At 36.2% G+C, this 72,089-nt stretch overlaps 1 protein-coding gene across 2 annotated transcripts; it reads right to left on the minus strand.

Annotated features, from left to right (window-relative positions):
- Nucleotides 1-421: 421 nt before the first annotated feature.
- LOC149781397 (uncharacterized) lies at nucleotides 422-33,660 on the minus strand. Of its 2 annotated transcripts, XM_089935491.1 has the most exons (6): nucleotides 33,501-33,660; nucleotides 21,406-21,507; nucleotides 18,627-18,773; nucleotides 10,021-10,173; nucleotides 9,492-9,612; nucleotides 422-2,836 (listed from the first exon to the last, which is right to left on the minus strand). In XM_089935491.1, exons 1-6 carry the CDS (start codon nucleotides 33,555-33,557, stop codon nucleotides 2,463-2,465), a joined length of 954 nt encoding a protein of 317 aa, XP_089791617.1. In that variant the 5' UTR covers nucleotides 33,558-33,660; the 3' UTR covers nucleotides 422-2,462. The 2 variants fall into 2 exon arrangements, with proteins under 2 accessions (XP_089791617.1, XP_089791618.1); XM_089935492.1 differs by lacking the exon at nucleotides 18,627-18,773.
- Between the last annotated feature and the right edge of the window lie 38,429 nt (nucleotides 33,661-72,089).

The raw sequence follows: 72,089 nt of genomic DNA on the forward strand, positions 1-72,089 counted from the left end.
TATCCTAGAGGTGACTGCACACAGAAGTTAGTGTAACACATGCAATGTAAAAAATGTAGTTGCAATACCCGTAGCTGTTAAAGTTAAGATGCATCCACGCTATGATGGGTGCAGACCTAGCAGGGGACCTATATAGGAATCGATTCTGTTGTGTTATCCTTGCTGATCCAAAACTGATGCCACTCCCACTTCACTTATCTGTCCACCACAGCTAACTAATCACAAGTCAGCTCTGAATGTTGACAAGATCTAATTAGCTGTAATATACAAAAAGCACCATTAAAACCAACCAAAAGAAATAATTAACATGATGTTATATATTGTGGTGCTATGATATTGTATAATTTATTTTTCAAAATTATGGAATAGCAAATAAGAATGCATATAAAACTTTATATTCTCCAACAAGAAAACAAAATGATCATCATTAAAAAGGATTTATTCTATCTTTCAAAAATAACCAATATCTTCATACAATCATACAACGTAAAAGACATGAACATGATGGAAAACATACTAAAAACTCATTTTGACAGTGATCGGCTTTTGTGCACAAAATAAAGCTATCTAAAAATTACTTTCAAAGAAATTGTCACTAGATGTATACACATTACCACTTGATGATGAATATATCATTTTCTTTCCTGCATAAAGCAATGAATACTTATCACATTTAAATAAAAATATCCAACATGTGTAAAAATAAAAACAAGACTATCTTGTTTTTAAAAGTTTCTGGCATGATCATTCTTTTGCAAGCAGTAATGTCAAGTTTACTTTTATCTGGGTATCAGCACATTGTAGATGGAAGTGCGAGCTTACAAACACCAACACCAAAATACATCAAAACCCAAATCTTCATATTTCAAAGTTTACATGAATTAGGATTTCAAATACAAATTGTTGCTGTATGATGTGAAATTTTAATTACATATCTTGCCTCTGTGCAGTCTTACAGCCTACCTAAAATAGAAACCATACTAGTTTAATTGGTACAGACCTAGACCCATTATCCAACTACTGTCGTTTCTAAACCTGACCTGCCCGGTCAGCTGCATCTGTGTTTTCTTGAGAAAGGCACATTGATCAGAATTTCCTTGGCATGATAGGGCCAAAAAATGTGCTTAAAGAGACATTAAAAACCAATCAGTCAACATGTACCTAAAACATTAAAGTTTGCAAAAGATACAAAACATTCAACCATACTAAATTAAAAATTAAGTAATTTTTCGATTGCCACTTCAAGCATGTATTATCTACAGGCTTTCACATGAAAAGTGAGATGAAAGCGAGGCACACTGCCAACACCCTCAAAAATGATGGTCATGTTGAATATTTATTCGGCATCAAAATTGTTTTTTATTTTTTTATTTTTTGTTTCTTATCTTGACATGTCTCAAGTTCACAGAATATCATTTAACAGGTCAAGTCATAAACAGCAAATATTTACAGGTACATAAAGTAAAAATGTAATTTTCATTACATTATTTGCTCCTATTTGCAACATCAATATTTCATACTGACCCCTATAACATGTAACAATACAAAATCTTGTCAATTTATAATAAAATACCATGAATGAATATGTTCATAAGTATTAGGATGGGAGTCAGGGTGGAATCAAAGGACTGGACTTGTAAGGATTCAATAAACTGCTTGGATCAGGATCTAATTTGCAACATAACTGAAGTGGACAAGTAAATTACATTAAGAAAAATTGAAACATTTGTAGAAGATCCATACTTTTCTTTCAGTACATATATGTTTTAAGGTAATGCCATATCAACAATATTATTTTTAAAAGATAGGTTCATTTTGGGGATATCTGTCTTGGAGTTATTGAAAAACTGATGTCATGTCACAAATCCAAAATTAATGTAGCATGGTGTAAACTTTAAAACATTTTTTCAGGACCTACTTCAAGTACAGCACATTTAACTGACCAAATCATGATAAACAAGTACTTATAAACATCAAGCAACTTGCTCAGAAGTGATGTCAGATATTACAAATGTGTCCAAAATGGGAACAGAATATCCTGACTGTAGCAAATCTAAAACACGGAGAGAAAAAAGGGGGAGAAAAAAAAACTTCTCTGATGCTTGCCTAACAATTTACGTATGTAGATAGTGTAGGAAATGCTGAAATGTACATGAATTTCCACACCTGTTAAAAACAAAAGTTCAACCAGACTGTACATGGACATTTGATAAAAGATAAAACATACAAGGTAAAAATAATGTGCTCAAGTGGAACACAGAGAGTATGATTGATTTTTTTTTAATAGAAGAGACACTGCCAAATAAATGAAAGCATGATGATAAATGACCAAGTTGTGACAAATATGTGGAGTAAATATTCTATGAACATCATAAAATACAATGAACAAGTATTGACTCAATTACATGATGGCTGTTTGTTTCCACTGAAGAAACAGGTTTTTATTTAATAACATTTAATCCTTAAGCTTCCTCTGTGCTTTCCCCTTCTTTCTCCTCTTCCTTTGTTGCTTCTACTGCCTTTTTCCCCCTGCCCCTTCCCTTTTTTGCATCTTTCTTGGCAACTTCTTTCTCTACTTCATCTTTCTCAGCTTCTTCCTCTGCATCTTTATTTGCTTCCTCTTCCTCTCCATCATCCTCCTTTTCTGCAACAGTATCCAGGTCTTTCTTCCCCCTACCTTTCTTGCCACGCTGTAAAAACTCTTTCCCCTCCTTAGCAGTGGTCTGCATTGTACCAGCCTTCTTCACTGCAGGCTTGGGGGCTTCACCACGTGACTGTGACCTTGTTCTTCTTCCTTCACTTACATCAACTGCTGCTGACTGCAACAGGTACTGAGCTGCAAGTGACAAATAAACGAAAGGTAAAGATGAAAACACACGTGGTCAGACATGTTATAATGTGATCTCTAATGTTAGATGCATGGGTTAAATTCGGGAAAAACCACAATACTGAAAAGTAGGCCCGGTGTCATGGCGGCTGGATGAGCCCCATTGTGGGCCCAGGGGAAAATCCTGTTAAGGGGTCTGGGGGTGAAGCTAAAAATGAAGCAATTTTGAAACTATATTTTTGCATGAACAATTTAGCTGAACAATCCAAAATTCTGATTCTTCAGTATGATGCATACATCCACTGAATCATTCATACATAAATTTCTGATCGTAAATATGAAAGAAAAAAGTGCTTTCTTTATCTCAACACATGACTTATGCTGCTAGTAATATCCTGGTACATGTACACTATTTCAAAAATGCTCTAACACCAACCGTAAGCATAAAAAAGTTAAGATGTACCCACAATGGTTAATTAGATAACTATCACCAGATATTCTGAACTTTTAGAATTGGCTGAGATGTCTCAAATAATTAGAATTGGCTGAGGTGTCTCAAATAATTCAGTGTTCTCTATCTGCTATCCTTCCTATGAGGAAAATGTAGGAATCAAATAGCAGTGGAACATAAGCCAGAGTTTCCATAAAGGGCACTGCATTATGGAATAAATCATTAACTTGTCATTCACCAGAACACATACAAGGAGCCTAGATTTAACTGAATACCACTTGAAAACTTCCATTTGCTTGCTTAGCAATTCATCACTAGCTTTGACTGTTTATTTTCCTTCTAAATACTTTAATCTCCTACTCCCTCCATAAAACCTCAATGGATTTGCACAGTTTAGAAGACTGGACTGTGGGGACATTCTGAACATGGAATTTCTGTCATAACTTTCACCCATGTAGATGGAAATTTACCAACCTGACATACTCAAACTGCAAATTCAACTTTCAAGAGTCAAATCACCATGAGCTTGATTGTCTAACCCTGTTAGGCTCTCATTTATTCAAACTCTTACTATATGGATACCAGGTATTATCCAGCTAAATTTGTTTTTTGTCTACACCTTAAGGCTTTTTAACACCCTCTTAACCCAAGTAATTTAGCAGTCCAAAATCCTCTAATCCTATTGAAATTGTGAAGCATTATCTCAAGTATGACAACTGTCATAAGCAGCATGTTTGATTTCTTGAATTGTGCCAAACGTTAGCCTAAACTGCCAGTACCAATTGATACTTGACAGATGGGTCCTGTTGTTTTTGTTTCCAATCCAGTAATCTACTTGATAACCCTCTTAATAATTCAAATGCTGTCATTAATTTTATGTAAGGTAGGTTTGATAGAAGAAAGTCAGAAGATCATAAATACCCACATAAAGCTACATTCGACATTTCATAAAAATATATACGTCACTTTGCCCTTTAATGAAGTATCATCAATTTTCATAGGGTACCAATCTTTGCGGTTCTCATTGTTTCCTCAAACCAAGAATTTAAATCCCCAATGAAAAATGAGCCAAGCAGGATGCCCCACCCCTGTTTTCTTATTGTTTCATTCCTAGAGATTAACACAGCTACTAGTATTTGATAACTCAAGGTAATTAAGTATTAGTTTTTACATGTGTTTATTTCATTTTTTTATTTTAACCTTTTGAAACGAGAATAATAAATCATTTTATATTGTTTCCATGCAGACATTCGATAAGGTATCCAATAGGCATAATTTTACATTCACTGCCTTAAGTCGATATGTGAGGGAAGTAAGGACATAGAGAAAATAGAGAAAAAGCATAAGGTATTCAAACAATAGTAATACTGAAAATGAAAAAAATATGCAAAATAACAGTATATGAAAATTAAGTTTAATACTTCTTGAAATCAATCCTTCATTCCAGTGCAACTGTTGCTGAAAAATTTAAATCCTTCTGAAAGCACATTTCATTTTATCCATGCATTTTTATTCCAAAAGAACAACAATCATGTAAAATACGATAACTATTTCTTTAAACACTATTATTAATGAAACAGTATGTATATACACTAATTACAGCAGAGTATTAAAGCTCACACTTCAGATTTTTGGACAAAGCCACTGTATCAACATTGTGTCAATCAAATCTCATGGTACTCAAATGCTTCTCAGGTAAAAAATCTCCAAATTGCTGAATTAAACAAGTCCAGCTTTCTCAAAACCAATGATAATCAGGTCCAAACTTTCACTCATTGTTGCATGAGCTGCAATTATCCATTCAGTGGGGGGGAGAAGGAGGCTAACTTTAATTTTTGTTCTCTATTGAATGTTACCACTCTTAAGCCACTGTGTTAACGTCATGATATCAGAAAGTACTGTTGGTGCAACTTGATGGACAATGGTTTAAGTAAGAGATCATTCATATGTACTTTAATAACTGACTGGCCTAGTGTTGTTGGCTGCGTTGGCTTCCTTTGATGTTGAACACTCGAACGAAAACATGGCAAAGTGATTAATCTTGACAGGTGTTTTATTTGGGCTCATAGAGATGGAAGTATTGTTTTAGTGTTGTTGACTGTGTTGGCTTTGACTGATGTTATTCACTTGGTCAAAAATACAGTGGAAGTACTAAACTTGCCAGGTCTTTAATTTGTGCTCATACAGGTGGTAGTATTGTTGTAAACATTAAAGTGACTGCCGTTTGCGTCGGTATTAGTTTTATTATTTTGTATTCTTTATTTTTGGCAATTGTAGAGGTTAGACCATGAAAAGAAATACCCAATAATATGCAAATTTTGACAGGCAAAACCACGAATTTAAGTATCCAAGAAAATGTCTTTTTTTCTTCTTTTTTTTTAGTTATACAAAACTACGAAAATTGAGCCCAATGAAAATAAATTATACTACACTATGTAAATTATAGTACACTATGTAAATCACCAAGCCATCAAAACTGAAAGTGGTACAAAGCAGAGGAGAAAGAAAAAATGTATGGAAACAGTACAACATCCTTGAAATAAACAACATTATTTATGATGAGAAATGTATTGAACTTGATGTACACTTGCGCCTTCATAACCTTCGGGTATTCAAACCACATTTATTATCTTAAGTTTTCTTCTGATCCCAGACTTCAGATAAGGCTATGTGTACAGTCTGTTATCAGATGCTAGTGCTTCATTAAAAGCAGCAGTGAAAAGCATTTCAGACTTTAATTGTTCATAAATATTACTTATTATATATGTACATATGCTATTGTGAAATTAAGTCAGTTCTGACATAAAATATGTATTTGTTAATTATTAATTTCCCATCATTTCCAAAAACATCATATTCCAGACGAATCAAAATATGATTAAAGTGGGACATTACTCCTCAACAAATATTAAAATAGCTTTTGTCATACAATTACTATGACATAAAAGTATGGATGTTTGGTGTTTGTTGATTTCTACCTTGCTGGTTGGAAAAATAATATTTAAAAAATGCACTTTTTACCATCCCACTGTCACATGTGATTTATCTGTCCATCCAGTTACATGTTTGACTTGCCCTTTCATAATACTGTCAATAAATTAAACAGCAAGCTGTCCATCATTTTATATTGTGTTTGAATAAAGAAAACTTCAATATTTTAATATATTGAACATTTACCATTCCACTGTTGCATGTGATTCATGATCTGTTCAACCAGTTCAATGATGTTTGACTTACCCTTTCATAATACTTTAGGTAAATAAAACAGTAAGATGATGTCCATCATACAGTCATTTGATATGGTGTTAGAATAAAGAAAACTTCATTACCGTATATACTCGCGTATAAGCCGAAAAATTTAGGGAAAAAAAAAAGGCCTGGAAGAAGGGGGGGGGGTCAGCTTATCTGCGGGCCAATGGTTTTTAGGTCTTTTTGTTGACTACTGTCATGACTACAAATCCTGGGACACGAAACTGTAATTATTTTTGCATGTCCTATGACATAGGCATGTAAAAAAAAAAAGTTAATTTCCCTGACACGATAATTTTTAAACTGCTATAAAGTACTATGATTGACTTTGTTGTTATTTTGCATATGCATATTTTCTGATTTCTCCAACTTGAAGTTAAATAACGGTAAATACAGACTTCATAATTCGCGGGCCAGTTGAGTTTACCAGGGAGAACATGCTGAACTATAATGTACAGTACTTAACAATACAAAGCATGCATAGCGTCACTTAAATCCTTACTTATTCCCAAACATATTAGATGCCAATTTTGCTTTATTCATTGTTTTGACCAAACTGCATTCTTCCAGATAACATTTCAGCTAGTCCTCAATAGCTGTTTCATTTACGTTGAATCACAAGTTACTCATTTTCAACGATATAAGCGATCCTACAAATTGAGGTAATATTTTTAAAAAGGTACGCACATTTAATTGTACAAAGAATAAAACCATCATAATGTACATGTTCACGAAGAGTGGTAATAATAAAGGCTAAAATTCTCATATAGTTCAACTAAGATAAACAGCATTCAATTTTAGTTTTGTGTTTTAGCTAACAAAACAGCATAACTTTCCACACAATGGAAAGCTTGATGTTTCGGCGTCTAAAATGTTAATAGTCGGCGAATTTCTTTCGTTTTGCGACACAAGTACAGGCCAGATACTCATTAAAACCATGAAACTGGCTTGTTATTAACAGGGAATTCTGACCAGTAACTATACAAGTACATTGATGTGTAATTGCCGTTTATTCCTTTAATAGTAACACGATTACCGTAGTTTTGTAAAACATAGTCTAAGGCATACCTATGAACTTTTCAAACACAACTTTGCCTAATCAAGTGCATTTAGAACTTACCCTGTGCATCTTGTGATGTAGGTCGACTTATATGCGGGTCATGCACTTTTCAGTGGTTATACCTGTTTAGTTTGGGGGTCAGCTTATACACGAGTATATACGGTATTTTAATATAATGAACATTTGAAAAATTTATCATTTTACAGACAATCTGTCATTGTCCCTTCACTTTCAGTTATGCAAGTAAAAGTTTGGTTTCTATTTTTGGGGCTGAAAACCGAAACAGTTGCACATGATATTTAGTTTGCACACTTGTTATCCTGTGGTAAAAAAACCATCATGTAACTGATCATTGGTTGATCTAGATACTTACTGAAAATGTCTGTAAAGATGTTATGTGAAGCGTTATGTGATAAACATGAGAATTCGTTAAATGGGTAGCAAACAGACCTGACTGTTTAAATTGTTTATCTTTAATTACAAATACAAGATGATTATTAAAAGGAAAGAACTCAGCCAGTATTTTCTAGGTACTAACAAGACGGTTGTTTATGACTGGCATTGAAACCATTTTTGGAGAGGTCAGGACAGAACAATTTTTTTCGCAATTTATGTAGGTTTCTTGAGGTATTTTGGAAGTTGTTTTTAAAAAAAATAAAAAAACAGGTTCTAACGAGAAAATAAAATTTTAGGATTTTCGAGATTAAAACTTTAAGGAACTATATAATATTGCCAGTATTGTACCAGCACACCATTCAACTATATACTGTGAGAGTATACATGACACAGAACAATATCAAAAACCCACTCGTTTCAATATCAAAGCTGAGGTACTTTAATGAGCAGAGATTAGTACATAATTAATGATACTGTTTCTTATGCAACTTCATAGCACGAGTCAGACTACTACAGTGTACACTAAAAGCACAATATTTAATCCAAGTCTGTGGAACATAAAATGTGGGTCAAACTGACCTACATTACAGGTAAGGGTGTAGTACCATATCTGCCATCTCCCATTAATTGTAATCCGAGTGGTATAAATAAATCTAAGCAAAAAAAAATCATATAGAAAATGTCATAATTACAATAAACTGCACGAAAAATGTACATGTATACTAACCTGCTCTAGCAGCTAGTTCCAATTCTTTCAACAAATAGACAAACTCCACATTGATTAGTACCAGAATACTAAACTTGTACTAGCCTGTAAATCACTTTAGTTTCACAAAAAAACAGTGATGGAAGACAAAGTCAACTCCACAAACTCTGCAATGAGTATAAAAAGGTCCTCAAACCCCGAGTTCTGCATTACAAATCTCTCACTTGGTCTTATGGACAGGTTAACTATCAAAAACAATAGTAAGCTGCCTCTTTTAAGGATCCCATCTTTTGCAACTGAGTGGGGGTGGGGTGGGGTGGTTCAGTTGGGAGGGGAAGATGTCACCATGTCATGTATGAGGCCAAATTGAAAATTTGTTTCCTATTGCACTGGTTTTAACATTGGGTAAGCTGGTTGTTTTTATTTTAAAACATTTAATGTGATGTTTACCTGAAGAGGGTAGGGCGTGCTAGGTCCATTAAAAACATGGGACAGTGCCAACCAGAAACACATTTTTTGTATTGGTCTAAAAGAAAAGCACGGTAACCATGTTGTCCTCTTCATTAACGGCCATTATCTGATAAATGATAAAAAATATCGCATTGAGAAAGGGGTACTCTCAATGCCTTTTTCTAAACCATATAATCAGGTAAGCTGATAAAATGAATCAGTATATATTAACAAAGATATAAGTTCATTTTGGTAAACACAGGTATTTGACCACAGGGGTTATTTCATAGGACTGCTTTTCACACATGGCTAGAAACTTTTAATTTCGCAATAGCCACACACACTTCCATACCTTCTCTAACAGTGGCCTTGATTGTACTATCTCGTTTTGGGGCTACTGGTTTTTCCTGCTTAGTTTTTGTCTCAGCTCTTGTGTCCCCAAGCTTCTCGTCTTCCAACAAGGCTTTTCCTTCCTGTGAGAAAAGTGCCGACAGTTTAAGCGCCATTGTAATTGCAACTAGACACATATGTAAGAACATGTTTGCTTATTCAACTCTGGGCATGAAAGGTTCAAAGTGTACATAACTACATGGACATGTTTCTTCTTTAGAATAAAATTGTATTCAAGCTTTGAAAGTGACTAAGCAGAAAACTCAATACTTTTCCAGACCTTCAGGACAAAAATTTTGTTGTCCATACTGTTGCCATGTCTGAAAAGAGCACTCCCCACCCCCAACTATTTTTCAACTTAAGAATAATTCTGGAAAACTCTCCCAAAGTTAAGAAAAGGACTCTCTGTCCGCCTGGACGACTAGCAAATTGAAAGTAAATTTGAATAAAATGTATTAAAACTACAAGATAAAAAGGACGCTGTCAATCACCTTGGCAGTGTTGACCATAGTCACATTTTTGGACATTCTGGGTTTCTTTGCTGGAGACACTGCCTCATTCTGGATATCCTCTATCTTCTTCTGCTGACTTCTAGTTAGTGCATCCTGGTCTGGGGCATTGTCACCCATCATGGCCTTTGCCTCCTGCACAGAGGATAAAGAAAACAACTTTAAATTATGTCAGTAATTTTAAAATGAAAACTACATATGACTTCTGTCAACATCCAAGTGTTACTTTGTTATCTGTATATTATTAGGCTTTACTGGATGAAATTGCGGTGCCAAACAAGCACAGGACAAGATTCTACAGAAATAGAACCATATGCAATGAAAACAAAGTACAATATCAAACTCTACAGCATGGATATTAGTCACTGAAGTGAACACAAACTTAGTTTAAATAACAATCCCTTTTTGTAAAGTTTTATGACGTCAGAAAGGAACAATATATGTTAGTATTGTGATAATAATCAACATTCCCGTACCTCTTTGCTGGTGCCATACTTGATAGAATGTAAAACTTGTACACAGAAGAATCAGTGTTTTGAGTCTTTAAATTCATAATGTGTAGCGATCAAAACCTTTCAGCCTGCCTCCAAATATATTATCTGGACCCATTTAAATTTAAACTTCAGTGGAAAAAGGTGGGTATGTTCATATATTTTACTGATCAATGGGAACATGAAAATTTTGTAAAATTTGGTTGGGAGGACTACATGTCATTCTGCTTCAAATGTTGGCAGTTGTGGTTGTGCAAAGGCATGTTAGACTTGCAAACTGATACTTCACTAGTGGCATCGTAGCCATGTCACAAGAAGAATTGCTGAACCAGTATGTTTAGCCCATAAAGCATTACTGTAAACTCTTGACAACAACTTCAAGGTCGAATGTCTCCAAAATAAACTTAGCAACACCCCCAAACAAGTTTCATTTCCTTTTCCTGATCATTTTTATTGCACTGTGTATCTCATTCTCTATCAGCTCATTGTTATGCAAAGAAGTGATGCTGCAGACATCATGACATTCAATATTAATGCAAGCATCCACTAAACTTCTCATTTCTCTTCAAGAACTGGTCAAGTGACAATACACTTAAACTGGAAACTGTCTGACCATGGCAAAGTGCAAGATGATGTCTACATAAAGTCACTTGAACGACTGACTCAATAAAGGTAAAAAAGAATAGAAAAATCTGAGTTTATACTTTTTGTTTAACTTCAATATTTAATTATTTCCAATATTCTTAAGTAAAATGATAAAATAAAATAGAGATAAACAGTCATACATATAATTATATTTTTAACAAAGATATACAATATATCAATTAAAAAAAATAATTATACCATTTTATATAGTGCATCCCCTCTGCACAGGAAGCAATCAAATCTTTTGATATTGCCATAGTGACTGTAGACCCAAAATGTTGACTACATAAAGATCCCACATTGAGAAATCTGAGTGATTTTGCTCGACAACAGAGAAATCAAGGAGTAACACAAAAAAATTAACTAATTTTTTCAAAAAGTGAATTGATATTTGTCAAGCGTTTCACAAACAGCAGGCATTATCGTGTTCTAATTTACGTTGTTTTAAATCTGTAGACCCATTAAATTCGTGTTGGTAATGATTAACCCTTGTTTTTTTGTTTTTCGTTTTGCTTCTACTACAATCAAATTTACCTATCGTTCGATCGACATTGTTTCTCGAAAGGAGTCGATCTTTTGTAAATACATGTTATGTCTATAACCCATCTAATTTGGACCAAACAGTAAAACTAGAATGTATCTAATTCAACACAAAAATTAGAGAAGTACACAATGTCTGAAGTATTAAGTGAATGGAAACGACATGGAATGTTTTTGATGATCTTCTCAATATACTGTAATTTATCCTGAAATTAATGTTACTATATGAGGAAATAATAAAGTACACCGTTATGAAGATATTTATTGACAGTTAATCTCAGCACAATTATAAAGTGAGTATTCAACACTATAATCTGGCCACCCACCCCTTCTTTTGCCTTTATGTCGTCGATCTCTTTATTGGTTTTGGGCTTATTTTAAAGGCCCCTCGAGGGACTGGTATACTTAAAAAAAATGTCCCAGTACAAGAAAAATACACATACATATATTTAAAATTTCAGGAACCATGCCACGGTCATACTGAATTCGAATTCATATGCGATCTCTTCCCCATAATGAAAATACAATTTGTATACACTACTTCAGGTACGCTGAACAAAAATGTTTTCTAACGTGTGAATGAATATACAAATTTTCGGGAACCATGCCACAACTGCGTTATATCCAAATTCGCGATATAGCAAGGCTGCACTGTATATGGAATATTCTTATTGTCATCCCATGTCATGTAAAAATGGTGTACCATATAGTCAGGCCAAAAGATACTGACATGTTATTTCACATGATTGTCAATTACGAAAGTCACTGAATAAATTACAAACATATTTCCAAAATGGAAAACAAAGCCTGAATCTTACTCAACATGAGGCTTTAAACATAGCAGAATGTAAAACAGAGAAAAATATAATTCCGATCACATTACAATATTATCCTTCATTACCAAATATAGGTCGTATAATTAATAATTAGTCTCCTAAATTTATAAAATAAAACCAGCATAAAATCACTTGACAAAAACTATGAAATTCGCGGTTATGAAGACCCAAGAATTTGCAAGACTTTCAAATTAGAACTAAAACAGACAGAAAATAAAAAAAGATAATTTTCATCATCTAAATGTATCAAATGTGCAAACAAAAGAGCAAGTACTTTTTTCAGTAGCACTAACATAAAAGAGGTATTTTCTCTATGTGATAACACTAAATGCATATCAACTGATGTGATTTATTTGCTAACCTGTAGAAAATATAGCATGCAATATGTTGGACAAACACTTCAACAATTTTCATAGAGAATGAATAATTATCGCTTTACTGTATAAAAAAATTATACAGACTGTTGGTTTTCCTCTATATCAACACACTTTATTACCAATAATCACTCTCTACTCGATATTTCTTTCATGCCAATAGATATTGTGCATGGTGACATGAACAGACTCGTAAAAGAAACTTATTGGATTCGTCAGTTTGATATTTTGTATCCTAATGCCAATGCACTATATAAAATTGCATTTTTTTTACAAATTGATATACTGTACATCTTTTATAACAATATAATTATATGCATCACTGTTTGTCTCTATTTTATTTTACTGATTCAGGTTTCATCAGAGACTGGTGTATCTTTAAGATCATGTCATACATATATATATATATATATATATATATATATATATATGTATATGTATATATATATATATATAAATATAAAAATTGTATGGCGATGCATATCATTTATGTTACGTTATGACAAAATTATTATTTTAAAATAAAAGATGTCATCCATTTCTTTCAAAACATTTTGCGCTTGATGAAGGATAAATGCAAAAACTAACTGCACAGAATTTTTGTAATTTGTGGTTGTTTTTTTTAAACAATATTCTTAAGCAACAATAGACTTTTCAAGATGGCAACCATGGCAGTATTAAGAGTTAAGTATTAAGAGTTGTAGAATTGGTATTATTTAGTTAAGACCAACTAGACATTACAGAAGACTCCTGATAAAACTCCATGTCAACATGACTTTGCATTTAGGACCAAGATTTTCAATATGGCTGCCTTAACAACTGTAATAGATATCAGATGAACAACACTGCTATTCAAGAGCCATTAGACATCATATTTTTTTTGGGGGGTGGGGGTGAAGACCCATGCCAGTATCTCAATCAATTCAGAGAAAGAACAAGATTTTCAAGACTGAAGGTCAGATGAGCACCCATTTTCATTTAGGACCAACCAAACATCATAAGAAAACCATGCTCACATGGCCATCTTTTCAGAAGGAATAGTGATAACAAGAAAGCTGTTGTGGTAACCATATTGGATATACAACAAAGTTACATGTAAAGTTCCTTAGCATATATACGAACAAATTAGATGCATGATCAGGTTCTTTAAGTTTCAAAAGTGGCACAAGAAAAAACTAGGGATCGTCCAAGACTTCGCCAATGTTACAAATTTGTTTTCCTTATTGGTGACAAAATAAACCATCTAGTGAGCGACAACCTTTTTGGTTGTATCAAGGCACAAGTCATCAATTAATTTACAACTGGCTGTGATATTTTGAAGGAGTGTCATCAAAAATGAATCCAGACGGGGTAATTTTGCTCATTGACCTTTTACTTTAGCCATCAATAATTCATTTCTCAAAATACAGAAGTGAAAGAATTAAATTAACTTAAATTACTATTTCTTAAAAGTCCTTTCAAATCCAAGAAATCCAATGTACCAACAAAAATAATGCCCTTTCTGTGTTGAAGTTTCTAATGTACAGAAAGATTTCCAAAGAATTCAAAAAATAGTCGTTGAATAAATTTAGTTAATATTCCAGTGTGTCATGCAAAAAAATAAATCTTTTCAAAAACCAAGTTGGGAGATTGAATCCAAAAACACCACAGATTGGGATCTACCATTGTGAAGTTTTTTTGTGGCATATTGAAGCATCATTTTCATAAAATATTCAAATATTTTTGGGTCCAATGCCCATGAAATTCTTGCAGTTTCTCCCCATGGAGTGTGTTATCCCCCACCTTCCAACATGCCCCTATTTCATATTCTGGTCATCTGTACCCAGACTGCACAATAGCAAAAGATTAGATACAAGCTTCTTCGACATACTTCAAAGAAACCACCTGTTCTACAGTGAGTGAAAGCACCAGCAATTGACTGACAAATAAACGATGCCCTTTTTTCTTATAACTAACCATGTCTAAAATGGGTGTGAATTTATGTTAACTGTGGTCTCAAGCAACCATACATGTGATAACTATTTCCCAGTATATACATATAACACTGCTTACTAAATAACATTTATTCCGAATGGGGGGGCAGGGGGGCAAATATGCTCTGTGACATGTTTCTTCATTCCTTTCATTTAATTTAATGATGGTAATTAATGCTTATATATACAGTACATTAATGTTGTGTGTTGACTCATGTAAGTTTCATTGGTGGGAATGCAGATCCTAATTTGCTTGTCAAGAAAAAATCTACAGCATTTAGTGATCATTGTTGGAATTTCGGATGCCATTCGCTACAAGCAAAGCACGTAAAGCATGGCAAAAATTAAATTTCTGAACTCCTGGTTGACGGAAATGTACTTTGTGAAGCTAGCCGTAAGGGAGGCATTTAATTCCTGATTGCGTGAAATCGATGGTCGCATTATACATCACTTATCTTATATTGCAAAGTACGATCATAGGGTTTTAGTATTAAAATGTCATTAACCAAAGTTCCTTACCAAACTTTTGAAAATAATACACGTAATATAGATTTGCTTAATACCTGATGTTTCTATTAAGAAACATGAGAGACAGACTGTAGATGTCAGGAAAATAGATATGTTACATTTGATAATGCATTTTTTTCAGGTGACAACAGTCATACTTATGCACCAACGGTGATGCAGGATGTAAAGACCATGAAAGCAATGCAAAACAGTCTTGTTATGACTTATTCTGTAATATTATGGCTGTATTGCTTGTTGTCCCATCTTTGTCAATTTTCACTGTCTATCACATTAATAGACTTTGAAAAATACTACCTGTTCTGGCAACATTTTTTGAAAATTGACGACAAAATAATGAGGTTGTCAATTTTTTGGTGACAACTCTTTAAATGCCAGGACCATCCCTGATAAACTATTAATCATGTTCTCAGAACATGTATGGCACAATTTCTGAAAACTGGCTCAATTATAGAACTTTGTGAAGCATGATGAACAGAGAAGTGTAACACTATACAGGAACAATCCCCAAGATGTGATTGCTGAATTCACTCTATTAATATATAAAATTAAATGCTCAGTAAAATCAATCAAATTGTGCATCATATTTTCAAGTCCATCCATTACTTTATTAAATCCTTTCTATATTAAAAAATTCCCCCAAAGAAATTTCAATTCTAGAATGAACCTGGGACCATAACCAAGAACAAGGTGTGACATAGTATGCCAATTGGAAGATAAAGTGCAGAATTATAACAACGAACTGCCGATGGATTTGTGGCCACATTGTGCAATGTTTTACTACCAATGGAGTTGTGGCTACATTGTACACTGTTTTGCTGCCAATGGAGTTGTGGCCACATTGTACACTGTTTTACTGCCAATGGAGTTGTGGCTACATTGTACACTGTTTTACTGCCAATGGAGTTGTGGCCACATTGTACACTGTTTTACTGCCAATGGCGTTGTGGCCCCATTATACCTGTTTTACTGCCAATGGAGTTGTGGCCACATTGTACACTGTTTTACTGCCAATGGAGTTGTGGCCACATTGTACACTGTTTTACTGCCAATGGAGTTGTGGCCACATTGTACAACATTTTGTTTAAATAATGTAGAGCTTTTTATGCTGTATATCATGAATTGCATTGTGCTGCAGAAATACTGTACAAGAAAATGCTAAATGCAAAAGTTAATGCAGATTAATTATAGGTCACAGTGACTTAGTTTTTCTGAAAAGGTGCAGTACTTCTCAAGAAACAAATACAGATAAAGTTGTATCATACTTCCTACTGTTGAGCTCTGTAGCGTCCAGTTCATATATGATACACTAATGTGGGTGGTATTTAAAAAAAGCAGACAGATGTAGCTCTACAATGATACTAAATAATCTGGATGATGTAGTTGAACTACAAAATACAGAGGGAAACACCTATTTTTTTAAACATGTTTTTCTTCTCACCAAATCTTCACACATGGTCAGAATCCGATTTTGTGTATGGATTTTTTTTATAAAGACTTTGGCCTCAGATCTAAGGCAGACCAGTTGGAACTGCACACAAACAGGTGAACTTTTTGCAAAAAATAGGATAAGGTGGGCATTTGGAATAAAGAGTGGTCTCGATACGAAAATGATGGGTCTGTGAAGCAAAAATAATAATCCAACATTTACCCTACTGCACATGTGTGCGCAAAATAACCAATGTAAAAAAGATGTTCTAACACAACTAGGCATTAGGCTAATGGAAAATCCCATGAAAGTCGAGGTATTAGGATGTATTCAAATCAAATATAGCAACCAAAATGTGTTTCCTACTTGCATTTCAGGCAATAACGACAAAAACCTCCACGGGTTAATGAGTCAAGCATGATAATTTTGACAATGAAACGTAAAAAAAAAAAAAGATCCTTCTTGCAGTCACATTTATCAGACTTTTAAGATTCTGTTTAACAACACAGCCACTCTTTAGTAACCATGACTGATGCTTACTGTCGAGCTGATTTTTATCAAAGCATAAACCATCTAGAGGTTGGTAATCAGAAAAAGAATTGGGATCCATTGGGTTGTAATCAATGACAGTATCAGAACTAGGCCTAGCTGCCAAAGATGAGAAGCTGGTATCCAAATTACAGCTGCTGAAGATAGGTCTACTGAAAGACTCCCAGTAGTGGATGGCTGGAATAGGATCACATGCATGCACATCGGTAGATTGCAGATGAACATCGTCATAGCCTTAACATTCTCCCTATTTCTATATTCAATGGGAATTCTGTAATCAAACTATTAAACATCTCTTTCATTTGGTAGTGTCATATTCCCTTTGAAAAGTTGTTTCCCTTGGCTTTTTGCTTTTTAGCCTTTGGTTCTTTTGAAGCATCCAAATTTCACTTTGGGATTAGGAAGTCGCATGCATTACAAGACACTGCATAGACCCTAAAGTGTTTCACTGGAGTTACCAGCAGCTATTAATTACAAGGTAAGCATGGGTGATTTATCTTCTCATCTTATCTAGAACCATGAGTGTACATCAACAACAATTTCCATTATAAGTCACTTGGTACATCAACAACAATTCCCATTATTTGTCACTTGGTACATCAACAACAATTTCCATTATTTGTAATTTGGTACATCAACAACAATTTCCATTATTAGTCACTTGGTACATCAACAATTCCCATTATTTGTCATTTGGTCTGTATTATGTCATTTAACATAAAACATGATTAATTTCACCTGATCTACCTAAATATCCAACTGGTCAGATGGTCTGGTTATTTTCTGCCCCATTCTACAGTGAAATCAGGCTGCATCATACCAGAGGGCTGGCAGCAAATTTGCATACTGGCTCAATGCAAAACTTGGATAAATCTCAATACCAATGAAGCATGTCACAGCGACACTTTTCACTGAGCAGAAGACTCCTCATAAACCAATCATATAAAATGACTCTACAAGCATCGTCTTTGCAAATTACCCAAATGTAAACCCCATTGCCAGAGTTGCTAAAAGACCGTGCAAACAGACCAAGTAAAATTTCATGTGAGCAATGAGAAAAAGCCACAGCCATCTGTTAACAAGACTTGACCTAATTTTACTGAGAAAATCGTGAATCAAGACTAAATTGGAACATTGGGAAAGCCTGATTATTTTGTTTTGCTTTGGAACTTCAACTTAATTTTGCTGTATAATGACCCTGAAAATATCCCTAGGTAGACTGGCACCTTTGCTGTTGCCTGCATGGTGATTCCTTTTGCCACTTTTGGTTTCTTAGTGATAGGTTCACAGGTGTCTTTCTCAATCTTCTTCAGGTCAACCCTTGTCTTGGAATCGGGGTCTGGTTTGTTATCCCCATGGAGCTGATCAGACTCCTAAAATTACGTTCAAGATTTTTGTGAATTGATACATAAAATGTCAACAAATGGAAATATGACTCAACCTCTCTTCACCTACAAGACAAACAAACTTTAATCAGGTATGGGTAAACAAGGCAGCAGTCAATCAAGGTTAAAAGTGAAGAACAAGAATATTTACTGAAATATAGCCTATTATAGTAAGGTCACCAAAGTTCTGACTTTGTAAGACAGAGCTGTGAAGTTACTAGTTGGCACAGAATGTAACCCACTTTCATTTACTCTAATATTCAGGGCATTACAGGAAATGTGTAGAATAGGATTGAAAACATGACATGTGGAACATGTATAAATACCAAATTTACCTACCTAAATGATTCATGCAGATATCAAATCCATCCTTTGTCTACTTTGGTATTTATAGCCCCCACCCTACCCGCACATCCAGATCAAATTATTAACATTTTAGTGGTCTAAAGCAGGGTGGTTACAAATCAAACTTCATACTGCATGTGTATGTGGGACTGTAGTTGGACCATTCCAGTCAAGCAGATTAAGTTTAATACTCAAACGAATAGGTGTGCTTTTCTTTTTGTCTTCCAACTTGATACAACTATAAACATGCTTTGCTGCCAAATATGCAATAAAGGCAAAATATGGCAGAAAGTAGATTTCTTGCCATGTAAAATGTGAGGCTCAGCATTTTTTATAGATGTCTAAAATGTTAAGGACATGTGGTAAATTTAATGTAATTAAATCTGGATATTGGATATGAAGATTGTAGTTTCTGGACGTTTTTCATTTATGTCTAACATGTCCAACTGAACTGGCTTATTGACCTACTATAAAAATGCCCAAGCCAAGACACTGGAAAGTGGCTTATTGACCTACTATAAAAATGCCCAATTCAAACACTGGAAACTGGCTTACTGACCTACTACAAAATGCCCAATTCTGACAATGGAAACTGGCTTATTGACCTATATAAAATGCCCAATTCTGACACTGGAAACTGGCTTATTGACCAAAATAAAATGCCCAATTCAGACACTGGAAACTGGCTTACTGACCTACTATAAAATGCCAAATTCTGACACTGGTAACTGGATTACTGACCAACTATAAAATGCCCAATTCAGACATTGGAAACTGACTTACTGACCTACTATAAAATACCCAATTCAGACACTGGAAACTTATACTAAGCCATTAGATGTTCTTACACAAACCTGATAAATAACTTTTTCAACTGAAAACCCACACTAGTTTAATGACTTCATTTTGTATGCAATAATTGTTAAATGGCCTTGGGACTTCTGTAAACAGTATAGCCAGGGTGCCAGCAAACCACTTTCCTGTCTTGATCGAGATTGGTAGTAGACCTTTATGTTTCATGGCTAAGAGATTTCCCAACCAACGGTGGTCACTTTCAAATGAAAAAAAAATAATCAAGCTGTAATATTCTCAGCACAAATTAATATATAATGCAAATAACCATTTCTTGTACTGATGCAAAGCTAAAATGAGATCAGTAAACTACGTTTTCACAGCAAACTTCAAACCTACAACCTGAATGGTTGGAATATACAATCAAACTGTACATCTTAGTGATATCAAGCGGATATCTGCTATATTAGCTCTTGGGAAATAAAATAAAGGACATCATCAGATTTAGGAATATTGGTAATTCTATGCAAAATCTAAAATGAGGAGCAAATCTGGATATAAATTAAAGTTACCTCTCTGAAGATAATTGTGTGTCAGGATTGACTATAGCTACTCATGATGGAATGAACTTTTAGAAAATGCAGAGTGACCTGAGGTCAAGTAGAAAAACTATATAATCATGTTACTGAAGTGAAAATTAGTTCATACTTTAAGTTCTATCACAGTCAAGTTCTATTATAAGTTGTGTCCAGTATTATTTCAGGCAGGAATCTATTTCTTCAAATTATAGAATTAAAATGGTCATTTTTTTCAGGAATCAAATAGCTCTGTACACAAAATATGCACAAACTGAAAATTTTGCAGGAAATCTTAAAAAGGGAAGGGCTTATACACCGCATCCTTGAAATGACCAATATTTGCAAAAGAAAGTCAAATTAAGCAAATCAATTTCCTGAAATACTTTAGTAGAGTCATGTAAACATATCCAACTTTTTCAAAATTGATATTAATAAATGGCAAATGAAACAAACGTAATTAATACCATTTACATGCAAAAATGTTAGCAAATGTTACATACATGACAAAAATATTGTTTAAAACTTGTAATCAAAAGCTCCAGGTGCATAAGTGCATTTGTGTGTCTTGTCTGCAAACAGCACCGAGATATAATCAAGGACTTGAAAGGCTCCCTTTTGACAATGGGAATTACTGACGGGAAAAGGCAAGACAACAGGCTAATGGAGTTGAAATGGCTTGAAGAATAATTATATATTAATCATGATATATTGCAATGAAATTAGTGGTCCACTTAATGATTCTACCTCTTCTCACTGCTTGATGAAAAGTGTAACTGGACGATAGATAACCTCTCATAGATGCAAAATAGAAAAAGTGGTACAATTCTTCTCAATGTCACAGGGGTGTCTTCTCTAAAAAGATGGATTCATAAAAATATACCAATGAACTATATTTGCAAGCATACTTTGTCTGCGGTGTCCAAGGGGGAATCTTCTTCTGTAGGTTTCAGTCCTTGCATCTCCAGGAGGGTGTCTTTCCCTGCAGCTTGGAGGAACCCTATGCCTTCCTGAAGTAGGATTAAAGTAGATAATTTCTGTATGTTCTATTTGATATCAATGTATGACAATATAGGTAGATAACATATACAGTTTTTCCCTCAAAGACACAAGAACATACAAGTATATATGTAACATACAAGAACTACATCATAATGGCAGATCCAGGGGGAGAAGTCTATTTATTTGTTCCAATAACTTCCAGAAAAACTCTCCCTCCCTCTCTATATAGGATAATTTGGTCATATTCTGATCAATGAAGTGGTTGACACAAGATCAACAACTTCATTATTGAAGTCGACTACTGTGTTGGTAAGTAAGATATGAAGATCAGTCAATCAGGCTCCATGCAACAAGTTTTATTATTCAAAAAGTATACAATTTGAGTTCTTCTTAATGTTGTTGGGTTTAATGCCATTTTTCAGCACAAGATAGGCTATACATGGCGACCAGTATTAATGGTGGAGGATGTACCTTGGAAAGAACCAAAGACCTATTCTGGATGAAATGTGATTTTATTACGACTATATCCACTGGGGTAATACTGTCTGTGTTGTGGCTTATTGACTCGTGATGTATAATTCCGATCACTGTGTGTGCAACTATGGCTGCTGAAACATGCTGATAGTTTTCATCTCACAAGGATCAAAGTGTAGAATCTGGAAAGCATATTTCTACAAAGATTATTCAGGCAGAGATTGTCCTGGGCTTCGGCAATGTCGCAAATTGCGATATTTTTTCCTTATTGGCGACAAAAATATCCCATCCGGCGATTTTTTTTGGCGACAGACTTTTTATTACTATTTAATTTGTACATACAATCATAGATTTGGACTGGATAAATTAAAAGGGAGAACGAAAAGAAGCCACAAACTTGACTAAGCAATGCATTGGAATCTATCTGTTAAACAAACGATCCTTTGTTCGTATTGACAACCCCATCTTTACAGTGCATTGTTACATCATAATCTGCTTATGCTGATGTCTGGGCTGAGTACTGTATGCTGTGATACAGTCCATCATGCTACCGAACTATACCTACAACTGACTGACTTCTGAAGATGCGAATAGAACAGATACAATTAATTGAATGGCAAATCCTTCTGGTTTTTTTTGTTTTTTTTTACATATACAGTAGAACCTGTCTTGAAAGACCACCCCTTCTGCCAATAAATACTGGTCTTTCAAGACAGGTGGTCTCTCATAACAGGTCATAACACTAAATAATCAATGAATCTGTGCATGGAAAATCTGGTCTCTCAAAACAGGTGGTCTCTCATAGCAGTGGTCTCTCAAGACAGGTTTCACTGTACCAATACAATAGTTTTGCTGAACCGGCATAGAAAACTGATAACCTTTGAAGTACCGACTACTGTGTATAAATACAAAAATAATTATTTATTTCTCAAAATACAGGAGTGAAAGAATCCCTAAATTGGGTGTGAATTTATGCTTATATATACGGTCCAATATTGCCAGGTGTTGACTCGTGTAAGTTTCATTCGTGGGAATGGAGATCCTATTTTGCTTGTCGAGAAAATTTATACAGCTTTCAGTGATCATTCTTGCAATTTAAAAAGCAATTACAAGCTTTGTGAAGCTAACCATAAGGGGGGGGGGGCATTTAATTACAGATTGCATGCAATCGACAGTTGCATTATATGTCACTTATCTTACATTGCAATGTACAATCGTAGGGTTTTATTATTATTAAAATGTCAACTAAAGTTGATAATGCATTGGTTAGTCAGGAGTTGGCTGGCTTTGTGGCTTATGCTAGGGTTCAAGTTCTCAGGAATGGTAAGGTGTATAGAGGTGTTAAGGACTTGATTCAGTGAGATCCAGGGCAATGTACCCTTGCGCATCTGTGGCTGCTGAGAGACTTCTGGTGTCACCTGTCAGCACTGTAGACTGTGAACGTGGATTCAGTAAGATGAACTTCATAAAAACTGACATCAGAAATAAACTCTGCATCTCATCTCTCGAGAATTTAATGAGAATCAGCATGTACAGATGTGAAAAATTAGACTGCAATTCAACAAGTGGGCAGCCCTAAAATCGCGACGGACCTTCATGTAACACTTTGTTAATGCTTGTTGTAATTAAAGTATTAACTCATTTTTTGTAATTTTCATTGCCTGTTACATTAATAGATTAAATTAACACTTGGAAAAATGTACACTACTTGTTCTGGCGACACTTTTTTGAAAATTGGTGACAAAATATTGAGGTTGGCGATTTTTTTGGTGACAGCTTTTTAAAAGCCAGGACCATCCCTCTTCAGGTCATGTTTTCATAGTGTGATAAAGACGCTTTAAACTGATTTGTATTTGATATACTCTCAACAAGCCAAGTAAAACAACATAGTCTGTATCTCTTCCTAAATGTGTGTATATATGTAAAGCAGTATGGACATGATAGAGAGACAGAGAGAGAGAGAGAGTGACTACAGACAAAAGACAAATTTTGGCAACAATGTACCTCCAAGATAATGATCCAGAAATGTATGAAAACACATAATACCAGTACCTTATTTTAGCAGGAATAAAATTTTAAAAGTCTTACAAAATATTACTGAAAACAAACTAAGGCTGCACCAATGTCACTTTTTGCCAATTATGCAGATACAGCGATTATTAAAATTGATGATACCGATTTTTTCATTATTATTTGTTTTATAACAATGACCGATTCAGAAATATAAACCTATTAGTGTAATGAAAGCAGGCATTTTGCCATGTGAGTTAAAACACGGTTGTTTATGTGGCAAGTGAATTTGAACTTCTATTAAAAAACAAGCAGAAACTGGATAAGTACATTGCTATGTATACAAAACAATGATCACACAAACATAAAACTTGAACAACTTTAAAACTAACATTGATAAAAATTAGGATTTGCCAATTCAAAATATAAATGAATAAAAATGTATTAAGTTAGTCTTTTAACTTATGTTCAATGATGCAGATCACCATTAGTAGACTTCAATAAATGACTAAAAAATGTTAATAACGACAGCCCAATAATAATTAAAATTAATAATATGCATGCTGTAAGACTAAAGTTAAATGTCACTATACACTGGCTGCAGCTACTACTGAAAGCCTAGTTGATGTAGGTTGTAAGCAACAGTAGCATTTCTCCCTTCTCGACAAGTAACGATCCACGACGATCCGAAAAAAATCTCCCCTGCAACACCAAACAGCGGCTTGCTCGGAATGCTTGAAACTAGTGCAGACAAATAGCATCTAGCTAATTTGGCCAAGATGGGGAACTGAAACCTGTGGGTGTTCCACCAGCCGTATATGTCTTCTTGTGGCAACAGAGGGCTGCCAGATACAATTCAATCATCACCTCAACGGCATCATCTATGTGGGATGGTTTGGAAAGATTCATCACAGGCCACAGAAACACATAAAACAAATCCCAGAAACGCGACACTGAAGGTCCAGTAGCGTTTATGTTTCAGTTTTTCTTCTTTTTGGTTGGGGGTTCCAATGATGCATTATGCTCTAAGCCATTCTTTGTTAGGATAGGCAGATTATAGAGAGGAGTGTAAGACTTGTTTTTGTTCACATAATAAAAACAACATATCATATGCAGAATTCCAGTGCGTCTGGACATCCTGGATGAGTATCTTATGGGCTATGCCAGGATGGAATGCCGCAAGTAGCTGACTATTGATCGCGAGATCGCCAAAATATCTTTGACAGCTTCTTGTGCCAGAATGCCTTAACTTACAACAAGCTGCAGCATGTGTGCAAAGCAGCTGATGCTGTCAATTTCATCCAGACACATTGCTTTCAGCACGTTTGCACCTCAGTAATGCAGAAGAACATGGATGAGTTTTGGGAATGTTGTCTTCCTCGCATAATTTGTTCAGTTTGCTTGCCAAATATTCTCATGTGTGTGATTCAATGAGTCATTGCTGCTAAAATCGCCTGTTTCCACTGAAAGTCTTCCATCAGCCATTGTGCCGTACGACTCAACAAGGCTATGCCGATGGACGGGTCTGACCACGCATCAGATGTCAGACTGGGCAGAAACTAAATCACGCACCTTACTATGTATCACCTTATACCTGTCAGGTATCAAAAATGTGAAAAAGTACTTCCGACTTGGAATTTTATAGCAGTTCTGCCTTGGCAATCAGATGTCGAAAAAAGTCTTCAATAATGGAAAATGGTTGCAACGTCTACTGCCATGAACTCCACCTCTGGAAATGCAGGCTTTGTAAAGTGCAATTTGCTTTGGACTAATCGACTGCATTTACTTTGAAGTAATTCCAGACTAAACTTGAGTGTTTTGAGTTCGACATTGTGCATAGGCTTGGTAGTATATTAAATAGTGTATACTTGCTAGTCAATATTAATAATCCAAATGATTCGTGCCCTTAAAACAATGTTTTAAATTGAGTCAGTTACTATTAAGCTGTCCAAGTGGCTGGATGGATGCACGCACCATGCTGCGAGTTGTGCGATGAAGCAGCTCAGCAGCTGTGGTATCCAGGGGTAATGTCGCTGGCATGCCAATGTCAATGATGCATACTATTTGTATGTCAGCATGCAACTGCTATTCGTTAATTAGCAGCATTGCATGACTGGTTAAAGAATAGATTAACTATAGTGAGTCATAGTTTCATAGTAGTTGGAAATTTTGCTAGCTATCTAATCTGCGTAGCTATCTGCTAATGTGTATGCTGGAAGTTCAACAGCCACACGACGCCTTATTGGCAAGTTGGCTGCTGTGACTGGCATGAGTGCATGAATGGTATTTTACAGCAAGCATGTTAAAAGGTATTTACTTTTAAGAATATACTGTCTTTCAGTTAACCCCCAAATCAAATGCTTGTTCCTTAATTTCCACTATTTAATACCGATTTAAAATTCAAGAATTGTCAAGATGAATGTTATGACTGAATTTATATTTTGGAATTTTGTTTACATCAGCACCGATTATACCGATTGTTATAATAATCGGGCTGGTCATGAGAATGGCCGGTTAATTGGTACACCTTTACTTTGAGGATATCTCAGTTCAAGAATTATCAGAATCTTGCTTGCCCACTATGGTCCGTATCTGTTAAATCAAGCTTTTTAATTTTATGAAGTATTCATTTCGCTTGGCTGCCATGTTATGTTTGATCACAGTTATGAAAGAGTCGGTTAATTTAAGGTAGTTTATGTCACATATACAATAACATTTCTAACAGTGTTCGATTGATCAAATGAAGTGAGTTCACCCGACATATGATCAGGGCCGCTAGATTTTTAAGTTTGTAAGATTTTCAAGCCTTTTAACTTTTCTTTTATTCCACCTCCTTTATTTTATTCAAAAGAAATAATTAATGTGATGATGTAAAGGAAGACAGCTTTTAATTCAGTGCAACAATACAACAAATACTTCCTAAAGTCAGTTATCAAAACATGGTTGGCAACTAATTAGGTTCTCAGAGAAATGATCGCGGACATAGCTGTTATGGTAGATTGATGCATTTTATGTTTAAGTACAAAAGACTTTGTATTTATGATGACTGCACTTAAAAGGAACTAAAATATAGGCCTAGAACACAAATTTCAATTGATAAAAAATTTTTATTAATTTTTTTATTTATTAAAGTACAACCTCCACTCGAAGTGACATTATCATTGATCAAAATTTCCTTACATATCATTAATTGCGGTGTACTAGGAATGTTGTTTGAAAAGAAAATGTTAAAAATCATGTGACCTATTTTGAAATTTGACATTTCATAATGTTGATTAAAATTTCTACTGTTCAGGTGGCCTATTGGTAAGAGCATCTGCCTCACATGTGGGATGTCATGGGTTTGATCCCGGCTGAGTCATGCCAAAGACTTACAGAAATGGAACTAACAGCTGCCTCGCTTAGCGCTCAACATCAAAAGGTTAGTGTTAGGACTGGTCGACCTGGTGTCAGGATAATGTGACTGGGTTGGACATTATGCTACATGTCTGCGGCATGATGCCCCAGTGCTAGTCATCATTATAAACTGCCACACTGCAGATATAGCGAAACAACTGAAAATGTTTTAAAGCTACATTAAAAATCCTAATCACACACATACAAATATTTTACTGTTATGGAAAAGCAAGTTCACAAATGCAAGTCGTTATCTGTCTTTGCACAATGATTAGAATAGTAGTTTTCACACGTTTCTTTCAATATTCACAAAGTCTGAAGTTAAAGCTATATACATATATATATTTATATAATAAAGGGGACAACAATTTCCCATTTCTCCTGCGTTCCATTTAAGATCTGAAACCAATGCTTCAAGCAGCATGTCACTGTGTAATAATTTCGTACCAAAATTAAACTCAGAGATTCAAAATTTTTCTAATCCGGGTTTTCGCTAGATATTCCAACCACATTTTTCACACTGGGTCATTTTGGATGGAGTGTGGGTTTAGAGCAATTACATATATAAAAAAATTGGAATCTGCTGCCACCATAAGATAGCTTACCAGCGGGCGTAGCAAATTTAAACCAGGGTATATCGACTTATACCTGCATGAAATGAATAGAAAAATTATTTATTTTCTCAAAAATGGCAAGTATTATAATTGTTATGTCTTTAATCCACTGACAGACTAGATGAAACTCAGCATAATGAAACTTGACCCAGTACTCGTCATTTGCATTAATAGTCACATTACTTCACAAATCTCAAACAACGACATCAGAAGTCCAATAATCATGTGATATCAACAAACTCCTTTTTAATGTTGTTGTACAAAATTTCAATTATATTAAATGAAAGTCTGACATCTTTTGCAAAAACCAGAAAGAACATATAATTCTCAGCATATTTATTTCGAGAACAACTACAAGAAACTTGGCCAGTCTGATTCATCAAGCAGAGTAGTCTGATTCCCTGCTTTGCATGCTCCCTACATGAGAGAGCACATGTCACCATGATAGTCACGTGATACAACAAAACTCTGTGAAGTTGGTCTCTGAATAAATACGGAGAATTTTGTGCTGTTTCATTTTTGTATTTTTTTATTGCAACCAGTATATGACTTTCACTTAATATTTTTTCTACAATATTTGAAAATGATGGTTGATAGATTTTGTGTGCACATGCGACATGCTATCGAAATCCCTAGAACCAGCTCAAATTTCATTAACGCATTAGTTTCATCGCCTTTCAGCAGATTAAAGACATAATGATTTTAATACTCTTTCAATTTCTGAGAAACTAAATAATTTTCAGATTGATTTCATGCAGGTTTAACTCGATTTAACAATGTTTAACTCATTCAGCCCCAGACCCGTTATCAGTATCACTGCTGCTATGCCCCAGCAGCGCTAAGCTGTGTCTAGCTGCGTGTGCCCCAGAGTTTTTACCTGTTTGAAAAATTTTGTAAACATCGTGCACATGCATTCACTCTTACCTTAATTTCTCTGCTTATATCCAATTAAAATCCAAGAAAGTTTCACCATTTATTGCAAATGAATTTGTCTACACAGTGATGTATTTTTTTTCCCTATTTGTCCAAGTCTTTCACGACTTATTTATACAGAATTTACAAAATTATGTGCAACGTTTATCCGCACGAACTTGATCATCATCGCTGTCAGCATCCTCATCTTCGGACGATTCAATCTCAGAAACTTCTATGTCCGAATCGAAATCTCACAAATATCCAACTGCTGAACATATCTTTCCTCAGCTTGCTCAGTATTTTCAAGATCAAACCCGAGAAACTCCTCATTTTTGCTCTCATCAAAAATCACTCTTACGTCCGCCATCATTTACGATTTTTCATGACCAGAACACGTGTAGTTAAACCGCTTTCAAAACAGGAGCCCTTAGCTTCTGAACAATTCAAATTTCCGCAAATGAAAGTAAAATCATTTCTGATTGGTTTAATAGTTGTTAGTTCTTGGAATAAACCCATTTCTAACCAATCAGAGATGTTGAATCTAACACACATTCATCACGCTTGGAGACGGGATCGGCCATTGAATGCAGTAAAAAAATCACGACTACAGGCGGGATCGGCCATTGAATGCAGAAACCGGATCACGCCTACAGACGGGATCGGGGCTTAAAGGGTTAAGGTTGCTAGCCCATCCGTTAAGCATCTATGTTGGCCTTCTTATGATGCTAGACTGGTTTTCATACATTCCATTTGTTAAAAAAAAAAATATACGAATATCGAGCTGACTGAATAGCTGCCAACCTTCCAGGCTCACAATTAGTGAAAACAGGGATAAAAAGTCATGAATTTGGATACGAATTAGTGAAAAATACCATGACACTAACTCCATCCATTCTGACCGTCAATACTACACTATATCAAGTTCGCAATATAAAACTAAAACACTTCATATATGCAGAAATATTTATTTATCAAGACATGATACTGTGGCAAACTTGAACATCCTCAACTGCTTGATCGTAAATTTGTTTTCTAAGCACTTACTGCCTGCTGGTTGATATTGGTGACTAAAATGGCTGAAAAAAGTTCTGCAGCTAAGGAGGCCATAAAGTCTGTCTTATTTTTCCGCACTAGAGAAAATACTCGTTCGCTGTCACTGTTGCTGTGAGGAATGCACGGGAGCTGCAGCACTTTTGGTTCTTCCACAGGAAAATTTGGAAGCAATTTTCGAGTCCGGGAACATTTGTCAGAACAAATGTTTAGAATGGTCTCCAGTTCATAAAGGTAGATTGTGTTCGACAAGAAAACACAAATAATGCTTCAGCATTGGTAGCATGCAGGTCTTCCGCCAATTACTTAAAATATTCCAGAGCTGAAATCTGCGAATTCTTAATTTTCCCAACTTCTACATGTTGCAACCGACGTGCTTCCTAACATCGTCTCTGCGATGGCACACTGAGTGCAAAAAGCATGAATATCAATGTTTAATGGCAGAATGCACTGCCAATTTTTGATATATTCCAAATTAAACTTCACTTTCTGAGTAATACATTTCTTTTTCCTTGGTGGTGAAGACATTTTCAAGGTCTTACATGCGATGCTGAACGGTAACTCAAATCAGTGTTGGTGACACATGCGCGGAGCTAAATTCCGGTTAGGCCCCAATTACTCTCAAAAGCATTTGTAAAACTCTTATACATTAAAAGAGGCTAAAATGCTTGCTACCGGGCCAACTGTACTAATCAGCTGTAGATCTACTAATATCGCGACCACCAGTACCTGACCGTTTCGGCAACTGCAAATATCACGACTAGCGCTTAACAGGAAATCTGTTATTTCATTAAAGATTTAAAATAATTGAGGACTGGAGAATTTGTGAATTTTTGGCTTGTGGCGTGAATCCATGAATCGCTGAAAAAGTCGTGAAATTCACATCAAATTCATGAGGGTTGGCAGCTATGTGACTGATACAGAAAGTCTACTAGATGAATCAAATCCACATTTGGATTGTCTCAACAGATATATTTATGGCAAGAACCCAAATGATCCATACTGCAACCTCCTAATATTCTGGTTAATTCTCAATTATGTAATTGTTTCGGACGTCACGTTGTGGAGGAAAATTTCCGGGTTTTCCCCCCGACTTTCGTCAATATTTGCAAAATTTAAGGACTTTTCACAGTCGGGAAAAATGTTCTCATTTCTCCCAACAGCATTGCAGTAAATGCCATTGTTGTGTAGCTTCAAATTATTATTTTTTTACTTATCTGAAGTTGACAGTAATTGCATTTTCGGTGGGGATCGAAAATTTCCTCAAAAACTGTAAAAGGTCATATCTTGAAATGTATATGACAGATTTACATGATTTTTTCAACCTTTTTTTCTCCCTCATATTAAGGTCTTAAGGATTGTAACAACTGCTTAGTGCTTTTAATTGTATTTGCTATATCCTAAAAGTGCTTGGAATGCCTACATTCTGGGCATTGTTTTCGCATATTAACCCATTTTATCCTGAATATGACTGTGGTCGTAATACCTCATTCTATCCTGAATACGCCTGCAGTCTTAGTATCCCATTTTATCCTGAATACGACTACGGTCGTACTCTACTACGTATGTGTGTAGCGTCTCTAGAAACACGTGTTATACATCACATATATGTGTACCTCTTCACCTACACAGGAAATGGTTAAAGCATGCATGCGCAGTGAATTTTTTTTTTAAAAAACGTGGTTGGAAAAGAAACTGTTGACTTGAAAATCGATCGATAAAATGATGGATGACAACTCTGATGTAAATATGGATGTTGATAGCGAGGGTAGCGACACTGAAGTTGACGATTTGGATGATAATATTGATTTAAATGATGGGTTAGAGTTTAGTAAAGTTGATGAAAGAGATGATGCATGGCTTCATGCACTTTTCGACAGCGATTCGGAGAATGAAGCTGACTCTGAAGGCTTTCAAGAAAAATGGGTCTGGGATAATTTTTCATTTCGGTTGCAGCCAAGATTTAAATTGATAGAAGGAGCAACACCCAGGAGAAGCCGACGCAAAACATTATTCTGGGTTATTTTGGAATGACTTAATCTGGAAAAAATTTGTTCTTGAAACAAATCGTTACATTGAAAGATTTCTAGGATTAATTTGTGACAAGTTTTCATGAGAAAACGCTGAAGTACATGTTCCAGAATGTGAAGTAAACAAATTGTTCCTTGTGTCATGTTGTCCAATTTTAGTAAATTTATTATAACTTTTGAACTAACAGTGGTAGAAACTTCAAATTTTGACCAAAAATACTAGAAATTGAATTATCTTTATTTCATTCGCATAATATTAGCAGCATTTCATTAATTTTCATGGACAAGAGGGTTACTAGAAACACCGAAATACTGAGAAATACACGACCGAGTGACATCATTATATGAATAGTGTTATCAATAGGAAAAAAGTAAATAATTCATATCAAAATCACATAAATCATATTTTATTTTGCTTTATTTTATGATTCAAACAAAAACAAATAATAATTTGTGTGTGAAAACTGATATATACACAGAGAACATGTAAATGCATGTGTATTTCGGTGTTTCTAGTAACCGGACAAAAGATTCACTGAACATCGTGGTAAGTTTTTTTAATTTTTTTCTTCTTTCAAGTCATTTCAAACAGTTGTGAGCATGTACATTGGTAAATGATAACAAAACATATATCACTGTGTTTCAAATTTGATTACCTTTTCAGAGATACATAGTTTTATATACTTTATAAAAGAAATAACATTGTTACAACATTTTTTGTAAACATGGTGAAGGTAGTCACAATTTCAGCAGCTGCTGCTGTATGATGCTCCGTTTTACCACAATGTATTTAGAATTGCTTCTCAGTAATCAGGCAATGCAGTTGAAATTGGTAAACAGGATAAAATGGGTTAAGTCGAGCGATACCTTGGTAAAATGATTTGGCATTCCTTAAAGGTAAGGTATTAATCCAAACTTTTGATAGGGATAGATAGTCGAATGCCTGAGCTAAATATCGGTACCAGGAGACAAGTTATTATATAGTATATGAATAACCGGTCAACTTTAAGCAACCATACGAGCCTCTGTGGAATCCAATACAAAGCGTCCTAAATATCAACCCTTATAACAGATTAATGAATGACAGTGCCCACACTTATTCTGAAACGATTGGCAAATTTATTTCAACCAATCTTTGAGGAACTTCCCAACTTGATTATATTTCGTTTACTTGCTAACTGCTTTAAATTGAACGGTCCCCCATTATGCTCAACCCCTGATAAATTGCATCCGCCATCTTGGAAAGCCAAAACATCTTGTTTACTTTCCATATTTTTGAACAAATAAAGGGCATATTACTCATAAACATGCAACAGATAATACATTTGTTTCATATATATCATTTTACATAGTGTAAATGTGGTTAATTTTGCATGTAATAAATTCTCTATGCATTTTTTGTGTACCTGTGTACTCGCAAAAGATATGTTCAAGACCGCATCGCTCCAATTTAAAAATCGGTCAAGTTACTGACCAAATTACGCTAATATTACGCGATGGATTTTTACTTACTTTTGCAGTCACTTGCATTGTTCCATCCCTGGCAAGTTCAGGTTTTGCAGATGCCATCTTTAGTAGTACTTTTGGAGAAATCAGTGAAAGAATTGAGCAGCAAATATGCCGACTAAACACGAGGGTCAGTAACAAGCAGCCAGGAAGGCGTGGTCACATGACGTTCAACTAGTGTTCTTATTGGTTATTTCATTTCGAGGCAGCACTGTAGCGGGAATATCAAAAACAAACATGTACACATGTTAACTTCCAAGTCCAAATTGCACAAAGTCGTTAGAATTAAGAGAATGAGTAGTAAAATGAAGATAAATGTGATCAATATCTATTGATTAAACAATGCCAGTAGCAAAGTGACATCTTCAATAGACAGGCCAATAAACGTGTCAGCTAAGTCGAAATATTCTTTCATTTAAGTAAAGAAATATATGAAAATATACATAATACATTCATAATTTCCTATTTACTTTTTTCATCGAATAAATTAGAGAACATCAGCAAATCACAATCACACCAATTTCGGTGTTCTAAGTAAGTCTCATTTGACTATTATTATTATTATTATTATTATTATTATTATTGCCTTTTTTGTAGGTTTAGTGTGATTCTTGTCATCGTGTACATCATTTCTGAAAACATATTTATTTATGCCCTGAAACTAAAATGTGCATCTCTTGGAGCATCTGTAAGTATTTTCATAAGAGCCCTCTGAAACAAACTCGTGATCTTCTTCCAGTTCGACAAGGAGTGATTGTCTTTTGTCATACTCATTAGAATTAAGAGAATGCGTAGTAAAATGAAGATAAATGTGATCTATATCTATTGATTAAACAATGCCAGTAGGAAAGTGACATCTTCAATAGACAGGCCAATAAACATGTCAGCTAAAGGAATAATGTGCTGATCAACAACAGTTCTTCTTGCCTCACCTCTATTAACTGCACTAATAATTTATAAATAAATGATTTCAATGTCAACAGGAGCAGCTTTCTGATCCAAACAAGGCTTGTCAGTTACAAATGGATTAAACACGACATTGTCTCCAGCTAGGTCAATGCCTAGTCATAAATGAATACCCTCTATGGGTAAAAACAGCACTCTTCAGACTGGCACGGGTCCCGAGATGAAGCCTGATGACTAATTTAAACAGTGGAGAGGAACTTTAACAAATATATGCAATATACCCCCTGAATAAGAACACTTTCAATAGAAGAAGACTTTTCAAAAGAAGGCAAAGTACCTTACAATAAATGACTCCAAGAAGCTCCCGTGTCCCTTAATACTGTAATCGGAATATGCTCGGCAGAGTCAGCAGTGACTGAGTTTGAATGGCTCATAATTATCCATAACACAATCAGACTGGGACTTGCTTGACCCAACAAAGGTATTGCTTTTAATACATGATAGTAATATTGACCTCTGAGAAATAAGAGCATTTGGAATAGCTCTTTTTCCATTCTGTTGCTTATATCTCAATCTGTAGCAATCATAAATAACGTGCCTTTTCTTCTTTCAATAAGCGCATGCGGGAAGAAATAATGATTTCTGATCAGTCTGATCAGAAGTTATGATTCCTGGTCGTATGAAACTGGGATGATTTTTTCCAACAAAAAGAAAATTGCTGTGAGGAAGACTTATTGACAAAAGAAACTTTGTGAGTCTAGCAATAGTCATCAGCTGTTCGATCAGCATTTTATAATATGTACATCTTTTTTCTAATGAAGATAGGTCTTGATATTAATATGGATGGAATTCTTGAACTCTGCAATTGATAATAATTGTCTTGGTCATCATATCTTTTTCAAACTTCTTGTCTGTGCAGCACCTATCAAATATTCGTTCTTTTTACCAGGCTAATTTTTCAAAGGTCTGTCCAGTTTCTTTTCTGCAGCTGCTATACCTTTATCAATATGCCTCAGGTACCAACTCATAACCTTCAAGATATGTTCATTAACCACAGCATAATAAACACATTGTTGTACCGATAGTGACATAGACTTCACGAACTTGAACCAATGAGTACACTTTGTAATAACAAAGTCCAATGTTTTCTTGGTCATTTCAAAGTTTTACTTATTTTCTTAAAGTGAGGAAAATAGCTATAAAACGTAAAAACTTGAAAATGTGCTCTCTCTCTCTCTCTCTCTCTCTCTCTGTGTGCATTAAATTTCAGAAACTGAAGCTTCCTTAGCTCTAATTCCATCATTTTTATAAGTAAGTCGTTTTACAAAATCTCTAAATCATCTAGCATAGGATTTTAAAAAGTTCTTCACTTTACATGACATTGTGAAAAACTTGTCGGTTTCTCTAAATATTTTTCAAATATATGGACAAAAACAGTTTCAAAGGAAAGTGAATTTAAATTTAAAAAAGAAATTGAAGTTTTCTAAAATATTTCAAGAAATTCGTATCATGGACGAGCCCTCAATTTTATGATATGATTCTATGGTTTTAATCCAAGCAAGAGAAAATAGCAAAAACAAAAAAGTTTAGTCAAAATAAAAAAATATTTTTTTCTAAGGAGTACAAAGCGAAAATCTAAAAAGAACTTACAGTATTGTGGATTAAATCTCAATACTCCGAAACGTTCTATTAAAAGTCCCCCCAAAAAATAAAATAATATTCCGTATGAATTTCAGTGGTTTTCCTAATGAATTCGTATTATGAATATGCTGGTATATCAACAGCATGTTGATGTGCTAATAGTCTTGATGTATAACAATGATACAATCCAAAATGTCTCTAAATGAATTCAGAATTTCTATTTAATTATCGCTTATAATAATATCCCAAGACATATAACGAGGACATCGATGAGGGGCAAAAACCCGCTAGATCATGAGTTTCTGAGGGGAATACCAATGTCCTGAACTCAAATCCAAATAAACATGTTAACCTACAGATAATAGTAATCTTAATATATAATCTACAATTATAGACAAAAATTAGTTATGTAATATGTTCGGGATTTTAAACCAAACAATGGCATTAGTCCCACAATCATACCCTCAGTTAGACAAAGGTTGATCACCCAGTACAAAGTTTAACATCGGATACAGAATTTAAACGCATCGTCGAGGATTACAGTGTAGTTGACAGAACACTTTTACATCCACTCCACAATTTGTTTATAGAACGAACCAATGATACACGTTGTTGTACAATGTGGACGAATTTCAATCCTTAAATGTTGACAGAACTCATCGACGTGAAACACATTGGCCAATACGATCAAATGCAAAATATTCCAACAACGAACATGTACTATCCTGCTTTATCGCACCACTGCCACAGAAAAGCGATGTTTCGTTTGTGCCGTAAACATATAATCAAGACCAGCCTTCTCGCCAGGATAATTCAGAACAAACACTGACAGGAACGTAGGTGAGTCAAATTGTTCTATGTTATCAACTGCTAATACCATTTTTTAAGGCATGCGAACCTTGACACTATCCAACCACAGAACAGTCACCACGTGACGTCGATTTGAGATCTTTACGGAAAACAAATTTCAAAACTTTTAGCATGATTATAGCAGTTATCCTTCTTGGTGTTAGAATCCACGAGAAAAAATGTCGATTCATTGAATGATACTGATGCCCAGAACGCATCCCTTTGGAATACGTGAAACAGAAGGAAAGACTCTATCCAAGAATTTTATCAGAGCACTTTTGTGTTTTCATAGAAAATAATCACTTGAATTCTATAATTTTAAGAATGAAATTCAGCCCAAACGGACACAAAAATAATACATACTGAAAGTGCTAGATCTTAAAGCACGACTTAAAAATGCTCTCAGTTACAAGATTACATAGTTCTCTACTTGACCTCAGGTCACAATTAGCATTTGCTATAAAAAAAATATTACCTAACGGAAAATAACCTTCTAGAATGATGCTGATGTTTACAAAATAAAAAATGTTAGTTATTATTATAAACCTATTACTAAAATTAACAATCTATAACCTGGATTACGTCAAATACACTAAGGAAATTCCAAAATCTAGACGTAGACACAAATATACGTATTTACTTATTAATAATAATACTGATTTTAAACCCATACACATAGATAACAATTTAGCTATGTATTAGTTGTTTACAGAAAAAAGTCAATTCAGGTCAAGCAGAAATGAATTCAATTTTGGACAAGGTCAAGTCCAGCATGCAATATTACATCACAATGACATATAATGAAATGAAAGAAATTTTTAAAAATCCTAACAAACAAACAATGCAAATTAAACATACATAGCAAGTGGTATTACAAATAAATTCTTTATTGAGCGTGTATTGCTGTGTCTGTAGCCTCTAATGTAGTAATGTGTCAATGGTCTAAGAGCGATGCTGTGCTAATGGTCTTTTGACGTATCACAATAATATAATGCAAAAAAGACCTTTATTATTTTAACAACAGTTTAAACAATTTACATTCAATAGTGAACTTTATCATTCACTGTGTCTAAAACTAAAGTATCATTTTTTCTACGTAGAGGTCGCGAAAAATGAAAATAATGACATCACTACCATGATTCATATTAAAAACACGAATATTCGTCGATATGTTAGTAGTGAAGTGAGATACTTTAGCCTCAATGGGAATTAGCATTACAGACACCCCCCCCCCCCCCCGACACTTTAGCCTCAAAGTTTATAGCCTCAATGGGAATTAGCATTACAGACCCCCCTGGGACACTTTAGCCTCAAAACAGGTCCCGGTACTATAGCCTCAAGGGGAATTGAACATGGGAATATTGGGTCTGTTTACGGACAAGGAGTTTGTATTTATAGGTTACTGCATTTGTGTGGGAAAATATGAACGAGTTTTGGGATGGAATACTGCAGGACCTTGGGAGTGAAGTATATTCTTTCGACAAAACGAGTTCATATTTTCCCATACAAATACAGTAACCTTTATATTATATGCTCGTTTTTTTAATTCTACCTAAGGTTTAATTATATAAACAAAATGCACTATAAGAAACAACGTAAATGAATGTATGCCGCATTCCAAACTAAATACACAAGCGCATATTCATCATTACACAAATCAACATTATTACTGCGCACATAACTCCGCCCAGATTTTGAACTTAATCGCGCGTTCGACATAACTTTCGAAAGAAAATGGCGTGTCTAGTTAAAATTGAAATTTGGAGTCATATTGTGAATGAATGTGCATTGCAACAACTTTTCCATTTGGTCTGGAATGAATATATTTTGGTATTTTTCTCGATTCTAGGAAGTTTCGTGATTATGGACTGGATTTGTATGTGACGATTCCACATGAAATACATGAGATTTAAGAAGCTATGGAGAAGCGTGTTGACATCTGCAAATGTGTTTCTATTTCTGTCACTGAATGTTTGAAATTATGATGGGGGGAAAATATGAAGTCTTTCAATTGCAATTATCAAATAGACGCTATTGAATTTAATGTTTATTTCATTTTGAGTGCAGTGAGGGGGATGCACTTGCACTTATCATCGAAATTACGGCACAATTTCGAAATGTGGAATCCAGATTGAAAACCTATAACATGGCTCATGTAATTCGGATTTGCAGAATTAAGAAAATGCATTTTGAGGAAATTCAGGATGTAAAACTGTAAGTATACTTTATTTTGCCATTCTTATCACCAGCTAAAGAAGAGAGTATATGACTTGTCACTTGTTTGTTATTTGTAAGGACCTTATCTTGCGTCTGTTATATACTGAAGCTAGCCTAAATCCGTAACATTGTATCAATGCCGAATGTGCCAAAGCAGCTGGTATGTGGCAGTCTACGAAACATCTGTTTTAGTTCATTCAGAAACAAATTTAAACAACCATAACGTAAAGAGCGTCTTACGCGAGTGTACATGGTTTGTGTACAAATCAAAAGTGCTGGCGTCTGCGTCCAGTGTTTGTTGACAATAGAAAGTAGTTCCTTTATGCACGTGAATGCTATATGTGTATTGTCGCGCGGATTCAATATCAGGTAATACTGCACAATTCTGACAAGTTAACGGGGAAAAGGATGAGCATATAATAAAGCGTCTGAAGTTACGGTGGGGGAGATTGGTAACAATGTTGCAACCGGGGGAGGTGACGTCACAGTACTGAACAAAGAGCGGGTGTACAGAGATAACACAGACAAGAGACAAAAACTTATACAACATTTTAAAAAAATACGTTTGGAGGCAAGAAAGCAATTCTTTTCGAGGCATATGAGTGGCCCTGAAAAGGTCCTTTGGGTTTATGTTAACATCATTCTGTTAACTTAGTGGGCATCGCAAAAGTCTTCTTTTCCTCAAACTTTTTTTTTTACTTCTGGTCCGTAAATGAGAACCCTCTTCAAACAGCCTTGTCTCTCCACATAAATTCTTCTTTTCCAAACGCTTGTATCCGTGATCCTGACAATGGTCCACGATGATCTGACATACATGGGTAAGTCCGTACTAAACAGCATTGACGATACGAGAGTAGAGGATTCTACTATGTTGACACCTCTTAGTCTCATCCCAACACATTTAATTGGTGAAGACTTAGAAGTAACACCCTGGTTTTCTAATGGTGTTTTATACTTTGTGTATCTCTGTCTACCCATAAGGTGTTATAAGTTTGTTTGTCTCAAAGTAGAATTAAGATAAAAATTTGGTCAGGGTTAGTCTAAGTTTTGTTCATCATATGATGATAGAGTTTAAATTATCCCATTAAAGTTTGGTTGGTTGTACTCCCTTCCCTATACCTGAGCTGGCATTGGGCCTGGTTTCTATCCTTGCTTACTTTGAACCTAGGGGAGTACTATCCACCCTGGGGACTATTTAAGTCCCAGGGTAGTTTTCCTTCCCTTTCCCCTGTTGTTTTAATATTGAGTAGTGACTCTGCCAGAGTCATTTTAGTCCAATGTGATGTGTGCTTATGTGTGTTCTGTTGTACCGTGTCCCCATTTTCGTGTATGGACGGCTCTATCTAGGTCAAATCTTCTATGGTTTGTTTTCTTATCTAATCCTGTCTGCGTATAATTTTGAATCGTATCCAAAATTATGTGTTAAAAATAATAAAGTGTCTATATGCATAGTATCTTTGTACTATGAGTGTATGAGTTGCATTTTGTTATCTAGTTTTTCTATATGCCGTGGCATATTGTTGTCCTCTTATTTTTGTATTGTTGCACCTTGGTTAATCAATCAATCAATTAAAGGATTTAAGTCGCCTACGCAACTAGTGCTTTCGCGACTGGTTAAATCTCGAAGGTCGAGATTTTCAATTGATCGGGACTGTAGGAATGTAGCCACTACAGTCCCGCTTTTATGTGCGAATGTCGCACTTTTTAATTCATGAACATGTCAGGCCGAGGAAAGGAGACAAATAGCCCGCGGGACTCAAGTCCAGTTGTACTAGTGGACAGAAATCTATTCCAATGGTGTGTAAGTCACTCGTGTAATTTTCCTAATCCTTTGAGTTGTGTAATTTCATTACTATTTTTAATTAAAGTTGGAATTTGGTGTACATGGTGTACTTTTGATTTTCCGAAATGTTGACAATGAGCTGGGTGTCAGGCACCCTATACGTTTGGGTCACGCTGTGTTTACTTTCGGTTTTCATTTTGTTGGTGGTATACAAAGGATCGAGTTAGGGTTGTGGGTATAGAGCTTGTATCGAAAGAGGTCTTCAATAGCCGAATGAAGAACCTCATATAAATTGGCAATTTGAAAGTCGATGTCCGTTTTCTTCTTTACTCCTTCTTCATTCTGTGATACCCTCTTTCTTTCTTCTTCGTGTTGTTGTAGTGTTTTGCTGTTTTGCTAGAGTTTGCTGTTCTGTTTCGACTCGATTTCCATTGCCTTAGATCTTGATTTTGCGACTGGTCTTTTATCGCCACGATTCTTTATTTAATAGCTATATTGAATTTAGAAGGTATATTGTGCCCCTTTTTGTTGTATAAATTAGTATGTTTGGTCTGAGTATAAGTGTTGGATTTACATGTCGTGTTAATAATTGGGGACTGTGTTGTTGTTGTTGTTTATTTAGTTCCGCAGTGTGTGTGTGTGTGTGTGTGTGTGTGTGTGTGTGTGTGTGTCCTCTTGACTTGGCTTAGGTCACCTTATAGTCTTAAAATGGTTGGGGCCTAAGTATATTTTGTGTTTATTTGTATCTTACCACTCTTGTCGTCGTGTGTATCTGGGCCTGATGGCGGGGGTTTGCCACTTTTATAATATGTATACGTAGTTATGAGAATATATGTGTTGTTTTTCTCAGACCATGATGGCTAGTATTGTGTTAGCTGCATGCCTACATGAGGGGGAAAAAAATAAAAAAATATTTATATAAAAAAACCCACACACAACAACAACCATGGGAGTGCGCTTCAGCTAGCAGTCTTACATTACTGCTTTAGCCCTTCCATTAATTGTTATTATAATTACTTGTGGTTGGATTCATATGTTGCCATGTTTGTTAATTTGTTTGAGGTACCTTATTATGTTCATGTATATGGTATCGATGTTTTTGTTGCGTACCTTGTCCAAAACTTCAGGGTATGTTGTAGGGGAATTCATTTTCTTTTGGTGTTCTTGGAAACCGACTCGTGATTATGGTATCTGGGACAGGTGTCGAATACGTGGTCCAGTGTTTCTGCAGCAGGACAACGTGGACAGTTAGTAGTTCGGTTCAATTCCTTCCTGAGATGTTTCCCAAAGCTGTTTCGGAGTAAAGTTTTTCCTGTTTTGATCCTATTGATAATTCGGATGTCCACGATTTCCAGGATTTTAGGTGTCGTGATTACCCTTGTGGCCTCTTTTTGCAGTTGGTATAAATGTCTGCCCTTGTTGGTGTTGTCCCAGAGCTGCTGCTATTTCTTGTTCATTTTGCTTCTTATCTCGCTATATATCTCGTACACACTGTAATTAAGTGTTTCTGTTACATTGTTCAGGAGATTGTATTTCTCTCTTCGGTCAGCTTTATCGTTGCCAATCAGATTGATGTGAGAAGGTACCCATAGGAATTCGATGGTTTGTTGTTTATCCTCGATCTCCCTGATGGATAACATAGTGTCTTCTAGCATATTTGCTCTACTTTTTGATGTGCCAGTCTCTAAGGATTTGAGTACGCTTAGAGAGTCTGTTATAATGACGTACTGGCTGTGGTTTTGGGTCTTGATCCATTTGAGGGCTTCATTTATTGCCCAGAATTCTGCTGTGTAAATGGAGCAGCCATCCGGGAGTCTTGCACCAGATTCAACTTGTTGTTGCTGCACCACTATTGCAGCAGCAGTTCTGTTTAGTTCTTTCGATTTAGATCCGTCTGTGTAGATTTTAAGAAATCCAGAGTAAGTTTCTTCGATGATTTTCTGGATTTCTGTTAGTATTTTTGGTGGGTTTTGTAGTTTGGATCCTAAGTTCTGGGCAGACAGGTTTATTTTGGGCGTGCAGTTTTTCCAAGGGGTAGGATCTTTGATTTTTTATTGTTCTGCTTGAATTCCGGATAGCTGAATTTCATCACAGAGTGTGTGTACTTTCTTACCTGCTGGGTGGTTTAGAGCTCGTTTTTGCCTGAACGAAATGCTGCACTTTTTATTCATCATTTTAGTTGGGTTGGTGTCTTGATGTATTGAGTTTCTGGTAGCATATCTCAATATATGCTCTTCTCGTCTGAGGTGCAGCGGTAGATCTCCCGTCAGTGTTTGTAGCTCCTCGAGTGAGATGTTAGGTAGGGTCCCCCTACATAGTCTAAGTGCTTTATATTGTATGCTGTCCAGTTTCTTAAGCAGGTCCTTGTTTGCCGAGGCATACACCTGGCAACCGTAGTCCAGTTTAGCCCTGATTAATGATTTGTAGAGCACGAGCATAGTTTGTTGGTCAGCTCCCCACGTTGTCCCCTTGACATTTTTTAGGAAGTTGATGTCTTGTTGGCATTTTTTGATTAGGTTTGTTATGTGCGTTTTCCAATTAAGTGTTTCGTTAAGTAGCATTCCCAAAAAGTATGTTTCTTTTACGAATGGGATTGGTGTATTTTGGATGTAGAGTTTTGGGTATGTAGTAGGTTTTCTGTTTGTTGGAGAGAAAAGCATTCCTACTGTTTTAGTATCAGATATTTTGAATCCATAGTTGTCTGCCCATTTGCCGATGGCATCTAGGCTTTGCTGTAGTTGCTTGATGTTGTTTTGGCTATTGGGGTTGCCTGCCTTCCATATTCCACTATCGTCAGCAAATTAGGACAGTTCGACTAGGTTGTTGGTAATATTGTTGCAGAGGTTGTTGATCATGGGGTTGAACAGTGTTGGACTTATTACGCTTCCCTGGGGAGTTCCATTGTCCAGAATGTAAGTCGCAGAGAGTGCATCGTCTACTCTGGTTTTGATTTGCCTCCCCATTAGGAAGTTTGAGATCCAGCGGTGCATTCTTCCTGTTATGCCGAACTGATTGAGTTTGGAAATGAGGCCTTTAGTCCAGACCATATCAAACGCTTTTTCGAGGTCTAGGAATACCGCAATTAAGTGCCTATCTTTTTTCCGTTTGGCATTGAAGGCAAGTTTAATGCTGGCTTCAGGTCGAATTAGCTGATCAATGGTGGAGCGTTTGGTTCTAAATCCACTTTGATTTTCAGTAAGTAGGTGGTTTTGTTCCAGGTGGTGCCTTAGCCGGTTGTTGATCATTGTTTCCATGACTTTGCAGATGGTGTTAGTCAAGGAGATGGGTCTATATGATATTCTGTTTTTGGGGTCTTTTCCTCGTTTAGGTATGGCTATAACCACTGCTTGTTTCCATAATGTGGATATGTTTCCAGTGGTGCCATATTACGTTTATCATGTCAAGTATAATTCTTTGCATATTTATCGGGAGATTTTTTATAGATGTCATAGCCGAGGTTGTCTTCACCTGGGGATGTGGTTTTTTTTTTTGTTTTTTTTTTGTTAATTAGTGCTTTTCTCCATTCATCGAGGTTGAATGAGTCATTTAGTGGTGAGTCATTGTTGGTTTGGTCCGTGAATATGTGAGGGAATTCTTCGATTGCCCGTCTTTGCTCCACACATTTTTGGGTATGATTGTTATTACTGCTGGAATTAGCAAAATGTCGTGCCAGCTGCTCTGCTTTGTTCTGATTGGTGTCGGTTCCTGATATTTTTGGTGATGTTGCCGGGACTTTCCCTTTCATGGCTTTGACTTTTGCCCAGACTTCTTTAGAGTAGGTATGATGGTTGAGTGTGGAGCAGTATGCTAGCCATGAATTAGTTTTTACTTCCTTTATTACTGTTCTTGTGTTGTTTTCTTTTTGCTTATATATTATAAAGTCCGAAGCTAGTTTTGTGTGTTTAAAGCGGTTGAGGGCTTTCTTTTTTTCCTTGATGGCTCTGCGGCAACTGTCTGTTCACCATGGTATACTATTGTGGTTGGATTTCCCGCTAGTTTTAGGTATACTGTTTTGTGCAGCTTCATTGATAGTCTGGGTTATATTGTGATAATATTGATTTGCATCTTTACTTTGAAGTTCTTCTAGTTGTATCTTGCTCAAGGCTTGTTGGAAGAGATCCCAACTGGCTTGCTTTGTTTTCCATTTTTGTATGGTTACTTGTTGCGTTTTTGGACTTTGTATGTATATTGTTATACATAGCGGGAAGTGGTCACTGCCAAGTGAGCTTTGTTGTAGTACTTCCCAGTCCGTGATAAGTGCAAGGTTTGGTGTTGCGAGTGTTAAATCAATAGGTGTCAGCTTTCCGTGGATAGGGTCTATTCTGGTGGGTGTGCCGGTATTTAATATTACAAGTTGATTCTCTCTGGCGTATTTTTAGATGCTTTTCCCTCTTGTGTCTATATGGTCACCAGCCCATTCAGTGTGGTGTGCATTAAAGTTCCCACAAATTATGCTATTTATACCCTTACCTTTGAATAGCACCGAGTAAGTTTGGGTGGGGTTTGTATTATTTCCTCCAGAGTCATAGATATTATAAATATGTAAGTTTTTTTTGTCCCAATTTAATATTGATTGTTTGATATTCAATTAAGTTTCCATTTAAAGTAATGTTAGTGTCTATCTCTACTGCATCTGTGATATCGTTGTGAACATATATGGCAAGTCCTCCTTTTTTTCCATTACTCCTATGCTTAAGAAACTTTGTGTCAAAACCATTTATTTTGGGGATGGTCTTACTTTTTTCATTTAAGAGTGTTTCTTGTAAGCATAGGATTTTCGGTTTGCTGGTGGCTATGTTAATGGCTGATATTAGTTCTCCATGGTTTGGAATTAATCCTCTGCAGTTCTATTGCCATATGATGAGTTTGTCTGCATACTCTTTGTCGTTATGTGTATCCATTGTTCAATGTTGTTATTTATTTGTTTAGTATGATTTTTAATAAGATACAGGGAAGTCTGGAGTTTTCATTTGTCCTTCGGCAAGAGTTTTTCTAGTAGTTATAGGAGTAAGATGATGAAGTCTTGCTTTTTAATTTGATTGTGATGGGTGTTCTGTTGTATACCCTCCCGCAGGTCATTGAAATATTGGGTTATTAAAGCAGGATCGATATAGTCCTGTGTTGTGGTATTTACCTCTTTTTCCTCTTCTCCAGCACTAGGGGTGGTATTTTCCTTGTTTATGTGTTGACTACGTGCTGGTTCTTGTATGTTTCGTTTGGGTGTAGTATTTGTTTTTTGTGTATTGTCTAATTTATGTGTGTCATTCTTCTTGGTTGTGGGTGATTGAGGTCGACTGTACGTAGCGCGTGATGCAAGAGAGGTAGTTGCTGTTGTTGGTGTAGGGTTCCCTTCGCTTGTTTGTGTCGCTGCTTGTGTTGGGTTGTTGTTCTTGGTCAGTTTTTTGGCTAGGTTATAGGAGATTTGCCTGTCTTCCATGATTTATATGATTTGTATTTCCTGTGTTGTGTAGGGGCACTCCCTAGAGTATGGTGTGTGTTTTCCTCTGCAGTTAGCACATTTATACGAATTTGCCGCACATTTATCTTTGTGCTTTCCTCCGCATTTATTGCATCTTGTGTGATATCGGCATTGGGAGGTGAAGTGCCCCCATCGTTGGCAATTATTGCAGTAACGAGGCTTGTTGATGTATTTTTGTAGTGTTATGGGCTTGCCATATGGACCGAGCCTGATACTGTTTGGGGGAGGTTCTGCAAATTCAAGCATTACTGTAGAGGTTTCCACTCCTTGATGATTTCTTAGTTTCGTAATTCGTCTACATGGACTATGGTGGTATGTTAGATCATATTCTATTTCCGATGTTGTCTTCCATAGATGTTGGCCTATAAGCTTTAAGATAGCTTTGAATCCACAGCTTGGGGTTTCTTTCCTTTCATTTTCATTGGACTTGGCTGGTTTATTTGGGCCCCTGTCTCTCGCCTCTTCTCCACGATTGGGCGTTGTTGTTTTGTTAGTGCTGATAGTGTTCGTTGCTTTATGTCTGTTGATGGTGACAGGGATGCCCGCTATGTTTGTTGTTTCCAGGTATTTGGCGAGCTGCCGTGCAGAGTTACACTAGATAATTATGTAGTTGGCCTCTGGTCGAATAATTTGGAAGGTACCGCTCTGGTGTTGTGTTAATGTTACTGCTAAACTCTTACTACTTATTCGTAGAAATCTTTCATTGGTGCCACTGATATATATTGTTAGCTCTGGTGGGTGATAGTGGTATTTCTCGGGTTTAGATTTTTCCTTAGTTTGGTATTCTCCATATGTTGTGTTGTTATTTCCCTTTGATCTTAGGTGGCTGGTGTTGTTGTTATTCTTGTTTCTTGTATCCTCGTTGGTTTTATTGTTGTCATGTTGTTTTTGACCTGTTGTTGTTTCTCGTCTGTTTGCTGTGTGTTGGTTGTGATTGTTTTTTTGATATGTTGAGTTCCTTTGATTGTTTTTTTCCCCTTTCCCTCTGATGCTTGTTCTTCGTATTCTGGTATATCATGGTGGGTATGTTGTGTTGTTTCTTGTAGTTTTTGGTTTTCTTCCTGGAGGGCTTTTTCTATTTCCGCCATTTCCCTGGCCGTTATGTGCTCCGATGGACCCTCTTGCTGACTTTTATGTATGGTGTATTTTGGGATAGTGGACGGGCGTGAGTTTTTGTGTGTTGTTTTAGTGATTGTTGTTGTTGTTACTGCGGATGATGTGGTATTGTTAACAGTTTTTTGTCCAAGTACTGCCATTATATCTTGATGATGTAGAGTGCTAGGTGTTGTTTGTGTAGGCGTTGTTGATTGTGTCGTTGTTGTTAGATTGTTGTCTCTCATCATTTGATTGTTGCTCGCCGTTGTTTCTGATCCATCTTGTGTCTCCTGGTGTTGGTGTGTATTGTATGTTGTGGTTGTTGTTATATTTGTATCAGTTGCTGTTGTCTTGTTGTCAACCTTAACATCCTTTGCAAGGGAAGCATGTGGTATTGTTGCTATTTTGTTGTCGGTCCCCTTTTCATTGGTGGTTTTGTCGTATTGGGTTTCTTGTTTTTGTTGTGAGATGTAAGTTGTTTGGTTGGAAGTAGTTGTTGTGGTTATCGTTGGTGTCACTGTTGTTACTATGTTGTCAGTAGGTATTGTTGGTAACTCTGCTGTTACTCTGTTGTTAGTCTTTCTGTTTTCAGTTGTGTTGTCTTCCGGTGTCTCCTTGTGGTGTTGTGGGGTGTAAGTTGTGTATTCGTTAGTTGGTGTTATTGGGGCTGTAGCGGTTGTTGTTTCATTATTGTCGGTTTTGTCTTCCACTATGGGTGTTGTTGGTGTTGCTGTCGTTACCCTGTTATCGGTTTCTTTGTTTTCAGTTGTATTGCTGTTTGCTGTAGTTATGTTGTCGTGATCAGGGTCTTGGATTTTTGTTTCAGTTTCAGTTCTTTGTTCTACTTGCAGTTGTATGGTAATATGTTTTTTGGTGGTTTTAGTTTTTATGGCATCATCAAGGTTTGTGATTTCGGTATTTGTCTTTCGTGTGGACGCTCTAGTGGTTCTGGTTGAGTGCTTTTGGACTTCTAATTTCCTTTGCGTGACTTCCTTTGATGTAGGAGAGGTTAGAAAGTAACGTTTAACATGCTCTCTGGTGGGTTCCTTCCGTATTGTATTACTGGTTTCTTCCTTTGTGTCGTTATTCTTTTGCTGGTTAACTTTTTCCATTTTTCTAGTTAGTCTGCTCTGCTTAGCAGTTTCCAATCTCTTTTTGTTGAGTAGGGCAATTTTGTTTCTGGTGCCCTGTGACATGGCTATATACTGTACCTGTCTTGATTTGATGTTATGGTTTGATGATGTTATAAAATATATATAATAATAAATAATATTTGGTAAATAAGGATAGAAAATAAACTTTACAATAGTAAAGGTTGTAGTTAGATTTGTTAAATCAGGGCTGTTGTGTGTTGTGTGATGTAATTGGGTCCGTTAATTAATGATGTAACTTTACTTTGGTGTTTTGACAGTTCTTTGTTTTTATTGTAAATGTAAGTCAATTGTCATGAACAGCCTTAAGTGAAAAATCTGTATCAACACTGGCTTGTTGCTTTTCAGGATTTTACCCAGGTATTGTTAGTATATGTTGCCTACCACCCGTTTAAGATCTACTCTGGTGCGTTTTGTAATGTCATAGTTAGTGAAGGAGTCCTAGAATGACAGTCTTTAAACCTGCTTGTGTCTAGGATGTAAAGTCAAAATGCCTTAATATCTTTAATTCTGCCGTATAAGTGATAGTTATGCAGGGTAGTTATTTTATGATGATTATATTAATAGAGTTTTGTAGTTAGTATTGGTATAGCTATTTGTATTGTTAACGTAGGTTGTAAGGATGTTAGTCTGGGATATAATTGTGGATTAAAATGTAGTTAAATTAGAATAAAGGGGCACAATATAAATTTCCCGTAGGTTTAAACCTGAAATAATGGTGGCTTATTCTTCTTACCTTATTGGTGAATTAACTCAAGGCTAAGTGTAATGTATTGGCAACCAGTCGCACTGCTGCCGCAGGCCTTCCTTTGTTCTTTGTTCGGCTAGGCTCCCTGCTGCTCGCTTTGAAATCTTCCATCACGCGGACGTGATGGAAAACATTGTTTTGTGCTTTAAGCTTTTACTTGAAAATACCTTACAACCTGATATAGGGATTGAAGTTTTCTGTGTTATTCCTAAATCTCTCTCTAGTAATTTCTCTTTAGAGTGCACGTTTATGATGGCATAATTATCAAGAGAGAGTTATTCTTTTGTTAGTTACAATTATGACTTAGTAAAGTTGTATAATTTTCTGGTGAGCAGCAGAGAGGGTGAACAGACCATAAAATTCCGACAAAACAAATAAAACAAACAAATAAAATCATCTCGTAGAAAGGTTCAAATTTTTACAAATGAACTTTTCCTTGAGATGTTTTATTTCTGTAATGACCGATTGTACTAATAAAACCTCAGTTCGAAATAGTAGCTGAAAAAATAAAGTACTCTACGTGTTTATTTATTTTTGTTTATTTTTTTGACGACCAGCGTTGGTAGGTACCCTCTCTGCTGCTATTAATTTACCACCATACCAAGTTTGATGAATATTTCTCAACGCGTTCTCGCTGTCGTTTTTCCTCATCTGTTTCATCTTCATCTGTTTCATCTTTATTTGTTCTATGTTTCAAGTAATATTCAAGTTCTGATGGTGGTTTTTCTATTTTGGGATTTATGTTCTTTCTGTGTTTATAATATATCATCAAACTTCGATATCGATCTCCACCGCAATTTTTGCAAATCTGATATAATCCTCATGCCGTTGTTTTCAACACAACTTCGTGGACCAGCATGAAGGTTTTTCTTTATGTTTCTTGCAATATTCTCCACGGCATTTTTTATTACATTTATCTGTTGTTCCTTGACGCAGCCACGCACAGTTGTTCATTATTTTTTTAATTAAATTTAATTTTATCATCACCCCTGTTACCCAAATATTTTATCAAGACCCATACGATATCTTGTTCTTGGATAATGTAAATTTATTGTTATAAATCCATGCGGAGTAGCTTGCGCTCGTGAGAAGAAATTTTTGAATTTAATTATATCCATGTCACCACCACACCAAGTTTGATGAATATTTCGCAACGTGTGTGTGTCTACGCCATTAAACACAACTAAAATGTTGCAGTTGTCTCTGATCACCTTCGGAATTTGTGTATATCGTTGAGTAACATAGATCACGTCTGTATTTTTGTGTCTACCTCGGGAAAATATTCTGGCTGGATTTGATTGTTTATCTAGCATCACATCGTCGTATACAACTAAATTATTAATAAATCCGTCTATGGAATCTACGGATGGTGCTTCATTAATATCGGTTATAAACTCTGTAACATCATTATCTTCATCCAGTAATCGTGCGTTTTCATTGAAATCTTTAAGTACATCATAACATCGTTGATCATCAACGGATGGTGCTACTAAATATAATTTATCCCATTTCAACCATCTCATTATCAGATTAAGTAATAATTGCGTCTTACCCGATCCAGATGGTCCTATGATAATCATTCTGATGGAGTTCGGTAGCGCAGGATGGTGTTTAACTGGCTCTCGTTGCCGAGTTGCTGAGAAATCAATTATATCCATATATGTTATAACATGAATTTATATTGTTTACGCTGTAAAGTTAAAACTCCAACCACTGATTTAGCTACGGTTATAACAAAAAATAAAAAAATAGCGTACGGTGGAAAATGTTCTATATGCGGTAGAAAGAAATTTTCGTTTTTACCTAATAAGCGCGGTGGTGATATTGCTAATTTGATGTCAAAGTTTCCAGGTGCTCCATGGGCTAAATACAGTGGAGAAAAACATCTACCAGGATATAATTATTGCGGTCCTGGTACTCGACTCGATATCAGGCTCGATAATCAGGATCAACCAAAACCAGGCGAGGAACCAATAAACGCTATTGATCGAGCTTGTCATGCTCATGATGTAGCTTATAAAAGTCAAAATCTACAACATAGGCATATTGCAGATGTGAAATTAATTCATGCATTAAATTCTATAAAAAATAAAAATATTAGAGAATCATTAGCTAATTGGTTAGTAAGATCCTCGATGAAAGGTAAATTAGCACTTGGGGCTGGTAATTAATAATGGAATTAATTTATTATTCACCAAGAGGATACTGGAGAGGCAAAGCAGCAATTGGTAAACTCGCTGATGCAGCAGCGGTTAAACATTCTACTGCTAAAGCGTGGTTATCCAAACAAGCAATATGGCAAATTTATCTACCACGTCCTAAACGAATTCAGTACGCGTATTTCGATGTCAGTGTTCCTAATGAAGTTCATCAAGCTGATATTCTGTTTTTACCGCGTGATACTGTGCCTAGAAAAACGTACAAATACGCGCTAACCGTAGTTGATGTTGCAAGTAGATATAAAGAAGCAGAGCCGCTATCAGCGAAAACATCATCTGAAGTAGCCGATGCGTTTGAACGAATTTATCAACGAGGACTCGGACCACAAGGTGGTCTGCGATGGCCACAGCTACTACAGGTTGATCCTGGTAAGGAATTTCTTGGTCCAGTATCATCGCTGATGAAACGACATAATACCAAAATACGACGAGGTCATACTGCAATTCATCGTGATCAAGCAATTGTTGAGCGATTTAATCGAACACTTGCCGAGCGGTTATTTGGATATCAATACGCGAGGGAATTTATTCAGGATAAAAGATCTCGCGAATGGGTTGCAAGATTACCAAGCGTGATAGCTGCATTAAATAATGAGATCACACGAACAACCAACATGAAACCCATTAATGCAATTACAAAAAAAAATATACCAACACAACGAAAAGATGTTGAAAAACAAAAAATATTAGGTGATGTTACAGTTAGATATTTATATGAGCCTGGTGAACTTGAAGGTGGTAAACGAAGAGCAACTGATCCTATTTGGAGTGTTACCACACACAAAATATCTACCGTGACAAGATCCACTGGGAGAAACGCAGGCGTTTCCAGACCTGCAATCTACAGATTAGATTCGGCCGCTTCTCAGCGTGGATTTACACGTGAACAACTACAAATAATTTCCGCGGATACACAACTACCACCAAAATCACTTCAGTGATTTCGATCACTTAACTAGCACCCAAGGCGCTAGCGCTAAGGGTGCCTGCACCCCGACGTCGATTACACTCAAGACAGGTTAACATGGTATTTTCTCGTGTATGACCGCGACTATTATCTTTTCTATCTACGGTAAATTGTCTTGAATCATTACTCGAATATCGCCATAACATTATACAATTACAACTGGCGCAATGATTGTTCTGCTGCTGTTTTAACTCAATAATAAATTCAACATCAAGATCAAAGTCGTGTTTATTTTTTTTGTCAGATTGTTTGTATCCGATTAATTTTTTTCTTATTATATCATCATCGATGATGTTAAATTTATCAACGATTTCAGGAATTATAATTCTACGTAATTGAGATATATTTCTGACCCTCGATACCGCTAAATAAACTAAATTTGACCACTCGATGCGATCGTCTACAATCCAGACTCGTGTATCAGAAATAGTTAATCCCTGAGACGAGTGGATTGTCATAGCGTATCCCAACACCCATGGAGCTTTGTCAGCGTGTATTGCATCTTCGACCACAATGATATCAACGGCGACAATATCATTTAATACGAGATTCTGTTTCCTTGACTCTGTCAAGGGTCCTGGAATATCAACATTAATATTCTGTTTTCGTGTATCTGATGGTCTATAACACAACGGTACGGGTAATTCTGAGTGTTTTTCTTTATGTAGTTGAAATAACTGCTGTTGTAAAGCGTCTCTGATTATTTTTCTACTTGCTACGATCAAATCGGTGGGTCTCCATAATTTCAAAAAATCACTCATTGAGGTCTCTGAGATCACTCCACGTATTATTTCACACTGAATTTTGTTTGATTGTAATCTGATTAATTTTTTAAACTCCCTCAAATTTGCATCAAGAGCTCTATGATCATCATCTATTTCTTCGTAATAATCAACGAAATTTTTTAACCAATCATGTGGAGATGGTCCAACAAAAGGCGGCGGTTGACCATGATCGCCACACATTATTATAGCGGTATTTTTCGTCAACAACCAATCAAGAAACGTTTTTAATGTATCCAATGACACCGTGCATATCTCATCCCAAATAATTATTTTAGGTATATATTTTTCTCCCATCCGTTCAGGAGTCCATGTATCTCCGCGCCACCGAAAGAAACTATGATACGTACACGATTGTACTTGCCGCTGTTTCATCTCACGTGCAAGTCTATGTGTGGGTGTCAGCACGATTATATCTGAATTTCTAAAAACATTAATCGTTCGAGTTGTTTTGCCGCATCCACCAGGTCCATTGAGATATACTGTCTTATATCTGGTTATTGGATCACTCAACGATGGTGCTTTCGACATTTCTGATATTTTATTACCCTTACGATAAAAATCTCTCATTGGAACATCTGCTGATTCTGCATAATTGTGTAATAGTTCCTTTTTTATTCTCCACGAACCCCATCGTTCATCATTACTTGTAAATTTCATAACAGGTTCTAAATATTTACTTGAAATATAAAACGAATCTGTTGCGACTCTGACTGCGGTCTCAGGAAATCTATTAATCATCGATAATAAATTTATAGAAACATAAGCCAACATGGAAGATCTTAGATGAGTATATTGTGGGAATACGTCATTTATGTAACTAACGATCGTACCTAATTTTGTTCCGTCGCATAAATAAACACTTTCTCGATTTACAAATATATTTTTCGCTGTTGTGTCAGCGATTATAAAATCGTACTCGGCATCATCTAAAATTAATCGTGCGTGATGTCTTTTATAATCATATGCACCACCTTGAGTAAATTTACCTATAATTTTTCTACCGAGATCTTTTGCGGTTTTGAGTTTATTAGGAATATCATCTTCGGAAACATCAGGATATTTTTCCTTAAACTCGCTAATAACTTCAGAATCTGACATGGGCAACCAAACTTTGGTCTGTGCATGATATGATATAATTGCCTCACTGACCACCAACGATGTCAGTATCGCACAATCTAGCATGTATCGTAATAAAACTATAGGTGCCCAACGTTTTTCACAAAAATGTCTACCAAACCAAACATAACAAATCTTGTGAAGATTTTCGTTAAACTCGAATGATTCAATACAGGCGAATCCAGTCAGATCAAAATCAGGTAATGGTCCATTAATTGCCACTCGCGTCATCTCGTTTGTAGGGTGACCAAATCTTTCAAAGTACACAGAACAATCTCCGTATCCCAGAAAACTTCCTGGATAACATGCAACCATATCAACCGAAATAACGTCATCGTAATTGTATTTGGTATTCCATAATCCGCCATGTCCGTATTCGACGCAACTTGCGCGTACGTCCTCGAGTAAATCAAATCGTGTTGGTTTCCATGAATTTCTTTCTCTGGCGAAATGAGCCGCAACAGATGGAACGGTAAAACAATTAGTTAGTAATTTGTCAGTATTTTCCGCGTGCTTGCACTGTAAAAACGTCGCGAGATTTTTCATCTCGTCATGGAGGGATTCTGTTCGATATATTTCACCGTTTGGTTTGACAAACTGATCAAATTCACCTTCTTCATTACTTTTAAATAACCATACCGATACAGGATCGGTTTTACTTATTTCTTTAATAAAATCAAACATACCTCCCCCCATATCTGAGGGGTAAAATCTAACAGTTCGATCACGTGGAAATATTGTTACAGCGTTAGTCCATGCGTGCGCGTTATGATCGATAATATTTATTGGAGCTCCCTTCGATTTATATTTCGATTGGTACAGTACTTCTCCCGTTATTGTCGCTACGGTTATTGGAAATTTTAATATTTTTCCTAACTCAGCAACATCTTTTATTGTAGCACCGGTATCCTTAACTGAATCAGCCCACGAGTTTATTTTTTCACGCCTTAAATCAGTTAATCCATTTCCACGCATCGCGTTTGTAAAGTGTTCTATTACTCGTTCGGCTACACAGTTTAACCTTGAAAATTTCATCGGCGCTAGTTTATCAACGTTGGGTTTTTTATTTATCTCATAGATTCCATAAATAACCGCTGTTACAGGATATGCTCGCTTATAATACGATTTGTCAATACCCGTCAGTAGACCCGGTCTGGAATTTTTACTTAATATGACAGTTTTATTATTGCCAAGGACAGGATCATATTTGTCACGGATAATCCAACTACCTGTTTCTGTTAATACAATAAATTTTACTCTGAAGAAATATTTTTGATTGCCCTCGTATTCAGCGATGTAGTTAATGATAGTTGCCGCTCGCTTGTCGTTCATTGTGGCGTCCGTGACTTTGTCAGCTTTCTTGACTCCGTCAAGGCGTATGATCTTGAACGTTGACCATGTATGAGATGCACCATCCGTGTAAAATTCTTTCTTGGCGTCGTGAATTTTCGAGATGAAACTTTTATTTTTCGGATCAACCAAATCTCGCACTGGCAAGTCAGAAGATAATCTGTCAAGGTTGAATTTATTTTTAACAGGCCTAGTTTGGGATAATCTCTCAAACTCGTTCATATAATTAAAACAAATATTTAAAATAAAAAATATTATATATACAATGTCTCAATGCAGATGGTTGATGATCGGCTCAGTAAATCGATGCAACAAATCCTGCAGAAAGGAATTTTGTTGGATGCACTTACAAAACATACGACGAGGAAGTCTAGGACCAATACCATGTCTGCGGTGTGGTATTGGAGTGCGAGGAAAAACAGAATTATGTGGAAAGTGCGGCGGAAAACGGTTCAGAGAACTTAAAAGATATTATGACCAAAAAAATAATAGCGGTGAAAACGCTATAAAATCCGTGGAGGATTATATATCAAGATTTCAGACAAATAATGATTTAAACAAATAATATTATTGCATATATGGAGCAAAATATATTTATCCCACATCCTGTCATAACAAACTATGAATCAAATATTAATGGTATCATCAGACACTGCAAGTTGAAGAGATCAGTTGGTTGTATTAATAATCATGGTTATCTAAGGTTCACATGCGAGGGGGGAAAGAAAAATTATTTCTATCATCGTTTCATCTACGAATGTTTCTTCGGAGTGATCAAAGACGGTCTTGTTATTGATCATATTGACGGGGATACTCAAAATAACTCCCTACACAACCTTCGAGTTGTCACACGAAGCGTGAACTCTGCATGTGGTAATACAGGAAGATGTAAGACAATCGGAAAGAGGGCGGTAATTTCCACAAACACGGAAACTGGCAAAGAAATTATATTTCAGTCTATGAACGCGGCTGCGAAATATTTTGATATTAACTCGCGTGTGGTAAAATACGTCGCAGAAAATATAACCAGATCTACTTTCTCGAAAAAATATAAAAAGAAAATTACCTTTCAGTATCAATAACTATCATCACCACATTGAATTAATTTTTTTAATTTATGTCACAGTATGTCCTCCATACACTACTGAATTTTTGATTATATAAAAGGGAGATTACTTTGTAATATGTAGTTTTCTTCGTAGATTTTTGATTTTTCATGATCGTAATTAGTCAGTTTAACTAATTACATCGTAATTAATTACTCGTAGAAGTATTATTTATGTTTTTTAAATATTTCCCATCATACAACATTACGTGAAATCATGATAATGTTATTTATTGATCCGCAAGGAAGCTGTAATACAGGTACAGAACAGAAACCGTTGTCATGGTAATCGATCTGCAGGTGTGTTCATGCCACTGTTATTATTGATTCGCAGTCTGCTTAGGAAAACCGCTGTTTTATATTCAGAAACTGTTCTTATAAATACAGAAACTGTTATTATTCAGAAACCGCTGTTTTATATTCAGAAACTGTTGTTATAAATACAGAAACTGTTATTATTCAGAAACCGCTGTTTTAGTGTAAATATTGGTTCCTTGGCTATATAGCTTAGCTATATATTAACTTCCGAAATATATGTTCGTAACAAGGTTTGATAGCTCAATCAGTATGGTATTGGACTGTGACGCTCGCGGTCCAGGATCGAACCCCCATGGCTGACAATTTGTCGGTGGTGTGCGCATAATTGCGATTTTTATAATAATGGGGGAACCGCAAAACCCCCCGCTCAGCAAAATTCAACCACAATATTGACTTGTGGTTGATACATATTTTCGTATCACCCACTGGATTAATTATTGTGGGTGGGATTTTTGCTGAGCGTATATGTTTGTACTGTCCTTAGTTAAGTTATATGTTTGTGCCGTCCAATGCATAATCTGAGCTCGCTAATACACTCGATAGGGGCTCTTCATTCATTGTATATAACCATTTCATTGTATATATCCATTTCCTTAGTTATATGTTATGTGTATATCCTCTAAACTTGGTAGATTGCGGTGGCAAGCTACGAGTTTAATGAGGATAGTGCCGTCCTTAGTTATATGACATGTGTATATCCTCTAAACTTGGTAGATTGCGGTGGCAAGCTACGAGTTTAATGAGGATTGTGCCGTCCTTAGTTAAGTTATATGTTATGTGTATATCCTCTAAACTTGGTAGATTGCGGTGGCAAGCTACGAGTTTAATGAGGATTGTGCCGTCCTTCCTCTTGGGCCTCTAGACCGTTGTTTGGCGGGTTAGGGGCTCTCGTAGAGGGAATATTTGCCTAATGAACTTGGTAGATTGCGGTGGCAAGCTACGAGTTCTTGGTTGTGCTGTCCTTGAAACATCCCGACGAACTCGCTAAACACTCGATAGGGGTTCTAGGGATATTTTTTTTTTATTTTAAAGATTTATATATTATATAATGAACCATGAAAATATCAATGATGTAATTGTTGCTATTAAAAAATTGAAAAAAGATGGAATTAATATATCTGATGAACTAAATCCTGAAAAAATAGTTTCTGACTTTGAGATTTTACAAGAACGTAAAACCCAGGGGACACACACACTATCATCTGAATACAAGCTCATGAAACGGATTCAGGCGGCAATGTTTCAGTCGCTAGCTACCGTAGAAGATGATCATGTGGAGTTCGTTCCTCTCTCTGCCGCCGTAGAAAGAATTAAATCGTTATTATCCCACGAGTATGAGGCAAAAAAAACGATTAGTACTCGTATAAGACAATTAAGAAAAATTATGTCAGAAAGTAACTTCGTTACTGGTGAAACGATCCAGAGTAACTTCGTTACTGATGAAACGATCCAAAGTAACTTCGTTACTGGTGATAATGAAAGTTTTGGTAACTGGGGTCCCTGTCAACGCTGACCACGTGTAGTGTAAAATGATCAAATTTTCAGAAAAAAAAATATTTTTTTTTGCAAGGCCGATTAATTTGTACCAAACACAAATTTGTGCCAGTAATAATAAAATATTTTTTTATTTTTATTTTTTAAGTTGATCGAATTTGAGTCTGATCTCTGTTACAAATGTTCTTCTAACTGTTAAGAAATCCTCGTGTGTAAAAAACCCTCCATTACATAAAGATCTACGATTTCACATACAGATTTATCACAAGTTCTTCTCCACGTATGTCAATTAAGCGATTAAGGTGGTCTGTGAGTTTAAAATTGATTCGTGTTAACATATTATTGTGACACCGCAAATACACAGGATTAGTTGGTTCTTGCACGATTAAACTTCCAGGGGGAACTTGTGGTGTGAACGTGTACAGGATGTATCCTTGTTGAGCTTGATTTGATCTTCCGAGATCTATTTGATAGCTGCCATCGATTACGTCACAAACCAGATTGACCGCGACCGTCGGTGTTATATTAACGATTCCCGAAGATATGTGTCTTCCGCCGCCATGTGGATCATTATCATGTCTAAGAACAGCTGCTGGTGGAATTAATTTTCTCCATGCATCGAGTATTTTAGGAAAAAACTCATCAATGACATCATTGACAGATTTTCTTAATTTATCCGGATTATAATCACGAAATTTAAATGTTACAATGTCAGCTTCGGATATGTTGTACTTGAATGCGAAAAATCTTCTATAATCGCCAGATGATTCAAAAACCAGGTTTATGATTCTATTATGAAAATATTCAATAGTATCAGCTATATGATTTAAAATTTCCACTTGTTTAATAATTTTTTCACGCGTAGATGTCAAATCAGACAAATATTCATGAAAACTATCACGTAAATTAACCAGTTGTTCTTCGTGATCTGAATTTATGATATTAATGACATTACTGATATTTATATCGTAAAATGAATTACCACCATCAACGTTGTGTAAAAGCCAATAGTATTTACCAGTTCGCTCGACACGAAATTGATCACGTTTATCCCATACCCGTTTTTCTATGTTCCACCAAAAACTTGTATAATTCATTTTAATATTATGATGAAAACTTTTCGATGATGTAAAATCATCCCGAGTTGGTTCTGGTAGTCTTTCATGCACCGGGGGAATTTCAGGCCAACCTAGTACGGATCTGATTGAAGATTTATAAATATCAACGACGTAATCGGGAGAATGTATTTCAACCGTCGAGAACAGGGTCGGTTCATGAACATTAATTGATATTTTTGCTTCTTTTCCCGTTATTGATTTTATTCTACGTTGAAATTCCTCACTGATCTCTTCAATCTCGTAACTGCCAGTTGGTATTCCAACAACAACCCAGTCAGGTGTTCCATCGGGTTTGTTGTTAGCAAATACAAGCGAATTATTTGCTGGTGTACCATTAAATGATTTTGATCTGATATTTGGCCAGCTGTAATATACTCGTAATTGCGCTAGTGCTATTTCTTTTACTGGAATTGCAGTAGGAAAATTAACACTAAATTCAGGATTAATTGAACTTACCGAGATCATCGTTATCTTTGGCGGAGTTGTGTTGGTCACAATCTGCTGGAGTAATTCTGTCATTATTGATACTTGTATCTTTAATACCGATACCTTCGTCGTATATTTTGGTTATCATTGAAAATTCGAAATCAGATATAATTCCATCACTGAGACTCGCTGATAACAACGAGGATAATTTCGAGTATGCTACAGTCGCTGTATGTAATTATATTGTGTAATCGGATAATTTTTCGTTCGTGCAAGTACATATTTTTTTTGCGATGATATTAAGCACACCTGCAATAGTTGTTGCTGCTGAAATACAAATAGTTACAGCTACTGGTGCCATCGTTGTCAACGCTGATAATATTACACCGGTTCCAGCAACAACAGCGGATACTGAATAAACAATCACATCAACGATAACCAATCGTCGTCGATATTTTTTTACTTTTACTGTATATTGATCGACTTGATCTTTTAGCGCCGCCTGCCATTCACGCGCTTGATTGTACCTGTATTGTGCACCGTCCATATATATTTTTATGCAGTAACCAATTGAGGTGGTTTCAGCTACAAATTCCAAACACCACCAGAAGGATGTTGCGGTTAATTTCTCATCAGCTGCTTCCAGAATAAATATTTCTTCGGTTCCGTTATTTAATACAACAGATACAACCCCGGAAAACCTGTCGGTGGAATGACGCCATGGAAACGTTGTAAATATTTCAAATTTTGCGGCACTAAACACAGACAGCCTGTACACGCCAGTGACTGCTGCGGTATATTTGATAGTATTATTTTGCTGCGACCATGTTGCAAATCCCGATGATACCGTGCATACGATGTTTGTGATGTGCCCGGGAGTTATTCCAGCTGGAATTTTAATCAAATTGGTTTTATTGATAATCTCAGGAATTCCCGCTACGATGTCTTGCTGTGTTTGTTTGATCGTGTCTAGGTCAGTTTTGATATCAGAAAGTTTCATGTTGATGACTGGAGGAGTGCCAAAGAACTTATCAATGGAATCATCGGTTTTTTGAAAATTTCTTCGAAGTCTTCAAAAACCGGTTACGTGAACATCATATTCGGCCCGTAACGTGGATAATTTACCGTCTACGGTGTCGACGTATTTTTTTGTTGCTGCGTCTTCGTCAGATGTTGGATCTCTTAAAACTACTATTTTATTTCCGTTCATACTGAGTTCACCCGTCATTGTGTCACCGGTGTTTTTCATACGATTAGCAACACTTCTTGCAATTTCATCTCTGATGGTTTTAAGTGATACACTTGAATCTCTGATTTTGCCGCTATCAGTAAACACGGGAATATTATCCGTAATTGCACCGAGTACTCGCCGGACTATATCATTCCATTTGATATTGCTGGTTTTTAGTTTACCATATCGATCCTGAAAAATAACAACTTCATCTGGGTCAACTCCAGCCAGGTTCATAATATCAGCGAGGTCATCCTTAGTCGCATACTTTGACAGATCAACGTCGCCGGGCTTTTTCTTAACGCGTGAAGAAGATCTTCCGTAAATATCAACCATTATATAAGATCCTTCGGATCTAAGATCTGTTTAAAACGCTTTACGCGCAACATATCGGTTGCTTGTATAACCGTGCACGACTTTATGTGGCGGCCTGGATGATTTTGATATAGCGTCGAGTACATTAATTACTTCACGGCCGCATATTGGCGGATCTGTCATTGTTTGTGTGGGTAGCGTTGAATACCAAACTTTACAACCAGAGGTTGTTGCGTGAAGTGGTGCGACATACTTGACAAATTCAACAGGTGGAGCTAACCCGTACGAATCAAAATAAATGATTCCACGTGGATCAACCGCGTATGATACCCAATGAGTACCGGGTCCGGAACGTTCGTCAAGATTAATAATACCTGTTTCGAGCTTGTTTGGTTGTTTCGGTAATTGATCTCGCATAAAAACACCTCTAAAGGCAGATATTTTTAATCGTTTAGCAGCATCAAGTAAATCAAAATTTGATGCTGGAACGTCTAACGAAGTGATCCTGGAAGCCTTAGGCCTCTCCCCGAACGAGATCCTGGCAATCTTAAGCCGCGTCCCTTTTTTTTTGTATCCTTGCCCTGTTGCTTTCTTTAGTGCCATTCCAGCAGCTGTTCCAACAGCACCTAACGCGGCTGCTTTTGCTACGGCTGGAGCAGCTGCAGCTATTAATGCCGGAATGGCCGCAAGAAGTGGAAATATACCACCGGTTTTAAACATGTCTTTGATGGCGCTCGGGGAAAGATGAAATTGAACTCCAGTTTTTGATTCCAGGGCTTTATTGAAATGTTTAATCTGATTATTTGTCAACGATAATTTGTTTGGACCACCACTAATCTGATCTCGTTTTAGTGATATTTTAGTTCCGCATTTGTTGGCGGTTTTTGATTGAAGCTTTTTTACCTGACCGGGAGTCAGAGTAACATTAACATGACTATACGACATTTTTATATAAAATATATTTTTCTAAATAACACGATTAAATATTTTCCACCGGTGCATCAACGACCCTCATTCGACCACTACCACCTTCAAGTAACATGGCTTTATCGCTAAGTACGACCGCGATCGCTCTGTAGAAGGCACCAGCACCTGGTGGGTTAGTAACATGAGCTCGAAAGTGTATATCAACAACAGATTGTTTGGATAAATCAAGATGTTCTAGTGAAAAATAATAAATCGGATATAGACCTGTAAAATCTAATTGTGATATTTGCAAACCGGTATCTATATTTTGATCACGTCCCATGAATGACATTAAACGATGATATGCGCGCGCTACATGATTTTGATCAAAATTTAACAATATATCCTCGGCTGGTTCTTGATGTCCATTTATCCGTAAGGAAACTTCATTAACTCCAAGGTTATCAAATATCATATGTGAACGTTCTTGATCATTTATCCGGTCAATATCTTGCAGTGCAATAAAAATATGTCGTGGTGCAGAAACACCCTGTTGTGATGCTATATGCCATGTAAATAAACCATTAATATTGCTTTGAGCAGCATCTGTGGTTACTGTTAACCATGATAGCAATGATTTACCGCCTTGATCCATAAAAGAAAGTAATTTTTGTTCCTCAGTAATAGATGGAGTCATTACTGGCATCCACAGTGAAAGTTTTGATATATTTACTTTACCATCAGCAACACCATCACCTCGCCAGATTGCATCATTATCATCACCTTTTCTTACGAGCACAATTGTGTGTTTAGCTCCAAAGATGACTTTTCTAACATTTCTGCAAAATCCAAAGATGTGAGATAATGGAATTGCACACGAAAAATTTCTATTATCTCCCGACAGCGCTGCTCGGCGTGTTGCAAATCCCAGGTTGTAAGTCGCATTAACGATTCCTATAATATCAAAATCAGCACCTGGTCTGTCTGCGTGCTCAAAATCAACTGGTTGTGGATTAACTGCAGTATTTTGTGGTGTTCGTATTTTGGTATACTGAACATGATCAGCGTTGTTGGTAATATCCTTAGCAAACATCATTGTTGGACCAGCTGATCTTGTAAAGTCGTCAGAATATCTCGCTAGACCAATTATTGTTGTAGCAACGTCGACATCATTCTGAATTGATTCAATATTTTTTCCATCAATCATATATGTGGCGCCACTAAATAATGCCATGATCCCGTTGTTGACAAAACCAACACGCAAATTAGCAGCATATGGCGTATTAGCTACAACATTCGTTACAAGTCTACCTTCTACTTCAATAAACGCTTCAGCGGGCAAGAAATATCTACTTGTATCATGAACCTGTAATTCGATTCTCCCCCGCTGATTTGGTTGTCTTGTGTCATAAGAATAAAACTGATAATCACGTACAGATTCGTACTTAAGGACAGGTGCCTCCATATCAAATGCTGGGTCTGATTCGCGCCTGAACATTTTTATTATAGTTACCATTTTTCAAATGATGATCATCGTCGACGAAGACCGCTTCCTGCTATTAAATTTGCTGTCATATTTTTTTCTGCTTCTTCAGATATCGCTGCTAGTTTTTGATTTGCAGCCTGATTTATTATTTTACTTACGTCTGCGGGCATCACCTCAGTACTTGCCAGTTTCACTGGTGGTTGTTGTTTTCGTCGCAATAATCGTGCTAGTCTTTCTTTGATCGCCGAGAACGCCTTACCAGCAACATTGACAATTGCACCAGGAGCTTTATCACGAACAATATCAATAGCCTTCATCGATAATTGTTTTGCTACAGGTGCTACTTTTGGAGCTATCCTTGTAAATAATCCCTGAATAACATCACCAAGTCCATTTCCGTAAATAACACTATAGATTGGTAATCGTGAGTTTACCGCTCTGACCTGTACAGGTTTGCAATGATTATTATGTATTATCGTCTTATTTTATTTACCATTTATCTAACAACTAGTCATCAACAAGTTCATCGATAAGTTCTCGGTAAACGCCGATATCCATGATACCACCTTGAAATAGTCGCCGACAAATATCAGCTGCTTCATTAATTATTTCTGGTGAATTATTTCCGGCACGTTTTCCTCCTATGAGAACTTCTAACCGTGACACGTCATTGATGATATTATCAGGACATAAACCAGATCCTGTTTTAGGTTCATCTTGGGGTGTTTTAAATACTGGTGGTTGCATTACCGGAGTAAGTACTTCAGTGGTGACCGGGGGTGAGTCACTTCCTCGAAATCCATGTGGTGAATCTGTCGGTGTAAATGTCATTTCCGGTGCAGAAATTTTACGTAAAGGTGAAGGAATTTTCTTCAAGGAGGGTGATTTAAGTGACTCTTTAGCCCTTTTAATTTCCGACTTCAACCTTTGCTGCGGCGAAGAAGATTGCTGTTGTTCTATTTGTTGCAGAGGTGGAGGAAGCTGATACTGGGAGAGCTCTCCTCGTTCTGGTTGTTTCAGTCTCTCTCTGTAAAGTCTTTTTACTTCTTCATTAAGTCTTTTAAATTCTTGACCTCTAGCTTGTTTTTTATTGTAATATACGCGATATATCCATTTAATGAAATTATCATCACTTGTTTTTTCATGAAAGGGGTTTAAAATATTAGATTTATCAGATATATTATCTAATATCATCTCAGGTAATTTCTCTCTTTCAGTATTTCTAATTTCCTCAACAACTCCTTCGTTAAATCTTGCAATTAATTTTAAGCTCTCTCCTGCTGATTTGGATTTAGATGCAAGTTTTTTTGTCACATCGGCGACTTCAGTACGAAGTTCTCCAATACTTTCAAGTATTTCCTCACCAACAGGTGGAGGTTGAGCTGCAGCTATGTCAGTTGGAAGGTCTTGTAAAATCTTCTTTGCCTGTTTAGTTCTTCTTGCTATTTTTTCTGATACCGGAAGAAGATCTTCTTTGATGACAGTTGTAACTTTCTCAGTAGCTGCAGTGACGGGTTTAAATAGTTTTTTAGTTTCTTCTTCATACTCAACTTGTGCTTCTTGCTGCGCTTGCAGATTTTTTCTGAATGAGTCTCTGACAGGAAGAAATTTTTTAATTGCTTCTAATCGTTCTCGTGCTGTTCTTGCAGTATGAGATTCTGGATGTATCATTTAATTATAACATAATGATTTAATTAATATCAGCAGAAGGGGTGTAAATTTAATTAAAAAAATAATGAACAACTGTGCGTGGAGAATATTGCAAGAAACATAAAGAAAAACCTTCATGCTGGTCCACGAAGTTGTGTTGAAAACAACGGCATGAGGATTATATCAGATTTGCAAAAATTGCGGTGGAGATCGATATCGAAGTTTGATGATATATTATAAACACAGAAAGAACATAAATCCCAAAATAGAAAAACCACCATCAGAACTTGAATATTACTTGAAACATAGAACAAATAAAGATGAAACAGATGAAGATGAAACAGATGAGGAAAAACGACAGCGAGAACGCGTTGAGAAATATTCATCAAACTTGGTATGGTGGTAAATTAATAGCAGCAGAGAGGGTACCTACCAACGTTGGTCGTCAAAAAAATAAACAAAAATAAATAAACACGTAGAGTACTTTATTTTTTCAGCTACTATTTCGAACTGAGGTTTTATTAGTACAATCGGTCATTACAGAAATAAAACATCTCAAGGAAAAGTTCATTTGTAAAAATTTGAACCTTTCTATGAGATGATTTTATTTGTTTGTTTTATTTGTTTTGTCGGAATTTTATGGTCTGTTCACCCTCTCTGCTGCTTGGTGTATGTTTCAAGTCATTTCATAGTTACTTTTGAAATACCATAGCATCCCAAAACGGATCGAAAATCTCTATCACACGGACGTGATAGAAAACATGTAGTTAGTGTGTTTAAGTCTTTAGTTCTGTTGTGGAAGTACTTCTGTAGGGATTGAAAATCAACATCATGCGAACGTGATTAAAACATCATATTTTATTCCGATTTTGTATCAATGCTTTTTGTCATTGAATAATATAATATCTATATATGAGGTTATATAAAGATGATTATTAACTCTATTAGGGATGTTCTTTTTAAATTATTTGGAAGATGAACTTCATTCAGTGCTGTTATGTGCAGAGTTTGGATACTATTTGTTTCGGCAAACTGAAAGTGATACTTGGCTATAGTGAATTGAAAGAAAGTGTTGTTCTTTCAAACAAAACTAATAATTTCAAAATCCTGTGTATTCTATAGGTCAAAGAAAAGGATTTATTGGCATAGTTTCGGCAAATTGAAAGCTACACCACAAGTTATACTACATTGTTTTTGGTTTAAGTGTTGTAGCGTTATAGCATCATAATGCTTATAAAGTACCGAGCTTGACAAGAAAAACGGATTGAAATCTGTAAAGGCGCGGACGTGATTGAAAACATGTTTAGTCATGCGTCTTTTTCTTGTTCTGATTGATTGATTAGTTGAATTATAGTGGTGTGCGCACGTTGTACATGTACCACTGTTAATGGTCGCACAGCGACCTGATAATTGATCCTGGGGGAAGGAAAAAGAGTTTCATCCCCCAGGCGTTTGTGTGTACAAGGTACACTGGTAATTGTAGCCTTCAGCCGCGGATCTTTTTGGTTCCCACTGCGGTCTGATTGGAGGGCTGTTTCATGAGTGGGAATGGACCCACGCACTCATGATACTAAAATAAATTTTCTATTTACCAATCACTGTGGTGTCGACCAATGCAGTTGTAACGTCAGTCGCGATTGGTTGGTGACAATGACGTCACACTGGGACACCAATTTTAGGCGGGTGGAAATCGTTCCACATCTCCGCCCTTTGTACGAATGTCCGGACGTGGGAAGTGGAGGGGAGTTCCGACATCAGGCAACCCACCCGTACTTAGTCAAATTATATCCAGTTGTTTGTAAATGGACCCTAACAACCAATATTGTGTTCTTATTATTAAGAATTTTTGAGGAAAAGTTTTCCTATATTGTGTTTCGGATTTTGTGTTGTACTTGTTGGGTCTAATAATTTCAAAATCTTGTATTCTTTAGATCAAAGAAAAGGATTTGTTGGTATAGTTTCGGCAAAATGAAAGCTACACCACAAGTTATACTACGTTGTTTTTGGTTTAAGTGTTGTAATGTTCATTCATTCATTTATTGGATTAAAGTCGCGTGCACGATTTGGTATGTGCGACTGATTAGTTTGTACACGTTTGTGTACTTTTTGATTTTTGCCATTCACCGGTATCTGTACAACGCACCCCAAGCAAGCAACTGGAAGCCGAGGTGCCCCAAAGGTCCCGCCAAGGCTCTCGTCACAGCAACCGCCTCCATCGTTGTCGCCCGTTGTTGGTCTGCACCCCCGTCCTCTCTGATTTCAGGCAGTAACCAAGTATACCAGCAGCAGAGATTTTAAAAATTTCGTTTCAAATCAATGCCCAGTTCCCTATTTTTATTGGGCTTTTCCTATACTATTTTGCCAAACATGTGATTGTCACATTCGATTCAGATATTTCTGAGTTGTGAATTTTCCTATCTTTTGTTAGGTCCTTTTAATTTTGTATACTTTACGTACTTGAATTTTTCGAAAAGTTTGCCACATCGTGTAGTCTTTAGTAGCCCGTTTTTGTTGGTTTTTTTGAGATCTCAATCTAGTTAAATATTTCGCAAGTGGGAATTTAAACCAATCAGTGTTTTCAGGGCCAGCAAGTTGTTGGTCGAAAGAGGGCTTTCGTGAGTCGGAATGAAAGTCCTATGTGGTAAACTTGTGTGTGTGTGCTATAAATGTTTTGTTTTTTTTTTTGTGGAGGGGATGGGGGTGTGGGTGGGTGGGTATGTGTGTGTGCTATATTTGTGTGGTGGCTATAGATATTTATGTTCGTGTTTCTGCTATTTTCCCATATATCCCGACAACACACATTCACGCACACTTTCTCGCATACATGTGTAGGTAGAGTGGGGGTGGGGTGTTGGCCTTATTTTATTTTATTTTTTTCGGGATGGCAATTCTTTTCATACTAGGGGGAGGGTTTTGATTATTTGAGGCAAACTCTTTTCAATTATTCTGCCTTCATTCCCCAAAGTCTGCAGGTGGTCTGTTTTTTCTTCTTTTACTGCCTTAAGGCCTTTAATATCATTCTGTGTTTTTTCCTGCTCTTCTTTATTTCAGCTCTTTCTGTCTTGTCCCGTGTCCATTGGTGTTTATGGCCTTCTTGTCTCCTGGTCTTCTTTAATAGTGCCACATTCGCTGTGAGATGTCTTCTTCGAGGAAGGGGTTGATTGTTTTTGTTTCCTTTCCCTTTGACCACTTGGCTAGTTACATGTTATTTTTGTTTAATTTAGCTGTTGATGTTTTTTGTTTGTTGTTTAATTTACATAGTTTGTGTTGTTTCTGTTTGTTATTTTATATACAGGCTAAGTCTAATTTGATTAAGACAGATACCTCCTGCCGATATTTCGGGCTCTTAAGGAGACGTCAGGAGATATCTGATCTTACTTTTCCCTACTTTCAAGTTTGTTAGCCTGTCTTTTATTTATGTTATATTTAGCATCATTCCTTCTGATTTTAATGGTACTTGTTTTTTGTTAGGTTCGATTTTTAGGTTTACTGGTTTCAATTTTCTACAGGGCCTCTCTTTATATCTAACCATACATTTAGTCTAAATTTGTCCCCTTTTGCCTATTTAGTTAATGAATGCCAGGATGTTGTTATAGGTCTTTCCTATGTTATTGTTTTTTGCCGCAAGTAACTCCGGGTATGTGCGCCGTTCTCCTATTTGTTCCTGTTGGGTTTTTAGTTCGGCCCTTTCTTGGTTGTAGTTGGGGCATATATTTAGCACGTGTGCAATTGTTTCTGGAGTTGGGCAGTAGGGGCAGTTTTCGGTTGGTCCCCTTTTTATGTGTTTCCATGCTCATCCTGCCAATAGTGTTTTACCTGCTCTTATTCTATTTGTTATTGTTATATCGTATGGATTTTTGAAGGTCGGATACTCGACTTTTCTACTTACGTTTTTCTCTGTCTTGTGTATTTGACTATTAGCGTCCGATTTTTCCCATTGCTCTTGCCACATGTCATTGGTCTTGTCCCGGACAATACTATTAATTTCAGTGACGCTGTATGCTATATTTTGGGCCATGTGTTCATTTGTGGCGTTTTTTGCATGATTAATCATATTAGGTCTACTCTTTATTGGTCCGTTGCCAACGATTGTAGTACCCTGTACGAGTCGCTTAGAATGACCGTGTTAGTTGTTGGGTATGTTTTTATGTATGTTAATGCCATTAGTATTGCCATAAATTCTACCGTGTATATGGCGCATTGGTCTGGCAGTCTTTTTCCAAAGGTGACATCTAATTTTGGGATCACTATCCCTGCTGTCGTTTTTTGTTTTTGATTTTTGATTTTTGATCCATTAGTGAAAATTTGCATGTATGTCTCGTATTTGTTGTCAATGTACGTTAATATTGATGCCCTTAGTCCTATCGGGTCATTTTGTTTGTTTCCTAATTTACGTAGGCTAAAGTCGATTTGTGGTGTGGGGCAGGTCCACGGGGGATCTGGGTAGTACCGTATTTTGTCTGGGTTGATATTTGAGATTTGAAATTTCCTTTTTAATTCTATAATTATTTTCCCACTAGGTATTTTTTTATTTTTCCCTTTTGTGTCTAATGGTTTGTCGCATGCTGAGAGGGCTTGTGCCGTAAGATGGTTGGATTGGTGTATTGATTGATATTCGAGTCGAGTATCGTAGCATCAGTTCCTTCCGCCTCAGATCTAGCGGGGGTTCTCCTGTTATTATAAGGATGTCTTGTGTGTGGGTACCATTTAGGACTCCGGTGCATGCCCTTAAAGCTTCTGATTAGACTGTGTCCAGTTTCCTGAGCAATGTGGCGCTCGTCGATCCGTATACCTGGCAACCGTAATCCAATTTAGCCCTTATAAGCGCTCTATAAAGGGTAACGAGTGTTTTTTTATCAGTCCCCCACCCCCAGTTCACACCTCTGAGGTTTCGGAGGAGGTTGATGTCTCAATTGCACTTTGTTACGAGGTCTTGGATATGGGCTGCCCACGTGAGTTCGTGATCGAGTACCATGCCGGGCAATGACGCTTGTTTTGCGAATTTTATGGGTACCCCCCTTTAGGGTTAATTTTTTTTGGGGTGGCCACCTCTCGGATTGAATATTATGTCTACTGTTTTTAGAGGTGACAATTTAAATCCCCATTCATCTGTCTAATTCCCTATATCGTATAGCCCTTTTTGTAGTTGCATGGTCGTTTCTCTGCTTGTCGGTTTGCCAGTTTTCCATACGTCGCTGTCATCAGCGAATTGGGATAGGTCAAGGTGGTTGGGTTTGACAGCCGTTTCCAGGTCGTTTATCATTATATTAAATAATGTTGGACTGATTACGCTTCCCTGTGGCGTACCATTTGCCAGCATGTATTGTTCGGAGTAGTCTTGTCCTATTCTGACTTGTATCTTTATATCGGTTAGGAAGTTAGCAATACATTTGTATATATTGCCAATTTTTCAGTATTGTTTAAGTTTACTTGTCAGTCCTTTAGTCCACATCAGATCATACGCTTTTTCCATGTCTAAGAATATGGCTGTAACATATCTCGATTTTTTAAATATTTTTCTCTAGATGCTAGTTTGACAGCGGTTTCTAATCTGATTAGTTGATCTAATGTGCTTCGGATGTTGCGGAAACCGCTCTGTGTATTAGCTAGTAGCCCTTTGCTTTCTAAATGGTATTTCAGCCTGTTATTTACCATCGTTTCCATTATTTTACATATATTGTCTGTTAGCGATATGGGCTTGTATGATTTTATATCGCTTGTGGGCTTTCCGGGTTTAAGAATCGGGATCACTACTGCTTTTTCCATCTTATAGGTATGGTACCCGTTTCCCATATTTTATTAATGAGGTTAAGTACAATTGTAACAAGTTTTTTGGGTAGGTTCTTGTACATTTCATACCCCAATGTATCTTCTCCTAAGGATGTGTTGTTTTTTTTGCCGGCGAGGGCCTTTGTCCATTCGGCTTCTGTAAACGGAATGTTTAGTGGGCCGTCATTATTCCCGGCTTCCTTTATGTTGTCAGAGTTGCTTTCCTCAAATTGTTTTATATGATTTTTAAACTTATCCTCTAGTTTGGTATTGCTGCTCATGTTGGCGAAATAGTTTGCGAATAATTCTGCTTTATTTTTGTTGTTTTGTCCAGGTATGCTAGGGGTTATTGATTTAGTTTTGCCTCTCATTTTTTTAACTCTTTGCCACACTTCCTTCGATTTTATGTTAATATCTAGTTTTTAGCAGAATGCTCTCCATGAGATTTGTTTGGCTGTCATAATAACTTGT

Source organism: Sinohyriopsis cumingii, chromosome 15, assembly GCF_028554795.1.
Source record: "Sinohyriopsis cumingii isolate HCF-2022 chromosome 15, ASM2855479v2, whole genome shotgun sequence".
NCBI classification, from domain to species: Eukaryota; Metazoa; Mollusca; class Bivalvia; order Unionida; family Unionidae; genus Sinohyriopsis; species Sinohyriopsis cumingii.

Coding starts and splice junctions, on each gene's coding strand:
- LOC149781397 (XM_089935491.1), bottom strand. CDS start 33,557: ATGGCATCTGCAAAACCTGAACTTGCCAGGGATGGAACAATGCAAGTG. Junction 10,174..18,626: donor CCATGCAGGCAACAGCAAAG/GTGCCAGTCTAC, acceptor TCCTCTGTGCAG/GAGGCAAAGGCCATGATGGG. Junction 2,837..9,491: donor CAAGGCCACTGTTAGAGAAG/GTATGGAAGTGT, acceptor TGTCACTTGCAG/CTCAGTACCTGTTGCAGTCA.